Below are 61485 nucleotides of genomic sequence, written 5' to 3'. Positions count from 1 at the left end.
TCCTTCAGACATAGCACTTGCCATTCAGGCCAAAGAGTTCAATCTTTGTTTCAGCAGACCATAGAATTTTGTTTCTCATGGTCAGAGTCCTTCAGGTGCCTTTTGGCAAACTTCAGGTGGGCTGTCATGTTTCTTTTACTGAGTGGCTTCCATCTGGCCTCTCTACCATACAGGCATGATTGGAGGAGTACTGCAGAGATGCTTGTTCTCTCTACACAGAGAAACACTGGAGCTCTGTCAGAGTGACCATCTGGTTCTTGGTCACCTCCCTGACTAAGGTCCTTCTCCCCCGATTGCTCAGTTTGGCTGGGTGGCCCGCTCTAGGAAGAGTCCTGGTGGTGCCAAACTTCTTCCATTTACGGATGATGGAGGCCACTGTGCTCATTGGGGTGATTTGCTGTACCCTTCCCCAGATCTGTGCCTCGATTTAATCCTGTCTTGGAGGTCTACAGACAATTCCTTGAACGTCATGGCTTGATTTGTGCTCTGACATGCACTATTAACTGTGGGACCTTATATAGACAGGTGTGTGCTTTTCCAAATCCTGTCCAATCAACTGAATGTACCACAGATGGACTCCAATCAAGTTGTAGAAACTTCTCATGGATGGTCAGTGGAAACTTGATCCACCTGAACTAAATTTTAAGTATCATGGCAAACGCTGTGAATACTTATGTACGTGTGGGTGTTTTTTTTTTTTTTTTTTTTAATTAAATGGGGTATTTTGAGGAAAATAATGAATTCAATCTGTTTTGGAATAAGGCTATGACATAACAAAATGTGGAAAAAGTGAAGCGCTGTGAATACTTTCTGAATGTACTGAATGGACGAAGTCTTTCTTCCTGCGCTTAGCATCTGCAAATTCTTTAACTAAGACCCCTTTCACACGAGGCGGACTCTGTTTCTACGGAGCCCGCCTCGGTCCACCGGCTCAGCGGGAGATCTCTCCGTTGATCTGCGCTGAGCCGGCGGATGACAGGTCCCTCTCTGCTCACTGAGCGGGGAGGGGCTTGTCAGGCGCCGCTGCCGCCTATGGAGGGATCGGACGAAAACAGACAGGATGTCCGTTTTCGTCAGATCTCACCCGATCCAATCCGCCAGCGACGGACCTGGACGTAGGGCCATCCGTCTGCTTTTAGCGGATCGGACGGGGTCGGATGTCAGCGGACATGTCTCCGTTGACATCCGACGCTCTATAGACTAACATGGATCGCCTGTTCAGGTCCGCTGTCAAAAACTGACAGGCGGACCTGAACGGTCCGATCGTGTGAAAGGGGCCTAACTCATTAAACTGTATCATCTTAAGAACCCTGCTCTCAACAGCCAGTAGGAACAGAGCACTTAGTCTTTCATGGGTCATCGCTATGGTTGCCACTTCATCCCTTTAAACCCGAACACATATTCATTACACAGGTTCTGTGGCAGATTAAGGTGGTAATTAAACTCACTTGGTGCCTTATCTGCATTTAATTAGCCTCAGAACCTGTATAATTCATATGTGTTCTTGTTTAAAGGGATAAGGAGGCAACTCTAGTCATCGCGGTTCTCAGATAATTCTTGATCAGTGATTATTTGCTGTATGCTCGAACAACTAGTGACTATCATGCTCAAATATATTGAAAGAACTACATTAAGGTATTAGCAAATGGCAAAAAACAGAAGGGGATTTAACATTTCTTCACTTTATCTAATAATATTTTTTGATAGGATGAGGAAGGGTTAGAACTCCTGGCAGGTTTTACTATCCAGGAGTGCATTAAATTGAAAGGCAAGAGAGGTACAGGCAGTGATAAAAAGCTGACAGGGTTTCTAACCTTTTGCTACTCTATAGAAAGATCAGTGGGACATGTGCCTACAGAGTTCCCCAGGTGACAATAGTACAAAGGCCTACTTAAAGAATCCATTCAATGTATTTCCAACGGGATGGGTCATCACCCTACATTCTGTAGGTGTGGTTACACCTAGTGGAGATTGTACCATCAGACTGCAGTTTGTGGGCAGTGTGTTACAGCACTTCATCTTGCAATGCTTCTTTATTTCAGACACTTCTAACGAATATCCTTTAGGGGCCACAGTAATTTTTTTTTTTTTTTTTTTTTTTATTTTGAAGTTTTAGCTACAAAACAACCTAAATGCCCAAACATTTTTAAATGTTCTAAAAGCAGAGGCCCTGTAGAATAAAAAAAAAATATTGGTCACTTTTTTTTTTTTTTTTTACGTAGCACATCATTTGTGCAAATGTTTATCAAATAAATATTTTTAGGAACTGCTGCTGTTTTCGCATGCATTGCTTTGTTGGATACTCACTTGAATAAATAAAGAATTTGATATATATAAAATTGTGCACACGTATGAAATCACGAAAAAAATGACCCACAGGCGATGCCTTATTAAGGCCAATGCAAATTGTAGCGGTAGTTCTTGCTTCGGCTCTCAGCAACTAGGTGCGGCTGCCGGTCCTGTTTACTACAATGACAGGTCACCAGCAGCAGCAGTTATTCATGGCTCTCTGCACAGCCGGCCATTCCCTGTGGGGCTCTCTGCACAGCCGGCCATTCCCTGTGGGGCTCTCTGCACAGCCGGCCATTCCCTGTGGGGCTCTCTGCACAGCCGGCCATTCCCTGTGGGGCTCTCTGCACAGCCGGCCATTCCCTGTGGGGCTCTCTGCACAGCCGGCCATTCCCTGTGGGGCTCTCTGCACAGCCGGCCATTCCCTGTGGGGCTCTCTGCACAGCCGGCCATTACCTGTGGGGCTCTCTGCACAGCCGGCGATTGCCTGTGGTGATTGCTGCTGGATGCACACAAAGTGCACCCACTAGTTCTGTTGATGCTTACAGGGTGGCCCCATTCACTTGAATGGGTTGTGCTCAGCAGGCTCTACACCCAAAGAAAGCAACAGGTTAAAACTCCTGCAATGGCATTTGTACACCCCTGGGCACTGCTTCTGCAGCTAAAGGGGGGGACTGTAAAAACACGGCTCAACCGTTAGTGAGAATGAGGCCTAAAAGATACAGATTGATGATGCTCCATATTTATTAATACATCATTCAGCAAGGGGAATTTACTAAGACTGCAGTGGCCAGAGACTTGAGCAAGCAAACACATGGCAAACAATCAGCTTCTAGCTTTCATACATTGCATACTAAGCACAGCTGCTCCAGATTCTGTCAACCTCAGTTTTGCTGAATTCTCCCCTATCTATTTTTATAACTGCGAGCAGTGGAAGTACCTAAACTTGACTTGGCTTCATCCTCCTACAATCCACAGCACAATCTGTACAACAGAGCTCAGAGATGGGGGAGGAAGAAGCAACACAAGCAGCCAATCAGGTGTGCTGCACTGCAGGTAGCATGCCAATAGGAGGATAGAGCAGAGTGACAGAGAGATGAGCTCATCAGTCTGCTGCTTCTCCTTTCACTGTCCAGTCACAGGCTGGGGAAGGCAATCTGTAAATGAAACTGCAGCAGGTCCTACCAAAATGGCAGAGCGGTGTCAATCTCAGGACTGGATGGGTAGAAATACAAATCCTTTGACAGATAATACAGCTCTCGTATACAGTATGTACTGTATTTCATATGTGTATTTAAAGGGGGATTAAACATTCCTATCTTTTCCAGCTAGCGAAGATCCCATTTTAGCCTTTGTTTGATCTGCAGTTGTCATAGTGCTGCACATGTGATCAGCTATGACACCAGCCATTTGATGGCTTGACAGTTCAGTTGAGAGCTGACATAGGCACACTGGTAACTGTGACAGTTATTCATGGAAAGCCTTGAATGTAAGGCTGGGTTCACACCTATGCGAATTGGATGCATCTCCGCATCCAATTCGCATGACAGGAGATTGTGACGGCTCTCGTTCTGGGTGGACATCATATGATGGCGCACCCGAACGGCTGCTCCTGCCATGTGTTGCTAGGACATGGCGCGACCCCGATGTGCTGATGCGGCTCTTTAATCATGTGATCGGCTGTGTCCAATCACAACCGGTCACATGTAAACAAGGAAGTGCCGGTAATTGGCTCTCCTCACCTCACAATCACAGAGTGTGTGGCAAGGAGAGCCGATCAGCAGCATTTCCTAGCAGGGGACAGTGAGAGATGTAATCAGGGCACTGATGATCAGTGCCCTGATTACATTAGAGCGCCGCCAGTGTCAGCAACCCATGCCAACCAGTGCCAGCAAACAATGCCCACCAGTGCCAACAATCAGTCCCCAACACAGCCAGAAATCAGTGCCCATTAGTGATACCAGTCAGTGCTGGCTTTCAATGCTGCCCATCAATGCCACCCATTAATGCCCATTAGTGTCGCTTATCCATGCCGCCAACAGTGCCCACCAGTGCCGGCTATCAGGGCCCATCAGTGCCACCTATCAGTGCCCACCAATCAATGCCCACCAGAGCCGCCTATCAGTGCCCATGAGTGCAGAATATTAGTGCCTCCTCATCAGTGCCACCTAATCAGTGCCCATCAGTGCCACCTCATCAACACACAACAGTGAAGGAGAAAAATTACTTATTAACATTTACTGACAGAAACTAACAAAAACTTTTTTTTTTTTTTCAACATTTTCGGTCTTTTTTTTTAGGTAAAAAATAAAAATCCTACCCTGTTTCCCCGAAAATAAGACCTAGCGTGATTGTCAATATGGCTGCAATATAAGCCCTACCGTTTCCCCAAAAATAAGCCCTACCCTGAAAATAAGACCTACAAGGACTTTAACTAGGGTTTATTTGGTGGGTAGGGCTTATATTGCAGCCATCACCGACAATCACGCTAGGTCTTATTTTCAGGGAAACGGGGGTAGCAGTGATTAAATACCACCAAAAGAAAGCTCTATTTGTGTGAAGAAAATCATAACAATTTCACATGGTTACAGTGTAGCATGACCACGCAATTGTCATTCAAAGTGTGACAGCGCTGAAAAATGGCCTGGGCAGGAAGGGAGTAAAAGTGCCCGGTAGATAAGTGGTTAATGCATCAGGAATAATACTATCTCCTCTCCTGTTGTATGGCTGATACTGTGATCATCATTCTTCTTATTATCTCTTTCTCTCTCTTTCTCCCCTGCATTACACGCGGCACCCGCCCCTTGGCACTGTCACGTGATCACAGTCAGCCTTAGTGACACGCCATTGGCCTCCTTTCTCCAATGAGAGCGCGTAATGGGCGGGGACTGGCGGGGTGTCATGGCGGCCTCCAGTACCCGGTGACAGCGCTGTGTCCGGCCGCTGTGTGGAGGTGACAGTTGGGGTCAGAGCGGGGAGCGGCGCCTGGGACACACCGGAGACATGGGGACGGTGCACGCCCGGGTGAGGATATGGGGTGCCGGCTGTGTTCACATTATAGGGATGGGAGGAATGGGATTGCTCTACACACAGGGGACGCTTTATTGTGTGTTTATAGAGGGTCCTCACATGATGTCTATGGTGGGGCCTCTACAGGATGAATGATGGTTGATGTCAGTCTGATAAACACCATGGCCGCCATTGTTGGCCTCCCTCTCTGTCTGTGTCTTCCTTGGATCCATCCGTCTACACCTCATGACAGCCAGGCAATTAGCATTCCCCAAAACAGATAACAGCCTCAAGTTTTCCCTCATGACACGGTCCCTTTTTTTATTTTTATACTATTAAGGGGGCAGTGGCTGTCTCCTATGGCAGATTCTCCTGCACTTCCTGTCCCGGAGACACAACAGGAAGTGAGAAGAAATCTCTGAGGCTTCTTTTTGCTTCTCTACATTCTTACAATGATATTCCCTCTGGGTACAACTCCAGTCCTTGTCATGTGGTACTGAGGGCGAGCCCCCCTCCCCCCCCCCCCACTGCCGGAGCTCCGCCTCTGCAGAATGACCCGGGGATTGGCCGTAGAGGGGGCAGTGCAGGTATTTGAAGGTGCTAACAGGTGACTACCTAATAGCAGGTTTTTCTTTCCTTGAAATGATCAAACTTCTTCCAAGGTTCATTCACATTGGTGTATATTACTTACACAGGATCTGATAGCAGCGAGATCCTGTGTGCATAGTTGTGTGCATGTGACTTTATGCAATGTTTACATGCATCCAATGTATGTGGAACCCATAGGCCACTGCTCAGGGCCGACATGTAAATATCCACCGATGTGCAGCCAGCGGCACCACGGATTACGCACTTAATCCTCGTACACACAATTGGACTTTCCGCCAGGAAATGTTCGATGACAGGTTGTTGGCGGTAAATCCGACCGTTTTTGCGCTCCATCGGACAATTGGCGGATTTTCCGCAGACAAATGTTGGATAGCAGGTTTTAAAATTTTCCATGGACAAATGTGTGTTGTCGGATTTTCCGAGCGTGTGTACACAAGTCCGTCAGACAAAAGTCCAAAGTACAAACACACATGCTCAGAAGCAAGGACGAGCCGGAAACGGTCAGTCTTGTAAAACTAGCATTCGTAATGGAGAATTAACATTCATGACGTGGCAAATTATGAAATCTCGAAATGCAGTGCACAATTCTCTTCTTCTTTAATGGGATAATAATGAAGCTGCTTTGCTGGTGATACTGATGGAGTTATTACAAGCTAATTTTCAAAGGCTTTTTTTTTCTAGTGATATCAAGAATATTATTATGGTGTGCGTGTGTTTTTTTTTTTTTTTTTGTTTTTTTTGTTAATTATTTGGTCAAGTTACCACAACACCATTATCCCGTAGTTTTTAGGATCAAAGATACAACTATGTTGGTGTCCCTTGTTCATTTTACATTGTATTTTTTAAAATGTAACTGTCTACTCCCAAACTGTCATTTGAAGTAAAAAACGTAGCCAAGTATTATTCTACACAATTTTTTTTTCTTGTGCATTTAAAAAAAGAAAACAAATAAAATTAGACATGCTATCTGCCAATAGAACTTAACAAAAAGTGCATTCTATGCATCCAAAAATATAGAAAATATACCAAATCAAATCATTATTCAACCAAAAAAATGATGTCAAAGCAACAACTCCAAGGCCAATAATATAAAACACGTTATCTCCTCCGATTCCACAACATGTCTGACGAACTGAAAAGCGTGAAAACAAAAGCATAAATCAACACTCACCAAACGTCTACTAACAAAAAATTAACAGAAGGAGCCCAAAGGGTGGCGCTAAAGAGCTTAAAAACAACGTAGTACGTCACTACGTTCGTAATTGTTGGCTAACAATTGTATGCCGTGTGTATGCAAGACAAGTTTGGGCCAATGCCCTTCGGACAAAATTCCACAGTTTTGTTATCCAATCCAATCGTGTGTACGAGGCTTAAGAATGAGCTCAGCTGACATTGAACAATTGAAGGCCGAGGTCATTCTGCACATACATCACAACTAAACCCTCCTGTCCTTTTCAGCAAAGGAAGCTGCCATCTTGTGCCTAGTACACACATCAGAAAATCACATGAAAAATACTACTTTTGGTATAATCAGATGATTAGTACACAGCTTTCCAGAACCGATCACGACAGTTCACCCGAAGCTATCAGAAGGGACAAACCTGAACATGTTTCTTGTATAATACCAGAACGAAGGATATTCATTTTCATCTGAAAAAAATCCAAAGACCATGCATGCTCAAAAATGGAAATACAATAAATCACTTTTAGGCCCCTTTCACACTGGGGCGGGGGCGGCGTCGGCGGTAAAGCAGCGGTTTTACCCCCCTGCTAGCGGCCGAGAAGGGGTTAAAAACCACCGTAAAGCGCCTCTGCAGAGGCGCTTTGCCGGTGGTATAGCCGCGCCGTCCCATTGATTTCAATGGGCAGGAGCGGTAAAGGAGCGGTATACACTCCGCTCCTTCACCGCTCCGAAGATGCTGCTGGTAGGACTTTTTTTACCGTCCTGCTGGCGCACCGCTCCAGTGTGAAAGCCTCGAGGGCTTTCACACTGGATACAAAGCAGCGGCACTTCCGGGTCGGTTTGCAGGAGCTATTATTAGCGCAATAGCGCCTGCAAACCGCCCCAGTGTGAAAGGACCCTTACAGTTGTATTCCGTCATACGAGGCAGTTCGCACCACAAAAACACACTCCAGATCCGTTGATGCATTTCTGCATGCCCAGTTTTAATGCGTTTTTGGCACCTCTTGGTGCACTTTTGATGCGTTTCCGGATGCATTACAGATGCTTTTTCTTCACTGTACTGGGGTCCAGTGCATTTTTGCTGCGTTCCAGTGAATTCGGTGCGTTTTACTGCGTTCCAGTGCAGAAAAAATGCAATAGGTTCTACTTTATTTTTTTGGAACTGAGTCCACTGGTGTGAACTATGACATTGTAAACCATATAACCTGCTTTCTATGCGTTTTTGATACAGAAAAAAAAAACGCACTGAACTGCATGTGGTGTGAGCTGGCCTTACGAGAATTTTCATACCTTTAGTGACCTCGTCATTTTCAACATGACACTAGCATGCAAAAAAAAATGGAGGATCATTCAGACGATATTCTTATCATGTGTACAAGGCTTTAGCCTCTGCTTGATCTGCACCTGAAATGATGCTGCACATGTGATCAGTTATCACACCAGACATTTGACAGTTTGGTAGCGAGCACAAGCAATGTGACAGTTGGCTATTCCTGGCATTTTTTTTTTTTTTCTCGATGTGTTTAGTTCCACTTTAACTTATTCAGGGGGAGATGTAAACATGTATAATGTGTTGTCTCCGGCAATGCATTTATAGTTGCCTGTCGGCACTGAGCAACGGCCAGTAGGGGCCATCTATGCTGAACTCCTGTTTACATATATACAGCCTAAAAGACAGCTCATATGCAGGACCGTGAACACAGATTTTTCTAGTTTGGTTTACACCACTAAACGCTGTGGACCAGAACAGAGCAGTGTGACAGACTCCTTGGCACACAATACAGCTGCCTTCAGATCCATGGAAACTTCAGATCTGTATGCAGCAAATTGTACAGCTGTGTTTGTGAGCATCAAATGGGACATGCTGGGATTGCAGCATACAGCAGCACTTATGCCTTGCAACATAGTGGTCCTGGTTTCCCACAAACGCTGGGGAATATTTATCAGAACCGTCTCATTGTTTGCAGTTGCTAATGTGACTATGAAAATGATCATATCATTTCATATTCAAAAACAGAAAATCAGCACAAGGGACATAATTTACAGGATGTGTCCCTTGTGTTGATTTCTCTGCTGTAAGTAGTAACTCTCCTTCTTCCTGCCCACACCACTCTAATCTTTCAATGTGGCGGGGGTTTATACAACAAATGGACTGTCACAGGCTCTCAGCAAAAGTGCCCAACTATGCCCTTCTTTTCCACACAGCTCCTCCATTCATGGAAGCCATACTATAGCTTCTATGAATTGAACACGATCTGAGTCGGGGGGGGGGGGGGGGGAGCTATTCAGACATCAGCTGCCTGTCATTAATCTTTAGATCACTATCCATTCATAAAAGCTGCAGTATGTATTCTATGAATGGTGGAAATGGAAGGTATAGACAGACTCTCTTGATGAGAGCTTGTGACAGCCCATTGGTTGTATGAACCCCCCTGTACTGGAAGAATATCCGGCAGGGGGTAGTGGGTGATGGGTGTAGGACAGAGTAGAATTAATACTAACAGCAGAGGAATCGACACAAGGGGCACATGCTTCTGTAGGTTATGTCCCTTGTGCTGTTTTTTTATTTATTTTATTTTATTTTGGCTACACTTGGGCTGTAAACACACAGATATGATCATTTTCATGGCGTCTAATTTATCACACAAATTGCATCCCAAAAACCAATCTGTCCCTAATGTGCATTGTGATAAAAGAAGTGTCACATTAGCAACTGCAAACAATGAGACTGTTCTAATCACTCTTTCCCAGTGTTTGTGGGAAGCCAGGACCCCTATTGTGTAGGTTCTTCATAGCGTTTCTAAGTTCTTTGACAAATTTGAGGCAAGCTTTCATTACTAAGTAAGCGCTTGCTTTTGAGGCACAAAAAAGAAAGGAGGCAGATAGTCACACTATTGGACAAAACTAGAACTCTCACTTTGGTGGCGAAACCGACCCAAAGATTTAAGCTAACGTATTTGCACACAAATTGCACATTAATTGATCCGCAGCTTTGTTAAAGCACAACTCCAGGAACATTTTAAATTCTCTTGTTAACTGCTTGTTTGTCGAGGGGAGAAAAGAAACCGGCAGATGATGCTCCCCTACGCTCTGACGGTGGAATGTCCCTTAGCCTACGTTCACATTGGGTCCATTTGAATGCGATTCGATATGTCAAATCTCATGCCAAGTCGGTGTGACTTTGCGGTGCTGCACGAATTCCCCAAAATAGTTCCTGCACTTTTGGTGACTTCGGGGGCGATTTCAATAGACATCTGTGCACAAACAGATGTCTCTCAAATTGCTCTCGAAGTTGGACTGAAATGCCGGTTTGAAATTGTGCAAGTTCAGCTAAACTGGCACGATTTCAAACCCACCCACGGTGTGAACGAGGGCGTAGTGTCCATGCATCCAATGCGGTGCTATGCACAGTGCTTTGGTCTTGATGACATCAGGATCCTAGATTGCTGGAGCATAGAGGAGAAGAGATTTTTTTTTTTTTTTTCTCCTAGACCAGCAATTATCCATTGCAGTGCGGGCTCATCCCCGCTGCAAGGGATCATTTTTTTTAGTCGCCTGGAGTTGGGCTATAATAATCCCCCTCTGTCTCTGTGGAATTTAATTCTTCTACCTTTTGTGTGGGTTTCCTCTTAGAACTCCAATATCCTGTAACAGCCCAAAAAAACCCTTGATTGGTTAGCTGGCTTCCATTAAAACGGTCCCTTTTGGTTGTGCACAGAACTGTGCCAGTGGTGGATGCCACCTGAGGTGGCCAAGCCGCACAGCATTGCATCATTTGTTCTTGTACAGGTGGCACCATAACAATTGGGGATGCTGTGCAGCCCAGGGACTGAACATGGACTGAGTGTCCCCATCTGTCTCCATGAGCGTTGCCTCTATTGGCCTCATGGGTGGCACAGCTCTGGATGTGTTTGACTCAAGGTCATCAGATTGTGAGCTCCTCTGGGGACAGAGACTGATGTGAATGCTTCAGTGTTCTCTGAAGTATCAATGTGCTAAGTGAGTAAATGATTTATTCAAAGACCTCTTAATATGATTGCATGTTGTCCTTATTTTTTATGAACTTTATTATAAACAGTTATGTATGTATATTTCTTCCAGTCTATCATTGTTGCAAGTGTTATAATTTAATTAATTCCTTTTTAGAGCCTGGATCCCCTTCCAATGGATGGGCCAGATTTTGGAAATGCTAGCGATGACAACGATCTGGTAGAGGTGGAGCCTCAAAAGAGGCAAGAAATTTTAGAAAATAAAGATGTAAGTACAAGGAAATATATTTTTTAAATAAACACTATGATTTTAAAATAAAGGAAAGGAAAATACATCTGAAATTGAAACTATTTAATGCAACTCTGTTACAAGAATGCAAATTTGTAAATACAGCCATCCTCCTGTAAAGAATGGATTTTTATATGTCTCTGATGTTTGCGCTGTTAAAGAGCTGAAGCTTTTTGAAGAATTTTTATGATCCAAAGTGTTACTAAACCCAGGACCCTGCATTCACTTATATCTGGTCTCCCACTGTACACAGAACATGGAAATGCAAATTATTTTAGTAAAAATACAGTTGGGAAAATTACCGTATTTATCGGCGTATAACACGCACCTTAACTTTAAGAGGGACGTTTCAGAAAAAAACCTTACATTTTAAAATAAGGGTCAGTGCCCATCAATGCAGCCTGATCTATGCCCATCTGCAGCCTCTAGCATGCCTATCATTGCAGCCTGTTTAGTACACATCTGCAAACTCGCCTTTGCCGATGATTGCAGCCGCGCCAGTGCTGGATTACACAGATCCGTGATCTCCTGTGTATCTGGCGCTCAGTCACTCACAGTCCTGTCCGGCTCATATGATGGACAGAACAGTGGTCCAATGCTGGGCCAGGGGGGCGGGACTGTGTGTGACTGAGCGACGGATACATAGGAGATCGCAGTTGTGTGTAATCCAGCGGCGCTCGTCCCCTCCTTACACGCCGATAAATACGGTATTTCATCCTCTGCAGATTTTGTAAGTTTACCCACAAAGAAATGAAGCGTCTATAATTTTTATCATAGGTGTATTTTAAATGGTAGAGACAGAATATCAACCAAAAAGCCAGAAAAAAAAAACACGATACAAATGTTATAAATTGAGTCGCAGTTGAGTGAGTAAAATAAGTATTTGATCATTAAGCAAAACATGAATTCGTACTTGGTGGAGAAACCCTTGTTAACAAGCACCGAGGTAAGGTGTTTCTTGTAGTTGGTTACCAGGTTTGCACATATCTTGGGAGGGATTTTGGTCCACTCTTCTTTACAGATCTTCTCTAAATTCTTTTTTTCTCAAAAAAAAAGTTTTTATTGAGCACAGAAAGTACATGTACATACATGGTTCAGAGCAAAACAGCTATATATGAACTGCCAATTCCAACATATATAATATGATATAGTATAATATAATCTGTCAAATTTGCTACTCTTACCCCTGTGCTGATAGATACGCTTTTCTAATTGGATAGTATCACCCATTTGGGCAATCCACTCCTGCAGTGTAGGGGGTTCTGTGGATTTCCAATGTCTCAGGATTAATTTCCGAGCCTGGAAAAGGGCCCTCGCCACAGCCTGTCTGGGTGTCTTCCAATGGGCGTGCATCTAGTATACCTAATAGACAGTGTTTAGGGTCAGCAGGGATCTGTTGACCCTAAAAAAGGGGTTGGGCGCCACGTCCAGCAACATAAGAGAGGATTTAGTCCAATTTATGACTAGACCAGAGTATTCCCCAAACTCCCGTATCACCATCATTGCCTCTCGTAGGGAAGTGGATGTATCACCGAGGAACAGCATTGTATCGTCAGCATACATTATTATTTTTTCATGGAGTTCCCCATACCTAAATCCCTGTATAGAAGTATTGGAATGGACCAAAGCAGCCAGGGGCTCTATGGCCAGGGCAAACAACAGAGGGAACAGGGGGCAGCCCTGTCTCGTACCTCTGTGTAGTTTAAAACTCTGGGATATTTGGCCTCCCTCTCTGATGTGTGCTATCGGTGTACAGTATAGCAGCTGAACACATGAGATAAATCTATCCCCAAACCCAAATTTGCGCGTGACTGCCCAGAGATAGTTCCATTCAATGCTAGCGAAGCCTTGTGGCCATCAAGGGACAGCAGTGCTCGGTCCCCGCCATTATCCGCTGGTGATTGGATATTGAGGAAGAGTCGTCGCAAATTAATGGCTGTCGATTTTTGGAGCATAAATCCGGATTGATCTGAATAGATGGTTGAGGAAATTACTTTATAGAGACGTAATGCCAGGACTTTCGCCAAAATCTTGATGTCGTTTTGCAAAATGGAAATAGGGTGATATGAACCTGGGTCAAGGGGATCCTTGTGTGGCTTCAGTATTTAGCACAATTGAGGCTCTAGACATAGATCGGAGAAGCTCCCCCTTCCTCCTAGTCTCATTAAACACTTTCAGCAGTCTAGGTAGTATACACTCTGCATATTGCTTGTAAACTTCTGTAGGTAAACCATCATCCCCTGGGGCCTATGAATTGGGGAATGCACCGGTCGCCAACTGTAGTTCCTTTAGAGTTAAGGGAGCATCCAATTGTTTCCTAGAGGAGGAGGACATGTGAGGGAGTTGTACAGTATTCAGATACTGGTTGAGGGAATCTGTCGTATAGTTTTGTTTGAATTCGTATAGGGAGGAGTAGTAATCTACTAAGGTGGACATTATCTGAAAGGGGGAGTTAGTTACTTGTCCAGTGCCTGTGTGCAACACCCCAATAGAAGGGGACATTTGTTGGGCATGAGCAATTTTGGCTAGGAGGCGACCCGTATGTTTCCCCTCCTCGTAGAAGGCCGACCTGTTGAAAAATCTCTTGTTCTCTGCCGCCGAGGCAGTCATGCGGTTCAGGGCCGCCTGAGTGGCCAGCCATGCTTCTCTATTACTGTCCGGGGGTTCTCAACAAAGGCTTTCTCTGAGTCATCTGCCAATCTTTCCATGTCCTCCCTCTGAGCATTAGTGTTGCGTTTAATTGCTTGAATCTCTCTAATAAAAAATTTCTCTTAGCATCGCCTTAAAGGCTTCCCAAGTAATGTTGATATTTACCTCCTCTGTATGGTTACACCAGAAATCTATAATTTGTGTCACAATTTGCTCGTGTTAGGGGAAGAGATGGAGCCAGAAGGCATTTAACTTCCATGGAGCTCTAGCCAGATCTGATGGCAAGCGTACCTCCAGCTGCACCACCAGTGGAGAATGATCCGACACACTTTGGGGGGCGCATTTAACCTCCAAAATATATCGTTTTGCTGCATGTGAACATATACATAAGTCTATAGATATACTTTATTGTCATTGTATACATACAACAAAATTTTTCCAGGTACTCTTTATAGCAGCAATAAAACACTTCTCAACAAAACCACACACACATACTCCTTGTACATATCTATTTAAATATATCAAAATATAAAATGTTATTTAAAAATAAATAAATAAAAGAATATTGAATTCCACATAAAATTCCTAAAACACTGTACCTGATGAGATTATGGACAATACGGCCCTAGGGAAAAAAAACTATGCTTTAAGCGATTAGTGTGCCTTTTAAGTGTTCTATATCTTTTCCCTGATGGCAATGGGACAAACACACTGTAACCTGGATGGGTTGGATCAATACTGATAGCTTTTGCCCGCTTTTTTAATCAGCTGGCATATGCTGTGTCCAATTTCGGTAGCTCTGTTCCTATGATCCGCTGTGCTGTTTTCACCACACGAAACAGGCACTTCTTATCCTCCGCCCTGCAGCTGGCATACCACACTACAGCGCAGTGGAGAAGAATACTCTCAATGGTACAATGATAGAAATTGACCAGAAGCCTTTAGGGCAATCCAGCCTGCTTCAGTCTCAGAAGGAAAAACCTTCTCTGCTGCGCTTTTTTCACTAAAAAAAAAAAGTATTTGGAGACCATGACAAATCCCTTGTAATATGCACTCCCAAAAATGTAATAATGTCCACCCTTTCCACCTCCTCACCACCTATATAAACCAGGCAATGATTGATCTTTCTTGATCTCCTATAATCCACTATTATTTCTATAGTTTTTGCCATATTGAGTATTAAATCATTTTCTCTATACCACTCAACCAAATGTTGAATTTCCTGCCTATAAGCTGTCTCATCATTATCTTGTATGAGTCCCACTAAAGTGGTGTCATCAGCAAACTTCACTATAGTGTTAGACGCATGTATGGGAGTACAGTCGTGCGTGAACAGTGTAAACAGGGCCGGACTTAACACACATCCCTTTGGTACCCCGTTATTCAAAATAATAGTGTTATGCCACGTACACACGACCGGACTTTACGGCATACTTGGTCCGGCGGACCGGAGTCCGTCAGACAATTCCATCGTGTGTGGGCTCCAGCTGACTTTTTTTTCCCCAAAAGTTCGACGGACCTAGAAATGAAACCTGTTTCAAATCTTTTCGACGGACTCGAGTCCGGTCGAAAAGTCCGCTCGTCTGTATGCTAGTCCGACGGACAAAAACCGACGCTAGGGCAGCTATTGGCTACTGGCTATGAACTTCCTTGTTTTAGTCTGGTGTACATCATCACGTATGAATCCGTCGCGGCATAAGACGCCTGATCTCTTATTCTCAGCATTTGTGGGCTGTTTGTTAGAAAATCCATAATCCATGAGCGCAGCAATGGACATAGGCCCAAAGCTTTTAACTTTTTCACTAATTTGTCAGGGACTACTATGTTAAATGCAGAGCTAAAATCAATTAATAACATCCTAACGCATGTTTTTGAGTGCTCAAGATGTGTCAAGGCAGCATGCAATGCAATAGCAATGCATCATCTGTGCATCTATTTGCACGATGGGCAAACTGATACTTATCCAGTTCAACAGGAATTCTTGCCTTAAGATGTGATAATACGAGCCTCTCAAAACATTTCATGATGATAGGAGTTAGGACAACTAGGCGATAATCATTTAAGCACGATACCGCTGATTTTTTAGGTATTGGGACAATAGTAGTAGATTTAAAACAAGAAGGTACTGCAGCCTGCTTCAATGACAAATTAAAAATATCAGTAAAAAACACCTGCTAACTGGTCTGCACATCCCCTTAGTATACGGCCTAACACCCTGTCTGGTCCTGCTGCCTTTCTGATGTCAATCTTCCTCAAATTTGACCTGACCTCATGTATTTTTAATACCAATAAATGGTTGTCCTCCACTAGTTCTTTACTATGGGTTTTACATCTCATATTTTGAACCTCAAAGCGAGCAAAAATTGGTTAAAGGTGTCGGGAGCACTTTTACAAACCTGTGTATTCCTAGATTTAAAATCTACCATTGTTTTAATCCCCTTCCACATGCTACAAGAATTTAAAGAATGCTACAAGAATTTTGATTTTCAAAATAAGATTCAATGCGCTGTTTATATCTACGCTTGGCCTCCCTAATGCCTTTCTTTAATTCATTCCGAGCTTTCCTATAGGCCATAGGGTCGCCCGATCCAAAGGCCACATCCCTTGCTCTAAGCTGAGCCCTTACTTTACCATCCAACCAAGGCTTTTGGTTTGGGAATACCTTTTATAGTTTTTGTAACTAGGAACATCTCCATACAAAAGCGAATATAAGCTAGAACAGATGAAACATATTCCTCTAAGTCTGTATCCTGTGCAAATACTTTCCAATCAGTTGATTCAAAGAACTCTTGCAGAAGTGAATTTGACTCCTCGCTCCAAACCTGTATAGTTTTAATATCTTGTTTTGTTCTGCAAACAAGAGGCTTATAACTTGGGATCATCATTAAAGGGGTATGATCTGATAGACCAAGATGTGGCAACAAAGTAGCTTTATATGTACTGGAAAGATTTGTATATACCTGATCTAAAATATTGTTCTCCCTTGTTGGAAAGTGCACTTTTTTATTAAATTTAGGAAGAACCATTTCTAGATCCACATGTTTGAAATTGCCAGCCAAAATCGCAACAACCTCTGGATGTGCATTCAGCTGAATGTTAATAACATCGTATAATTCTTCCCAGAGCCAGCTTAGAATTAACCTGTGTAGGTATGTACACAGCCACAATTATAACATTAGTAAATTCTCTTGGTATAAAAAAGGTCTACATTTTAGCATAAGATATTCCAAATAAAGTGAACAGTATGTCCCGATAATATTGATAGTTGTACTCCATTTATTGTTAACATATATACACACACAGACTACCTCCTTTAGTCTTTCCAGAGTCCGCAGTCCTATGCGCTCAATTGACAGAGCAGCCTGCCAGCTCAATGGCCTCATCAGGTATAGAACCATCCAGCCAGGTCTCTGTGAGGACAGTCACACAGCTATTTAATTTGTGTGTAATAAACCGCAGCCTGAGTTCATCCATCTTGTTTAAAAGAGATCGGCAGTTACTATGAAAAAGGCTTGGCAACACAGGTCTATATGGGCGAGCTTCCATTCTTAATCTTATACCTGCTCTCTTACCCCGTTTCTGTTTCCTATACTTCCGGGGTCTCCCAAGAAAAACATCAGCACCTTCCAACAGTTCCTTTAGATGCTTTAGTGGCAGCCTCAGCACACTCAGCTAAACATGAGCTCTCCTGGGGAAGTTTTAGTGTGCTGCACCTCCACTGCTTAGCTTGTTCCTCTGCACTAAGGCACTAAAGCGTAGTCCTGGCTTCCCATAATACACACAGCATTTTCCTGCCTACAGCAAATAGTCAGCAGCTCCTCTCGCTCATAGCAAACAGTCCTCCTCTCACACTGCTGTAAAGAGCACCCAGCCGCTGCATCTGCATGCGCCGCCATCTTGGTAACAGCTTCAGGAAGTGAGGAAAAAGTCTATGCGTGACAATGAAGAGTGACTCTTGGAAAAGCATGAAAACAGCTTCAACCCCGGGTGTTTTGCTCTCCACAGATCCATCCAACCAACCAACCTCATCCATAAATTTTTTTCAGTGCGGTGTGTTTAGTCCCCCTTCTATTCGTGACTGGTGGATGTTTTTCTAAAATACGGTCTGTGTAACAATTAAAGTCTCCTAAAACATATAGTAGTACCTCAGGGTATTTGATTTAAAATTCCAACAGTGCTCTAACCCGAAACCCGAACAAGTTACCGAATCAGTAGTGAGATGTGTCTCCTGTAAGGCACAGATTGCAGGTAGATCTTTACATAGCAAAGATGAAACCATGGTGCGTTTTAGAGGGTCATTCAGCCCCCTGATGTTTCAGGAAATTATTGATACCGCTGTCGTCTTAAAAGTGTTTGTCGGTACATTTCAGGGTAATTGGGGAAGCATCTTTTCCCTGATGTTTCAAGTATCATAGTCACCAGTTTCACAGAAGTGCCGGTAGTCCAATGGCTTCTCTAAATTCTTAAAGTTTCTTGGCTGTCACTTGGCAACTTGAAGTTTCAGCTCCCTACATTAATTTTCTATAGGATTAAGGTCTGGACATTGGCTAGGCCACACCATGACATTAATGTGCTTCTTCTTGAGCCACTCTCTTGTTGCCTTGGCTGTGTGTTTTGGGTCATTGTCATGCTGGAAGACCCATCCACGACCCATCTTCAATGTTCTGGCTGAGGGAAGAAGATTCTCATCCAAGATTTTACAATATATGGCCCCGTCCATTGGCCCCTCAATGGGGCAAAGTCAGCCTGTACCTTTTAACAGAGAAATGACCCCAAAACATAATGTTTTCACCTCGGTGCTTGACTGTAGGGATGGTGGTGTTCTTCCTCCAAACATGGCGAGCCGAGTTAATGCCAAAGAGCTACATTTTTATTCTCATCTGACCACACCACACCATTTTCTCCGAATCCTTCTCTGAATCGTTTAGATGTTCATTGGCAAACTTCAGACGGGCCTGTACATGTGCCTTCTTGAGGAGGGGGACCTTTTCAGATGCTGCAGGATTTCAATCCATGGCAGAGTATTGTGTTACCAATGGTTTGTTTGGTGACAGTGGCCCCAACTGCCTTAAGATCATTCACAAGCTCCTCCTGTGTAGTTCTGGGCTGATCCTGACTCCATGAGGCAAAATCTTGCAGGGAGCTCCAGACCGAGGGCAATTGATGGTTATTTTGTATTTCTTCCATTTGTGAATAATCACTCCAACAGTTGTCTTCTTCTAACCAAGCTTCTTGCTGGTGTTCTTGTAGCCCATTCCAGCCTTGTGTAGGTCTACAATCTTGTCCCTGACGTCCTTTGACGGCTCTTTGGTCTTGGCCATGATAGTGAGGTGCGAATGGAAGAAACCTTCTGTGGACAGGTGTCTTGTACACATAAGGAGTTGTTGTTGTTAGGAGCACCTTCATAAATTGACAGGACTAATCTGTGTACCACATGAGCACATACTGTAGCCAGTCTGTGGGAGCCAGAATTCTTAATAATGTTGGTTGGTAGGGGATCAAATACTTATTTTACGCACTGAACTGCAACTCGATCTGTAACATTTGTATCGTGTTTTTTTTGGATTTTTAGTTGATATTCTGTCTCTATCATTTAAACTACACCTATGATAACAATTATAGACCCTTCATTTCTTTGTAAGTAGGCAAACTTACAAAATCTGCTAAATACCTTTTTTCTCATCAGCAGTATAGAGCAGTCTTGTGACTTCTATCAGTGTTTGGTTAAAGCTTGTGGGAGAAGTTTTAATTTTCTTCTGACTGTCCTAGGAGGCTGTAGGACCCTTTACCCTCTGTCTTGACAGTGCTGATTGGCCCTGTGCTAATCACATGCATCCTCCCAAAAAAAAAAAAAAAAAAAACTATCTTGCAATACACACCAAACTGAGCATTTTAAGGAATGTCTGATGCCTGGACCCCCTCTAAGCACTGTGGTTGGTTCCACTGACCCCTTGATTGTGCTCAGAAATCTGCATTGCACTCTGTGTTCATTCATAATGGATGACCTAGTCATGTGTCTGTTATGTCTCCTTTTCTGTGAATGAGCACGAGTGCTCTGTCCTGAGCATTTATTTGTTTGTTACTGAGTGTCAGGCTACAGGGGTTTTGATAAACAGCAGGTGTTTTGATAAACATTTTGCACAACTATTATGGTACCTATAAAATCGATAGCACCGTCTTTTCATGCTCTCGGTCCTGTACATTACAAATGTTGGTTCCACCATTCATAACATATCGTCCTTTTTTTTTTTTTTTTTTTTTTTTTTTCAGGTTGTAGTGCAGCGTGTACACTTTGAAGGTATCGGAAGGACAAAAGACGACCTTATCATGCCTGAAATTAGTGATGTTTTTAAAGCAAAGAACCTTATTGATGTATGTATGGCATTATTATTATTATTATTCTTTTTTTTTTAACTTTTTGGTGAGCTCCGTTCACTGCAGTTAAATCTGTTTGGGTATTTTATTGTTAAATAAGCAGAGAAGAAATTAAAGTGTATGCAAAGGCAAAACTTTGATTGTGTCAGTGACTGCATTAATTTTCCCCGGACATTGGTGTCTGTGACTGCATTATTTAACCCCCAACATTGGTGTCAGTGGCGGCATTAATAACCACAAGCATTTGATATCCGTGACTGCATTAATAACCCCCAAGCATTGATATCAGTGACTGCATTAATAACCCCAAAATCGGTGTAAGTACAACAAAATCATACCTTCCAACTTTAGACTTTCATGAAAAGCAAAAAGTGGACATGTCTAAATAGTGCTGAATATTGGGTATGATTAAATAGTATGCAATGCACACATTTGCCACAGTCATACCACAGGGCTACTCTGTAACCAGTAACTGTTGAAAAGAAAAAAAAAAAAAACAGGATTCCTGTTCAACAAGTAGAAAAACAATTTTGGATCAAATATATCTAAGTTTTATTTAAATTAATACCATAATGTTCAGCTCTAATACAGCTCTTTCGGCATGCTTTATAGCAGCAATGGCGTGATGATGTGCCATATGCACCACCTACATTATGCATACTCTTCATATTTTGGCTCGGGGGGAGCCCGAGTCCTGAGATGGGCTTTAACTCATTTTTATTATCCTCTAAAATATAGAGAATATATATTTTGATTTCCAGGTAATGAGGAAATCCCATGAAGCCCGAGAGAAGCTCCTTCGTTTGGGGATTTTTCGACAAGTGGAAGTTTTGATTGATACCTGTGAAGGTAAGAACATCCCTTAGCCCGGTAAAAACTAAACTGACCACATAATTGCAGTTTAAGTTCAGAGAAAGTTCTCTTTCTGTAAAACTTTTTGTTTTTAGGGCTAAACCAATCACAAGCTTTTGGAGTAATTAAATAAAACAAATTTGTGGCCACACCTTCTCTTTAGCATGTCACAGCAGAGAAGGTCTGAATCAAAAACAAAACAAAAAAAGCCATGCCCCCCAGTGTCAGTACAAGGTTATGCATTGCCCCAGGCACTGCCAATTTTGCCCCTCCCCAAGCAGGGCAGGGGGTGGGGCTTATAATGTCTCACTCACTCTGAAGAGTTTAAAAGCGGTGCATGTACTGCACCACAGTAAAATATGCTGGTAACAGTTGCAAAGGAAGAAATACCCCAGCATCAGTAGTGTCTCTAGAAGGAAAAAATACTGTTGTGTTATTATTGGGAGAAGAAATGCAGTTGCATTCTAAATCTGAACACCAGGCAAACTATTGACCTACATATACGCAAGCCTTCCCTCCTGACTGGCTGTTAAATAAGCATCCGCATTACTGATCATGATCCTGCTCTCTCCTATTGCCAGCAATCTTCTAGTCTTTGGGAGCTTTGTGCAGTATGGTAGGGACTGACTGGCTCACGCTTATGATCTCCCAGTGATTTTCTTTTTTTTTTTTTTTTTCTTTGAGGTCACATCTTAATGGCTCCTGCTGCTGTGTGTGTGTGTGTATGTGTGTGTGTGTATATATATTCTCACACACCCACCCTGCAAGTGTTTAAGTAATTTTTATTACTGTAATTAATGCAGATTTTTCATGTTTTCCAGGTGAAGATTCCCTTCCGAATGGCTTGGATGTCACCTTTGAGGTCACAGAGCTGCGGAGGTTAACTGGAAGTTATAATACGATGGTTGGCAACAACGAAGGCAGCATGGTAGGGCCAGCGCCTAAATGACAGTTGTGTTTGTGGACTTCAGAAGATGTTCCTTACAGTCTAACAAACATATGTATTCGGTGTAGACCATTTCAAAGTAAAAATCAAGTTTCACAAAGTCCTCTAAATTGGTTCCCAATGAATATACTTAGAGACGGATTACATGTCTTTTATTCTCTTGTAGGTTCTGGGACTGAAATTTCCCAATCTCTTTGGTCGGGCAGAGAAAATGACTTTCCAGTTCTCTTATGGAACCAAGGAGACCTCCTATGGCTTATCATTCTTCAAACCTCAAGTTGGAAACTTTGAGAGGAAGTAAATATTTAAAATATAAGTTTTCGCAACAAATTTTTTTTTTTTTTTTTATCGGCAGTTAGAGCAGTCTTGTGACTTCTATCAGTGTCAGGTTAAAGCTTATTGGAGGTATTTTCATTCTACTCTGACTGTCCTATAAGGCTGCAGGACCCCTGACCCTCTGTCTGGACAGTGCTGATTGGCCCTGTGCTGATCACATGCACCCTCCCAAGAAAAAAAAAACTCTCTCGCAATGCACACCAAACTGAGCATGGCAGCCTGTCCCCTAGCCTCTGTTCAATCAGGAGATGGGTTGGGAACTGTGAAAGAAGGGGAGGATCAGAGAAGACAGGATCAAACAGCCTTTTTACACAATGCAGAGGATGATTAACCCCTTAGGTTCCACAGTGAGTACAACAAGCATACTTTACTGCATATACAGACTTGTTTTACTGTTGTGGGTTTAGTAACACTTTAAATTCAATTCCAGGTTGCCCCTCCCCTTTGATCACTCTCATCCCCCTCTATTTAGTCTATGGTTCTTTTGGTCCAGTCACACAAGGTCACAGGTGGCATTTTTCCTTCACCAGTGGACTGGTCCTGGAACACTTCAGAGACCAGCACCATCCAGTGAGTCCAGGGTGGCTTGATGTCAAACCCCTAGGGGGTGGGTCCTTGATGCCCTGGGCTCATAGGAAGTGGGTTGAATGATGCTGGGTGTCATTGAACCTAGAGGAAGACTGGCATTGGACTGCAGAGCTGTGAGTCTTTGCAGAACAGCATTAGCAGCATTTCCTGATTGGGTTGATCTGGGTTATTGACCTTTTTTGCTATTTTTTTGTTCTGATTTGTTGCATTGGATTGATAATGTGTATAATGGTCTTACATTTTTTTTTTTTTAATTAGAATACATCTAGAAATCTAAAGCATAGCTTACAGGACCAATTTGATTTTATCTTTCTTCTTGTACAGTTTCTGCCTCAACTTATATAAGGTAACCGGCCAGTTTCCTTGGAGTTCCCTGCGAGAGACAGATCGCGGCATTTCTACAGAGTTTAATGTACGGAATTTGAATATCTATTATTTTTTGTCCAATTTCCCAAATACAACAGTGAAAGACAGACAGTTTATGGTGTGCAATATATGTAGATAAGCTGATCTGTGATTTGTTACAGGATGACAATTCTAATTTTTCACAGGCACATCTCTATTGTGATTATTTTTTTTTTTTTTTTTTTTTTTGGCTCCATAAGGTGAGAATATGGTTTGTAAATCAAAATTGCACTATCCTTTGCAAATTAAGTAAACCTATTCATACTTTACATATGGACAGCATGAATTGCTTGGGGCATAGCAGTTTTTGGAGGTTCGAACCCCTTTGCTTATTTCTGGCCTTTTTAAGTGTTTGGCTATACCAAAGAAAGTTGCAGCAATTCTGAAGAAAAAAGTGTCTTAGAAAGCTGATCAATAGGATCAGAATTGAAAAGATTGATGGGTTCACCTTCCACCTAGGAATAAAATGAAGCTCTTGCCTCCTCCACAGAAAAAGTTAATTCCTCCGGTTCCATAGAACGGATTGGGCTTGTTTGCACTGGCTGTGTTGTCAGACTTTTACAGTGCTGGCAAAATGAATGAACTGTGCACAATACATTATTTTAATTGGAATTGTTTCTGCCAATAAGCTCTGTCTTCTTGGGGAAAAAAATCCTGCTTGCTGCATTTTGGGTGTGTCGCCCTGCAGGACGCCAATCAAGTAATTGGAATAGAATGATTACAAAATACAGCACAAGTATAAACACAGAGCAAAGTGTGTTTATATACGTTTGTGGTATGAACAAGCCCTCCAGCCTTTTCTTCAGTCTTCCACATTTTTATCGGCTCCTTTCCTGTACTAAAGCTGCTTACTCTGACTTCAGTGCACACTGTGAGCTTCTCACAATGCGCATTAGAAGCTGCAGAAAGTTAGCGCACACCCCATTTTCTGGCTGGAGGGCGTCCAGTATCATTTAACATTTCCTAGCCTGTCTCCTTTTTTTTTTTTTTTTTTTTTTTTTTTTTTCTTTTTTTTTCATTGGATTTCGGTTTTTAGTCATGGAGGTGCAGCATTACATGTGGGCATTACCTATGGCCCACTACTCCACACTGACATCCACCCAACAAGGCATTTTGATATTTTGTATAACCTCCCCCAAGAGCCAGCTCACTGCTTGAATCTGAGCGCTCCTGAGAACGGTACTGAAGCAGGGTGCCATGATGTTTTCAGGAAGCTGTGTTCAGCACTCTGCTTGCCCTTGCAACCAGCCATAATCTGCCTGCACTGCATTTTTATTTAAAAATGTATTTGGCATATTGTTGATGGGGTGGGAGGGGGTGCTAAGGAATGCAACATATAAGCAGATTGAATTGCATCTTTAACATGGGACTGGATTCAAAAAATTATCCTAGCAAACATTAGAAACCAGAAACAAAATACTTCTTGTTTCTAGGCATCCCTGGGCCTCATAGCCAGGTATCGGCAGTATAAGATCATGTAAGGCACTGTGTCTGTGACTGCTAGCAAGATGAGATTTGGAGTAAGATTTTGTGATGTCATTATTGTGCCACTCATTGTACCCCTTGCTGAGGGGGAAGCTGTATCTGGGGACCAAGGATGAGCTCAGGCCTATTTGGGCATGAATCTGAACCTGCCTGAGCTATCCCGCCAGGTAGCTGTCAAAACTGGCAGCCAATTATAGACAGCATAGGCATTCCCTGCTCCACGGCCGCACATATGTATGCCCCTCATGAGGCTGTGGGGTTGGGATACCTCCACCACCTATGATTGGCTGTTGGCTTTGAAAACTTCCTGTTAGGATAGCACAGGCCAGTTTGAACTCTTATCTGAACGTGTCTGAGCTGAATCTTACTGAGGACCTGCCAACAAGCATCACCCTCTGTCTGCTTAATTTGTTTCCTGTGGGTCTGTACATTCTGTAACTCTCCTACTGCAGTCAGATTATTACTCCTCATGAGTCATGAGAGAGCTTTGATCTCTGATATGAGAAAGCAAAGCCTCATACGAAGGACACCTCCACACAAAACCATGGTACAAACACTGCATGGGAAGCCACTAATGGGGAAAGACTGCAGGCAATACAAATGACTGGTCCTGTTGTGTGCCTTTTTTGGCACAGCATTCACCTTTCAGGGCATAATTATTGTAGTCTGTCTGTTTCCAAAATTTAGGAACCTGTCTTCTGTTGGTGATTATAAAGTGTATAAAGAGAGAATGTTCAATTCTCCTAAAAGCCCTTTAATCTGAGCGCAGTAAAAGGAAGATTGTGGGATTTTTGCAATGATGGGGCAGGTACTACTTTATAGAAAAATATGTCTCTTCATGGGGACTTGTGGGTTGGTGGAAAAAAAAAAAACAGCTCTGTACAAGGTATTATGGGATGGGTAGGAGATGGTGGGTGTCTGGTTTGGAGGAATCAGGAACACAGCCATCCAGAGGATTTAATAACATGATGCAAAGTGGCAATCTTATTCAACTTTTACTTTAAAGTGATATTAAATTCTTTTTTTTTTTTTGTTAAAAATAACAAACATGCTATACTTACCTGCTCTGTGCAATGGTTTTACACAGAGTGGCCAAGATCCACCTCTTTTCGGGTCCCTCGCCGGCACTCCTGGCCCCTCCCTCCTGCCGAGTGCCCCAACAGCAAATGGCTTGCTATGGGGGCACCTGAGCCAAGTTGCTGCTCAGTGTGTCCACTCAGGCATGGCATACGCTACTCGTCCCTGTCCCCTCTCTCTCCTCATTGGCTCACTGACTTTGACAGCAGTGAGAGCAAATGGCGCAGCCAATCTGGAGGGAGAGTCCCGGACAGCCGAGGCTCTAGTGCAACATAGCTAGATTGAGATGGGGCTCAAGTAAGTATGAGGGTGGGGGGGGCTGCTGCACACAGAAGGGTTTTTTAATCTTGCTGCATAGAATTCATTAAGATAAAAAACCTTCTGCCTTTAGAACAACTTTAATCTTGGGTAAAAATTTCCTAAGCTGTTGAAGATAGCTCCTCGTTAGGGAAGTGTTTAAGGGTTCTTAAGTAGGTGAAATACTAATTCCTATACATAACCCAAATACATGTTTTTCTGCCTGTTTTACAAGCTAAAGCTGGCCGTAGACTGTTCTCGGCCAGTTCAACAGTAGCCAGCCAAGATTCAAACCATGTATGGGCAGGTTGAATTTACCAAAGTTCATCAACTTTGGGTACAACCAGCTTGCCAGATTTTACATGCGATTATTGCTAGCAGCTAGCAATAATCACTATGTTCTGGCAGGGACGGATTTCGTGCTGGGTGAACACAGTGGCTTGGCAGGAGGGATTCCCCCATCAACATTGACCAGCCCGTGGTTTTTCTTTAAGCAACAAGAATGATTTATTGGACTGGACATCTGATCTGCATACTTATGCTGGATCAGGAGCTCATTAGGCAGTGAATCAAAAACAAAGATCTTTTCTTAAACTCATTGGTGGGGGGTAATCTTTTGGCTTCCTTTGCAAGTATGCACAGCGTACTTGCAGATTATGGCATTTGCTTACCTCCTTCTGTGCTGTCATCCATGGATGACTGGTTTAGGATCCTGTCACCACTGCATCTCCTGCCCAGCTTTCTCCATTGCCAATTCTTTCAGGTCCACCGACAATCCTCTTTGGCCATTTGGGTGATCACTGATGGCATGCGTGCAGGAGCCGCGTTGTCTGTGGCACCCAGCCTCTTTTCTCAGCATGCCAAGAATAGACCGAAGCTGTACATATATTTTTTTTTTTTTTTAATTATTTTTTTGTTTGTCTCTTCTGAAAAACTCTACCTTCTGGTCATTTTTTGGTACACATGTTTTGCTCCACTTTAATGGGTCTTTAAAAACAAATAGTGAGTGCCATATTCGAAGAATTATACAGTGTACATTTTTTTTGAAGCATTTCACCTGGGATGGTCATGTCCTACCCCTGCAGAGCTCCATCTTGACTGATTCTCTTTAATTGTTTATGTTAAACCTTCATCTGTCATCACTTTGAGTGTCTGATGGTATTGTCTTGTTTCTCTAATAACAGTTCCCAATCTGGAAGACCAGTCACACCTTGAAGTGGGAGGGAGTTTGGAGAGAACTTGGTTGCTTGGCCCGAACAGCATCGTTTGCCATACGAGAGGAGAGTGGACACTCGCTGAAGTCTTCTCTAGCAGTAAGCCGCACTTTTCCTGAAAGTGATAAATCTGCTGTGTACAACTTTGTTCTACTAGTGGACAGAATGCGTGTTCTGGACTATTTCTGAACGGGGGAATTCAGCCAAGAATCTCCTAAATGAGCAACTGCTCAGTGACTAATTTCCTGCTCTTATTTAGTTCTGTGGAAGAGGAGATCAATTGATAAGTTTCTGCTACGCAGTTAAAGTACATCTGACCCTAAGAACAAAAGCATAATATATTGCAGCTTACCAGCCCTCGGATGCATTAGTTTTTTCAGGTTGGGTTTTTTTTTTTGTACTTTATTTTACCTGGCCTGGAGTGACATTGCTCCCTCTGTTAACACCATGGAATACCTCCTCCTCTTCTCATCTCTATAACAGAAGGATGTTCTGTAGTTCACAGATAGAATAGTTCTCTGTTCTAACTGATATATTCCTCTACAGTATTCTCTGCCTCTGCTGACTGTTATCAGCTCACGGGATTTCTGGCAGGATCAAAGGGTATTTTGTTGACCTTGCTGAACAGATATACCAACACATTTTCAGAGGTATATTCGACAGGCAAAATTGGAGCAAATAAGAGTAGTTCATTGTTGGAGTTTCCATATACTTTAACCTGCAGCATTGATCTTTTAAAACTCATGAAAGTGTCCCTTTTCCCAACAATTTGCGTTTAAAACACCGCTGCACAAATACCATGTGATATAAAATATTGCAACAATCTCCATTTTATTCTCTAGATTCTCTGCTAAAAAAAAAAAAAAATATATATATATATATATATATATATATATATATATATATATATATATATATATATAAATAATGTTTGGGGGTTCTAAGTAATTTTCTATAAAAAAAAAAAAATACGGATTTTAACTTGTAAACACCAAATTTCAAAAATAGGCTTAGTCATGAAAGGGTTAAACAGTATTTGTTTATTCTAGAGTTCAGCTTTAAAAGTATTGTTTTACATTGGAGGAGATATACTGTATCTCATGACATTTTAGTAGTGGAATTTAGCTACTCAAAATTTCACCTGTAGCACTACTCTAAATCGTTTCAGATGTTTCATAGTTGGTTGCATGCTGGTGAGAATGATGTACTTTGCTGTGGACTGTATTTTTAAAAATTATTAATCTGTAATGCTTCATTTCAGCATACAATGGTGATTGATAGCCGCAACTCTACAATCCTGCCTAAAAGAGGTGCCTTACTGAAGATCAATCAGGTAATCTTGGCTATACAGTGCACCTGACTATCACACTGATAAAGGCTTGTTGGACATCTTGTTTCAAACCCATGTGCATTAAAGCGGAGTTCCACCCTAAAGTGGAACTTCCGCTCATCGGATTCCTCCCCCCCTCCGGTGTCACAATTGGCACCTTTCAGGGGGGAGGGGGGTGCAGATACCTGTATAATACAGGTATCTGCACCCACTTCCGGGTATAGCTAGCAGCAGCTAGCCGCAGACTCCCCGCCCACCCCCGTTGTGTTGTGGGAAATACAGAGTTCCCACAACACAACAGGGACCAGTGTAGACGCGCAGCGCGACTCGCGCATGCGCAGTAGGGAACCGGGCAGTGAAGCCGCAACGCTTCACTTCCCGATTCCCTCAGTGAGAATGGCGGCGGCAGCACCCGAGGATCGAGGGACGGCTCGGTCTCGGGTGCCGACATCGCTGGACCCCGGGACAGGTAAGTGTCCTTATTTTAAAAGTCAGCAGCTGCAGTATTTGCAGCTGCTGACATCTAAATTTTTTTTTTTAGTGAAACTCCGCTTTAATATAGAGCAGTTGCCCCCTTAGTTACTATAATGGCCTCACTCTTCTGGTGTGTCTGTGGGAATTTGTGCCCAATTTTGAGGTTGGGTACTGATTTTGGATGAGTAGACCTTGCTAATAATTGACATTCCAGTTCATTTTAAAGGTTTGCTACCTGCTCAATTTCCTCCAAATAAAACTGATCAATCCACAGGGAAAGTCCCTTCCCCAAACGGTTATCACCAGTTTGGAAGTGCGCAATTTATTAAAACGTCTTTGTATGATTTAACATTAGACGTACCCTTTGCCGCCAACACCCAAACTTGACCATTTGGAGGGGTGTCTACATACTTTTGGCCATACAGTAAAGATGTGGTGGTCCAGTGTCCACAAACCTTTGACCATATAGTGCCTACCTGTACCCACCCCCTTCCACACAGGGCAGGCTTCGTTGGCATCTGCCTGCTCAGCGAGCATCTGTCTGCTGATCCCCACTGAGCATGCAGATGGCTGGTGCGTGTCCTATCTGCTTATGCAGAGCGGAAACAAACACAGCCTGCTTTCCTCTATGAATGGACTACCTGCCATCCAATCCGCCAGACGGAAGGGGAGATCCCCATACATCTATTTTTAGAAGATCAGATGTCGGCAGGTGTAAACGAGCACATATCTGTTTACACCCGCCGCTCCATAGAGGAGACTGGAGGGTCCACCTGAAAAACTGACAGGTAGACCCGATCAGTCCGCTAGTGTGATAGGGGCCTAAGAGTCTCTCTCTGGTTATCTCTATATCTCTCTCGTTATCTCTCTCTCTCTCTCTCTCTCTCTCTCTCTCTCTCTCTCTCTCTCGTTATCTCTATATCTCTCTCTCTCGTTATCTCTATATCTCTCTCTCTCGTTATCTCTCTCTCTCTCTCTCTCTCTCGTTATCTCTATATCTCTCTCTCTCTCTCTCGTTATCTCTATATCTCTCTCTCTCTCTCTCTCGTTATCTCTATATCTCTCTCTCTCTCGTTATCTCTATATCTCTCTCTCTCTCGTTATCTCTATATCTCTCTCTCTCGTTATCTCTATATCTCTCTCTCTCTCTCTCTCTCTCGTTATCTCTATATCTCTCTCTCTCTCTCTCTCTCGTTATCTCTATATCTCTCTCTCTCTCTCTCTCTCTCGTTATCTCTATATCTCTCTCTCGTTATCTCTATCTCTCTCTCTCTCTCTCTCGTTATCTCTATATCTCTCTCTCGTTATCTCTATATCTCTCTCTCGTTATCTCTCTCTCTCTCGTTATCTCTCTCTCTCTCTCGTTATCTCTCTCTCTCTCTCGTTATCTCTCTCTCTCTCTCGTTATCTCTCTCTCTCGTTATCTCTCTCTCTCTCTCTCTCGTTATCTCTATATCTCTCTCTCTCTCTCTCTCGTTATCTCTCTCTCTCGTTATCTCTATATCTCTCTCTCTCTCTCTCTCTCTCTCGTTATCTCTCTCTCGTTATCTCTCTCTCTCTCTCTCTCACTCTCTCTCTCTTTCTCTCTCTCTCTCTCTCTCGTTATCTCTCGTTATCTCTTTAAGATTGTTGACCCCTGCTGCTCACATTTAAAATAAATTTGTTCATTACACATATGCTAAAGGTGTATAAAATTATTTTTACTTTTGAATGATGACTTTGTATTGCTCTTCTGAGAGGTCTGTATTCCCAGTCATCCTGATGTTTGTGTCTCACAGGAGCTAGCCGGGTACACAGGAGGAGATGTCAGCTTCCTAAAGGAAGACTTTGAACTGCAGCTGAACAAACGGCTCTCATGGGACTCTGTAAGTTCACTTTATAGAGCAATAAAAGCCCTAAGAAAATAATCGTATCCAAAACACAAGAGGTTTATTTGTCATCCAGGACCATGAAGATCACTCATTTGGCCCCAGGGCCAGCTGTGTATTTAGAACCACACAGATTTCATTCTAGTATTAGGTATTCAATTTACATACAGTGGTCTCAAGGTTTGTTAACCTAATACAAGATACGGAAACAATTGCTTCAGTACAATAGGTCTTGGAAGCAATAATACAATATCTTACATAGGTAGTCAGGTGGAAAAAAGACACAAGTCCATCTAGTTCAACCAATAAAAAAAAAAAAAAAAATCATACAATCCTATATACACAATCCTATACCCACAGTTGATTCAGAGGAAGGTGAAAAAACCCCAGCAAAGCATGCTACAATTTGCTACAGCAGGGGAAAAATTTCCTTCCTGATCCTCCCGAGAGGCAATCTGATTTTCCCTGGATCAACTTGATTTATAAATGTTAGTGACCAGTTATATTATGTACATTAAGAAGAGTCCAGGCCTTTTTTAAATTCAAATACTTTTTATTGAGTATAAAAGATGAACAGTGTATAAACAATCATGCGTGACTAAGGACTGTACAGTCAAAGGTCAAAACAATGGCATCCTGAGTACAGTATTACAAATAAAGTAGCATAGGAGAATTCTAGAGGGAACTCAAGAAAAATAAAGATAAGCCAAATTCAGTGAGCTTGTACCGTCTGACCAGGACTGTCAGGGGGAACCTATCATTGAGGGAGCGACATTAAATGTGGAAATTTGTTTCCGGGAGATGGACGCTGGACTGCCCGAGAGATCCCATACACACTACCCCTGTGGGACCTTCCTGTCGGTGTGCATAGGGTCCCCCCAGAATCTACCGCTGCTCCCGCAGCCAGGTTTGCTCTGGATAGAATGGAAAGGCTGTAAAAGCGGAGCCCTCCGTTTCTAGAATACTACCAAGATGACGGAGTGAAAATTGCATAATGGAGAGAACGAGATCCCGCTGACAGTCCGGTCATCAGTCTCTAAAGTTTTCCCCTCGGGGGGAACTACAGGTCATAATGCACTAGAGGAGTGGAAGGGACTAGGTAGTCCCAGGAAAGAGAAAGAAAAAACGTGTGAAATGGAAGGAGAAAAGAAGAGAAGGACAGGGTGTTGTTCAAGGGGGAGTAGGAGCAATTCCATTTCCAGACTCCAATCCTGTGAGGAGAGTTCTGTTACAGAATGTGGCCCAAGGTTCCCAGATAGCATTAAACCTCCCAATTTTGTCATTCAGCTTCACTACTATTTGCTACTGAGACATAATTCAAGATACTTTCCTCCTACATTCTTTTTTAAATTCAAATACATTTTATTGCGTATAAAAGATGATCCAGGCCTTTTTTTAAAGCAATCTACTGAGCTGGCCAGAACCATCTCTGGAGGGAGTCTATTCCACATTTTCACAGCTCTTACTGTGAAGAAACCTTTCCGTATTTGGAGATGAAATCTTTTTTCCTCTAGACGTAAAGAGTGTCCCCTTGTCCTCTGTGATGATCTTATAGTGAACTTGGGGTGGAGTTATTCACTATATGGACCACTTATGTATTTGTACATGTTGATCATATCCCCCCCTCCCCCATAATCTCCTTTTCTCAAGAGCAAATAAATTCAGTTCCTCTAATCTTTCCTCATAGCCGACTTCCTCCATGCCTCTTATTAGTTTGGTTGCCCTTCTCTGCACTTTCTCCAGTTCCCCCCATATCCTTTTTGAGAAATGATGCCCAAAACTGAACTGCATATTCCAGATGAGGTCTTGTCAATTTGTACAGGGGCAAAATGATATCACTCTCTGGAGTCCATACCTCTCCTAATACAAGAAAGGACTTTACTCGCGTTGGTCATCTTTATTAGGATATGGTGAAAAGAGCAGAACTCAAAATCCAGTGGGGCAAAACAAAATGATAGGCATGACTCCAGTCCCATAATTGCTTCCAAAGCCCTACTTTATGTCACAGTGGTGTTTCAGACAAGTTGTTGCAAAAAAGATGTATTGGAAATTCCTTAATAATTATCAGTTCCTGATAAATTGTTCATCTAAAACTAATTGGCATAGATTCCAAATCCCTAGTTTCCCCTACAACCCCTACATTCCACAAATAACTCCCCCTCACACTCACAAATACCCCCTCTTCACAAATTTTAACCCCAGTCACCCCACTAAGGATTTTGCTCGGCCTTGGTGTGATGGCTCACTTACCTCTCCTCCTGGCAGTCAGCTGGTGGCCTGATCTTCTGCCTTCCGAGTCCTCTCCTCCTGTCAGGTCCTGGCTTTAACACAGGCCTAGTGGCAAGGCATACCGAGAATGCCACGATCTCCCGCCCTGAGGTGGGCAGCAGGACCCTGGATCCTGGGCCGGGCACTGGTCGATCATCAGTGCCTAGGTGGGCAAGACAATAGACGGATCCTCCCGTTCTGTTCTCTCTCTGTTCTCCTGTGCTGTCTGTTTTCCTGTGCTGTGTGCTCTGGGCTGCAGCAGCATGCGGGAGAGAGGACACAGGAGAGAGAGAGCGAGGGAGAGAGAGCTCCCAGCCGCTGCACTGTGCACCCCGCCACCCACCCAGGGTCGGCCCTGCTTGCGGGCCATTTGTAACCGGTCCACTGGCCGGTACTTTGAGACCCCTGCTTTAGTCCCTTATCACTATACCCTGTATAGTTATACTGTCATATTTTATTTCAGTAAAACACTTTACATAAGTGAACCACAATTGTGTTTTTTTTTTTTCCCCCAACAGGTGCTTTCTACTTCCCTATGGGGGGGAATGTTGGTTCCATTAGGAGATAAACCATCCAGCATCGCCGATCGGTGAGTTCAACAGATAATGCTCCTTGATTAGCCATAAAAATTAAAAATGTTATTGATTTAATTTTTTTATTTGTGCTTAAAAGATTTTATTTGGGAGGACCAACAAGCGTGCGTGGATTTAGCATGTACAGTATTGGGCCTCAGAGTGAAGGTAAGCACATTTTGAAGGGCCAGTAAATATTTAACTACGAGGGGTGTCACTTCAATAAGCTGTATTGCTTAACTTAACCTTGTTTGTTACTCTGTCTAATGATCGCGTTTTATCAATTCACTGGACTGGACACAAGGCTAAAAATCAGAGGAACATTGCTCCCCCCCCTTTGTAAGCCATTTCATTTTACACAGGAGGAGAGGGCTTTGCTTCAGCTTGGTCTCCTTACAGGTGAAGCATTTTAAAGCTAAATTCCAGGAAATCTGAAAATTCTCCCTTGCAGTGGCAGTTCAAAAACACTTATCCATTACTTCTGCCTTACTTCCTGGACAGACTTTAGGTCATGACACCCCAGCTGAGGGTAGATGATGCAGGGTGTGTGCTAATGAAATCAGCTGGTCAACTCCTTTCTGGGTCATGACAAGTCTGTCCAGGAAGTAAGGCAGAAGTAATCTTGCAGTGTTTTTGAACAGCCGTGAAGAGAGTGAGGTAAGCGCGAGTAGAATAAATGGAAAACTCTTTTATTTTTGCAAAAGTACATTTAATGCTATATTGGTACATGGGGGAGCTGGAATTTTGAAAAAAAAGGCGTCCAAAGGTGAACTTAGCCTTTAACCACTTCCAGCTACAGGCATCATTCAGGTATCATCGTTTAGAGCCTGCGATTCTGTGCACCGTAAGAACGATCATATCGGCAGTTCTGACGCTTGATCATTCTTACAGGCGACGGAAGCGGACATCCGCTGCCCCCATGGTGCTTCTCCAGGCTCACCTGTGCCATCGGGGACCCGAAGAAAGAATCAGTCGCTTTCCGGATGACGAGCATAGAGATTTCCGGTGACCAGCTGGTCACCACTCATCTCTATGACTGTCTGAGGCCGGGCGCGACGTTACAACGTCACGTCCAGGCCGCGGTTGTAAACAAAGCCGCAATCGCGGCTAGAAAACATGGGATCGTTTAATTTTTTATTTATTTATTTTATTTTTATCTCATGCTTTTCAGCCTGGAGGAGAGATGTGGGGTCTTATAGACCCCACATCTCTCCATAAAGTGGACCTGTCACGCACTATTCCTTTTACAAGGGATGTTTACAGTCCTTGTAATAGGAAAAAAAGTGATCAAAAAAAAAATATTTTTTAATATTTCACGTTGCGAGAGCAACAATTCTAGAACTAGACCTCCTTTGTAAAAAAATTTAAAGCATCGCCTATGGAGCTTTAACTACTAAAGTTTGGTGCCATTCCATGAGTGTGCGCATTTTTAAAGTGTGACATGTTGGGTATCTATTTACTCGGCGTAACATCATCTTTCACGTTATACAAAAAAAATGGGCTGACTTTACTGTTTTTTGTTTTTTTAATTCATGAAACTGGTTTTAAAAAAACGTGTTTGAAAAATTGTTGCACAAATACCGTGCGACATTAAACATTGCAATAACTGCCATTTTATTCACCAGGGTGTCTGCTAAAAAAAAAAATATATAATGTGTGGGGTTTCTGAGTAATTTTCTAGCAAAAAAAAAAAATTATGATTTTTACATGTAGGAGATGAGTGCCAGAATAGGCCTGGTATGGAAGTGGTTAAAGAGGACTCCCCTTATCTCAAAGAAGCAGAGCAGCTTTTATACATGTCTATATAGAACAATTCAGTGGTCATTGTATGTTGTGTGTGTGTTTTTTTTTTTTTTTTTTTTTTTTTTTTCTCCTACTATTGCGGGTCTCTGGGTAAATGCCCATGTTACAGAACTAGCAGTCAGGTATGTATTTAGTTGTAATTATCTGTCTTTACAGGTGACTACCTTGGTGGTGAAGCATACTGGGCTGGTGGTGTTCACCTTTACACCCCACTACCTTTCCGTCCCGGACGTGGTGGTTTTGGGGACCTTTTTAGGACCCACTTCTTCCTTAACGCTGGGAACCTCTGCAACCTGAATTATGGTATGTGTATAGAATAGATTATTGGACAATAGGTGTCATTGTGACCAAAACCGATTGAGCTACATTTAGTTATGTGTTTACATTTAAAGAGTAACTGCACATTTGTTTCAGAAACCCTGCCCCATCAACCCCCAACCCTTTCCCAAACCCCCCGTCTGTCCTTGATCAACAAGATATCGCTTGCTAGATCACCTGGCTGCTCGTACTCGGAAGACATTTTTGAATTAGAGTTCAGTGAAACGCTACAAAATTGATAAGAAGGGTAGAGGACCTCCGCTGTGAAGATTGATTTACATAGATTCCCTCTGACGGTCAGGCGTTTGGAGGGTAATATGATGACAAAGTACAAATATCAAATGTGGCTCCAAAAGCTGTACTTATCTGTTAAGGGGCCTGAAGAGAACATGCAGCCACGGTTAGAGGTTGGAAGTAAGGTTTAACCTTAAATTACAGAAAGGGTTCTTTACTGTTAGGCTGGCCATAGGCGGAGCAAATTTCTCCTATCAATACTGATAGTCCCACCCACCCATCTATGGTATGAGAGTGATTATTCCTAGTGGCTATAACAGCCGCTTGCAATAATTGCATATATATTCAGCAGGCTGGTAATACCCAAGTTGATCAATTGCTCAACATTGGTACATTCAGCTTGTCCATACATGGTTTAAATCTCTGCCTGTTTCTGCTGAACCGGCCAAGATTCGAACCGTCTATGACCGGCTTTAGAATAGTAAAAATGTGGAACTCCCTCTCCTAGGAAATCAAGGCAAGAAGTATGTCTCCAGAATGGGTCCCAAGTTTTATTCAGAGATCACATCATGGTTACAATAGCAACATTTCTGAGCCTCGCAGGTCCCCTTCATAAGGCATTTAACACAAACTGTCACTATTGTAACCATGATGTGATCACTGAATAAAGCTTTGGGCCCTCTCTGGAGATCCTTGGTGTGCTAGTGCCATACTTCTTGCTATGAATGTCTTCAGTTTCCAGTTGGTTGGTCGCTGCAGCACCCATTTACATTTACAACCAACTTCAGCAATGTGTGCACTGGGAATATAGTACTTGGACTCCCCTAGGCAGTGGCACAAGCTAAGAATTTCAACAACTTTTAAAAAACTTTTTAGATATCTTCCTCCTGAGAATGGCATAGTTCTAATCCATTGTGTGTTCTCATCCTCCATGCTCAGGTGAAGGTCCAAGAGCTCACATCCGCAGGCTGGCTGAGTGTATCCGCTGGTCTTATGGTGCAGGCATTGTGCTTCGGCTGGGAAACATTGCAAGACTGGAACTGAATTACTGCATCCCTATGGGTGTCCAAAATGGAGACAGGTCTGTGTTCACATGGTGTTGGATTAGGACATGGCTTCTTGTATTTGTCCTGAATTGTTTTCTCTGAAAACAAAATAGCTCTGTGGAATGCCAAGGAAGGATGGTATGAGTAGCTAGGTCCAAATGGGGTCAGTGCTTTACTCCCAAAGAGGACCTGTTATGAGCGAAATATGGGGCAGCCTTTATTAACTTATTTTGAAAGCTTAAAGGGGTTGCAAACCCTCGTGTTTTTTCCACCTTAATGCATCTTAGGGCTTTTTCACACGGGGCGGATCAGTGATGATCCGCCCCGTGAACACCCACTTGCTCAGCGGGGATCGCTCCGCCGATCCCCGCTGAGCAGAAAGATGACAGGTCCATCGCTGCACACTGTGCAGCGACGGACCTGTCAGAGCGCCGCTCTCCCCTATGGGGGATCGGATGATGACGGACCGTAGTGTCCCTCGTCACCCGATCCGATCCGAAAACGGATGGAAAAGTAGGATTTTCCTCCGTTACACTTTTTGGATCGGAGCGGGTCGGATGTCAGCGGACATGTCACCGCTGACATCCGACGCTCCATAGGGATACATGTATGTCCATTTTTCATCCGAAAACGGAAGGATGAAAAACGGACATACGGATCCCTCGTTTGAAAGAGGCCTTATGCATTAAGGTGAAAAAACTTCTGGCAGTGACCAGCTCCCCTGTTTTACTTACCTGAACCCCGTATTTCCCTCGGTGGAGATGCGCTGTCCTCCTCTCCACGGGGTCTCGGCTTTTTATTAGATAGATTGATAGCAGCGCAGCCATTGGTTCCCGCTGATGTCATTCAAATCTAATGACGGGGGTGTCTATAGACGCCGAATGCTGGACTCGGGAACGCGCCCGCAAGGTCAACCCCCAGGAGAGCTCTTCTCCTATGGGGTTATCTGATGTGGGAAGGAGCCGCGAGAGCCGCCAAGGGACCCCAGAACAGGAGGATCGGGGCCACTCTGTGCAAAACGAGCTGCACAGTGGAGGGAAGTATGACATGTTTGTTATTTTAAATTTAAAAAAAAAAATCGAACCTTTTACAAACACTTTAAGCAAGCTGTGGGGGAGTCATCCTTGTCCCTTCTCTTCTTACTGAATCGCTGGCTCAAGACAAGTATACAGTTAGTGAAAGGGGGCCTGGCCCAGGTCGGCAACTCACTAAGTAGTGAATGAAGCAAGGTTGAGAATGACAGGCCCAGAGCCAAACCTTAATTTTCCATAGATGGGGGAAGGGTTGGAGCTTCTCTATGGTTTTTGCTGGCTCTGTTCTAGTGAGATTACCTCTCATTTCCTGTGAGCACAGGGGAACGTTATGAGCCTCCCTGTCCTAGTGACAACCGCACCCTTCATTTCTAGTACAGAAACCAGAAGTGAAGGAAAACCCCTCAACAGGGAGAAGAAAAAAAAAACCAAGAGAAATTTAAAAAAAAACAAAACTCCAGCCACCATTTCAGTTATTGTTAAAGCTTGATTGATTGATTTGATTGGGTCTATATATACTTTAAAGCTGAACTTGCATATAAAAGACACAAATTATTGCAGATTTTTAATCATTATAAGTACCTAAATTTGACCAGGTACTAGGCATGCTGATAGGAGGAGAGGGCTAAGTGAAGGGTAGGAGAGCTCATTACTGTGTGGCTTCTCCTTTCACTGTCCATTCACATACTGGGGCGGGTCCAGGACAAACCCTAATGTCAGAAAAAAGCATTGCAGGGAAAATCTCTGTCTTGAAGCTGCATGTTATTGCAATAGCTGGTTTTGTTATTTTAACGCAGTATTGAGCTCTGCTTTTCAACTTTTACCTTACAGATGAGCTTTCTACTAAAGCTTATACTTAGGAGATATTCACATGTTTTGCAGCTGGTGACATCACCAGCGCATGCGCACTGCGCTCTGCAGGGACAGCATACTAAGTATGCTGTGCCTACCATGCACATGTGCAGGAGTTACGTCATCATGGCCTGGCCTTTCAAACAGCCTTAGCCAGCGAACCCAGAAGGAAAACCAAGTGAGGATGGAAGCCCTGTCAGTTTCTAGGCTTCGTTTACATACTAGAAATATTTTTTCTTTTTTTTTTTTCGGGATTTACTAAAACTGTTCATTTTTTAGCTTTAATGTTTTTAGCTGGTGTTCTGCTCACCTCATATTTTGCATTTTGTCTTTGACTATTCTTTGACTTCTTTGATAGACTTGTGTTAGTCTTTCTGTAATATGGGATCTGCACAGTAGAATGCTTTAGGAGACATTTGTACAGGACATTAGACATGTGCACACTGAAATATTTCGGTTTAGTCCAAAATATAAATTTATTTAGTTACTCCCGAAATTAATTTTTATTTTGTTTCATTTACAAAATGCATTCATCCAAAAATCCGAATGATTTAAGGTCGAATCTGTCAATTGAAGGCTTATGGTGTCTGTCGGATGTTCTAAGAAGATTTGACAAAGCAGCTAAACTTTACGACGCCGCAATCGTACATTTCCGGTCGAATGCTCCGCCCACAAGCTATAGTAGAATTCTAATGTTGTATGACTAGTAATAATTATATTTATTTATTATTATTATTACTAGTCAACCAACATTAGAATTCTATAGCCTATGGGCGAAGCATTTGTCCGCTCACGGCGATTGTATGTTTTTAGCTGCTTCGTCAAATCTCCATGTCTTTATAATGTCTAATCTTCTCTCTATGAATAATCTTGGACTAATTAGGTTAGGCACATTCAACCGCAGGTTCGATAGACACAGATCGCTATTGTCAGCGTCATGTAGAATCTTCTATCTATATCGAACTGTTGTCGCAAAGATACGAAAATAAAGCATTTTTTTTTTTTATTTCGGATTCTGCGCATTCGTTATTGTTTGTTAAAACTAACACAAAAATCTCCGAAATTCGGACGAAAATGCATTCGGATGAAAACTAATGCACATGTCTACTGGACATACAGTATATATTTTTTTTTCCTTTTTTAGTACGGTAAATGTTTCTATATTTTTGCTTTAGGATATGTGATGGAGTCCAGTTTGGAGCCGGCATTCGCTTCCTTTAACTGTTGGCGGGATCTAATACAAAAGCACTTCAGATGGAAATCTCTGCACTATTTAAAAAACACCGTTCTGTTTTTCTTAAAATTCTCAAATTCTGTTTGTGTACAATGTTTTACCCACAAGTTTATGCAGAAAGCTGTACTAATAAAACAAAAAAGTGATTTTTGTCTTGTCATTTCTACATATAAAAGATATATATTTATTTCCCTCCAGTCTTCTCTATAGTCTTGCACAATTGTACAGCTCCTCTCCTGCATTGAAATTGATTACTCTGCTTTCACTGCACACAGTGAGCTATTTTACAATGTGTATCAGAAGCTGCTTCATTTCCTGGCTGGATGATATCTAGCATCATCTAGCGCAGGGGTAGGCATCCTGGGGCCCTCCAGTTGTTGCAGAACTACATGTCTCATCATGACTCTGGGAGTAATTGTAACTGCCAGCATTGCAATGCCTCATGGGAAATGTAGCTCCACAACAGCTGGAGGGCTTCTGGTTGCCTACCCCTGATCTAGCTGTTCCAGAGCCTGACTGCCCTTGTCCTCTCCTTTCAGTCATTGGATTTCAGTTCTTTTAATCAATCCACACATGAGAACAATGTAACAAATGGATTTTCATTCATTAACAGCTTGCTTATGGTTGTAATCTGTGATTGACCTGGCTACCTGTACCATGTGATTAGCTGTAGTCAATCACATCCATAAGCATGTTCATAAACGTTAATCCAATCATGACTGCTAAAACTATTGCTTATACAGTGATCATCATAAAAAATCCCTGATCACCAATCCCCCCCCCCCCCCCCCCTGAATAGAATAGTGTTACTATGGTGACACTGAACTAATCTGATGACAATGTACAAAAACAAAATGGGGAAAAAACTATTAAATTAAACAAATTTATATATTTTTTTTTTTCTTTTACATACTGTCACCAGTCAGTATCCTAATTTTTATTTTAATTTTCTTAATTTTCCAAAAAATTGTGACAAAAAAATACAACTTAAAAAAAAAAAAATCAATTTTCAAATAAATATATACCATAGTTTGTAGACGCTATAACTTTCACACCGATCAGTTAATATACACTTATTGGGATATTTTTTTTTTTTTTTAAACCAAAGGCTTGTAACACTGTGACCTTTAATTTATTAAAGAAATTTCATTTTATTGGCTATGTTTTAGAAAACTTGAAGAAAACTTATTTTTTTCTAAAATCTTTGGTCTTTTTTCCTTTTTTATATAGCAAAAAATAAACTCCATTTTGATTAAATACCACCAAAAGAAAGCTCTAATTTTGTGAAAAAAAGTGTATAAATTTTCATTTGTGTATAGCTGAATAGCAAAAAAAATGGCCTGGTCATGAAGGTGGTAAAACCTTCTGAAGGTTGAGTGGTTAACCACTTCCCACCTGCCCTATAGCAGAATGACAGCCGGGCGGTGGTTCAGTTATCCTGACTGGGTGTCATATGACGCCCTGCAGGATAACAGCCGCCGCGCGCCAGTGGGGGCACGCATCTCGGTGGTGTGGTGTGTCATTCTGACACACCGCTACACCGATCTCGGTAAAGAGCCTCCGGCAGAGCTGATCAGATTCACAGGAAAGGGAAGGTTAGAATAACCTGGTAGGGAGCCATTAATGGGAACCTGTTTGTTCTGTGTGAGTAAAGCATGAATTCTTTTTGAGATTAAATCTTAAAGTGATTATAAACCCTCACCTTTGTAAAATGGCCCATTTGGTTTAAAATTAGAAACTTTTTTTTTTGTGATCACATTCCCTCTGTTCTCGGCTGCACAAAAGCTGGGGGAGGTGAAACTGCAGCACACTAAGCTTCCCGGTAAAAGGCTCTGCGGGGGGAGGGGGGTGTTTATCAGTTTATATTTACTTAAATAATTGCAATTCCATGTACTGTGGGAGACCAGATATAGTTACAAAATTGGTGAGGTTGAAAAAAAGACACAAGTCCAACCTATGTATGTGATTATATGTCAGTATTACATTGTATATCCCTGTATGTTGTGGTTGTTCAGGTGCTTATCTAATAAGATTTTGAAACTATCTATGCTCCCTGCTGAAACCACCTCCTGTGGAAGGGAATTCCACATCCTTGCCGCTCTTACAGTAAAGAACCCTCTATTCAGTTTAAGGTTAAACCTCTTTTCTTCTAATTTTAATGAGTGGCCATGTGTCTTATTAAACTCCCTTCCGCAGAAAAGTTTTATCTCTATTGTGTATAGTATTTGTAAATTGAAGTCATATCCTCTCTCAAGCATCTCTTCTCCAGAGAGAATAAGTTCAGTGCTTGCAACCTTTCTTCATAACTAATATCCTCCAGAGACTCTTTATTAGCTTTGTTGCCCTTCTCTGTACTCGCTCCATTTCCAGTACATCCTTCCTGAGGACTGGTGCCCAGAACTGGACAGCATACTCCAGGTGAGGCCGGACCAGAGTCTTGTAGAGCAGGAGAATTATCGTTTTATCTCTGGAGTTGATCCCCTTTTTAATGCATGCCAATATTCTGTTTGATTTGTTGGCAGCAGCTTGGCATTGCTGAGCCTATCATCTACTAGGACCCCCAGGTTCTTTTCCATCCCAGATTCCCCCAGAGGTTCTCCCCCCAGCGTATAGATTACATTCATATCTTTGCCACCCAAATACATTATTTTACATTTTTCTACATTAAACCTCATTTAAACCAGATGGTATACAGGTAATCCGCTCGCCCCTATAATACCAACACTGTGCTCTTGGAAGGATCAGAACTGAATACCTAAAGCAGCCACTTGGCATAAACAAATGTGTGGACAGTATTTGATTCTCTGTTGTATCAACAACCCCAAAACAGTGAAAAAAAAAGTGGTGCTGAAACTAATAAACTCCTGCACACAAAGAAAAAACCAAGTGTGTATAATGTTGTGGAATATGATAATATCAAGGTGAGTGACACCTAATATTAAAGGGGTTGTAAAGATGTTTTTTTTTTTTTTTTAAAATAACAAACATGTTATACTTACCTTCACTGTGCAGCTCGTTCTGCACAGAGTGGCCCCGAACCTGGTCTTCTGGGGTCCCTCGGCGGCTGTTTCAGCTCCTCCCCGCAAGCATTTACCACCTTCATGCGAGCTCCCTCGCACGGTGGTGAGTGCTTGCGGGCGCGCTCCCGTGATACAGCCGGCGGCTATAGCCGCTCGCTGTATCACTCGGCCCCGCCCCCCGGCGCGCCGCGTCATCGGATGTGATTGACAGCAGCGCGAGCCAATGGCTGCGCTGCTTTCAATCCATCCACTGCAGCCAATCAGCGACCAGGCTGAGCTGCAATGAAGCTGACGAGGAGCGAAGATTCGAGGCGTCAGGTAAGTAAAACGGGGGGGCTGGGGGCGGCGGTACTGTCAAAAGTTTTTTCACCTTAATGCATAGAATGCATTAAGGTGAAAAAATTTTTACCTTTACAACCCCTTTAAGTAAACCACTAATAGTGAAAAATCTGACGGGTATATAAACAGTAATTGGTGCTCTGGTGAACTGTTGTGACAAGTGAACCAAAAAGAAATGAAAAAATTCCTTTAAAGTGAACAACCAAAATGTATGACTATATAAAAAAAAGTCCATAAGAGATCTCAAAATAATGTGTAAAATAGTCTGTGACGTGATATAATAAAAAATAATAAGTTCTGCTTTATTATTCTTCCACCACACCTCCGTGTCCGTGACTCCACTCCCCTTTAAGAAACGCACTCACCAGCTCTCTCTGCCTCACACTCTCGTGTTCAGCTAAAATCACTTTGACCCACACAAAAGGGGGTGAATAATAACCTCCAAACTCCCACCGTTAGCATCCAGGGTCTCCACATGTAAATAAAGAAGTGCTCTAATAGTGTGATTACGTACTAGCAATTTAATAAAACTGTAAAAAATTCTTCCACCATTGCACTCACATAATACAAAATCACATCAAGCAGAGAAAAATTCCACAGCAAGAACAATCCAAGCAGTATAAACCAATGTGTTGCGGTCGCGGTAGACCCAAGGTGTGCAGTAGTTGATAACAGCCTCACCCGCTCCTCAGAACTGAGCCCCCACTTCCCGGTGCAGCGTGTCATGTCACAGCGTATCGCGTCACACATAGATGATTGCTGTACAGCCACGCCCCATTAAACCTCATTTGCCATGTAGTTGCCCACCCCATTATTTTGTTCAGATCTACTTGCAAGGTTTCCACATCCTGCGGAGAAGTTATTGCCCTGCTTAGATTAGTATCGTCTGCAAATACAGAGATTGAACTGTTTACCCCGTCCTCCAAATTAAATAGGATTGGTCCCAGGACAGAACCACCCCTGACCATTCCGAGTACTCCCCATTTATCACCACCCTCTGAACTCTCCCTTGTAGCCAGTTTTCAATCCATGTACTTACCTTATGGTCCATGGTTCTAGTTGGTGTGTCTACCATCTGACCCATGAAATTGTCCTGCAAGACATTTAGGAACTGGCGAGCCTTAGACGAATGCGTGGTTCCCTCCACCCAGTCTATGTCTGGATAGCTAAAATCCCCCATTATGATGACACTTCCCATCCTTGCCGCTAATCCAAATTGTGATAGGAGGTCCGTCTCCCCCTCGTCCCTCAGGTTAGGGGGCCTATAGCATACTCCCAGTATTATTTTCCCCTTAGCTTCATCCCTTTGGAGCTCTACTCATAAGGATTCCACCTCCTCCCTAGCTCCCTCAGTGATGTCATCTCTCATATTCATTTGTACATTATTCTTGATATACAGCCATGCCCTTCGCCCTTTTTTTAACCTCTTTATCCCTAGATAAAGGGAATAAAGGGAGCAATGCTCCCGTTGTGACTGGACACAGAGAGAGCTCGGAGGAAAGGCAGAACGGCGGTCTGCCTGTTCTGTCAGGGAGTAAAAGAGAGATCTTGTGTTTCAGCAAAGCTGAAACATTGATCTCTTTTTGTCCAGTGCATCCACTCCCCCCACAGTAAAGTCTCGTACACACGATCGGTCGTCCGTTTTTTGTTGCACGCTAGTCTCATGTCGAAAGTGAAGAGGTTACTTATCACACGAAAATTCTCGTACAATAGAATACAACTTCAGAAGTGACGCAATGTTTTGAATAGTTTTGTATGTGTTCTTTCATTTCTGAGCATGCGTAGTCTTGCTCTTATGACTTTTTTCAGATGAAAATCGTACTGATTCAACAAAAATTGGACGTTGAGTTCACATCCGACATTTTATAGTCTGCACATCCAGCTTTTGTCGGACGAAAAAACGAAATCGGCTGACGAAAGCACCGTACTAAAATCGAAAGATCCAAAAATCGGCAGAACGTTTGTCAGACGAAATTTTACTTCCGATTTTCGTATCGTCTGTACGGGCCTTTAGAAAGCACTCCCTAGGGAACACTTAAACCCTTGAGCGCCCCTGGTGTTAACTCCTTCCCTGCAGTGTAATTTATACAGTAAAGTATACAGATCTGTTGCACTTAAAACACAGTACAATATAAAAAGTTTTTTTTTTTTTTTTCCTTTCTTTTGTTATGTTGTGTATTATTGTGAAAAACCCAATACATATATATTTTAAAAAAATGGACTAAAAAGAAAAGAACAAAAAAAGTGTGCCAATGATAACAAGTGATGACATGAAAAAAAGAAAGAGAATATATCAATAAGTCCAACATAAACAAATAAGGTATTTCCCATCTAAGACACTTCAGACACTCTTGTGTGCAGAAACTGTGGCATTGAATCGACAAAACAGATGAGTGCAGTGCTCCCCGAACCTTACGGTGTGTTGAGTTGTTTACCAGACGGTATTGACCACTGGATTACAGGTGGTAAAATAACACATATGGAATGAAGGTCTCCCTCTGACCGCTCGGTATCCATGTGCCTCCAACAATGCTCAAAGGTAAAACAAAAATAGCGCTCTCATAGTGTGGTAGTGTAATTAAAAACTTTATTAAAAGGAATAAATATTGCACTCACAGACTGGCAGAATGAAAACAGCTGAACAGGCATCCAAGCACATCAAATGGTTTGCCTATGGGCTCCACTCCGGGCACAAATCCACCAATCAATGTGTGTTTTGAGGCCAAATCATTTAGAGATACACAAATGACCCACACAAACAACCCAATGTAAAAATAATAAAAAAAATGATCTTAATTTGCAATCATCTGTTCCTCAGAGAAGAAATTAGCAGCAGTACAAGCAACTTCCTGGAGGGGTGTGATGTCAATCCTGTGTGCTGGCCACCGCTTCCGGGAACCATATATGTGCCACGGGTACATACTTCCACGCACACAACAGTTGCGCATCTCACATACACAGCGGTCGCGCATCTAGATGCATTTAGCTGCAGGAACCCAATTTTTATGGAAATTAATAGTAAAGCAGATGCAGATTTCCAGGACTGGACTAACAAATATTTATAGTGAAAGGCAACTGGTGTTTTCTATTAAACAAGGTCTAAATGGGCCATTGACAAGCATCACAGTTGAACTTAGGAATGTGTCTTTGCAAAGTTAAACTAAATGAAATCCTTTCTTATTTTTGCTTTGGATAGAGTGCAGAGGGATTAGAAGTCTTGTCTGTTTTTGGGGGTCTGCACCCCCCGATAGGCTGAAGACACCTCCCAAATTTTACCAGTTTCTCCTTCAAATTTATTCACTTCCTGTCACATAGCCAAACAGGAAGTTAGGGTAAAACCCTACCAATGTCTTTCCTTGGGGGGACACAGATCAATCTAAATAGTTTCCCCATTAGGTAAATTGCATTTTGCTGTTTACACCCCAAATTATTAGGTATCTTGGACTTCAGGGTTTATTTACTAAAGGTAAATCCACTTTGCACTACAAGTGCACTTAGAAGTGCAGATCCGAGGGGGACATGCACGGAGAATAAAAAAACAGCATCTTTGCTTCTACATGATTGATGATAAAATCACCAGTGCTTCCCCTCAGATTTACAGTGAGTACATTTGTATTGCAGAGTGGATTTGCCTTTAATAAACCCCAAAATAGCTAATAATTTTGGGTGTACACAACAAAGTGCTAGAGTGCAATTTGCCTAATGGGGACACTAGTTAGACTGACCTGTGTGTCCCCAAGAAAAGACATTGGTAGGGTTTTACCCTCACTTCCTGTTTGACTATGTGACAGGAAGTGAAGCCAATTTTCAGAAAAGGGACACAAAGCCCAACCTAAAAAAAGACAAGCAGGGGTTCTAACACTCACTTGGTTTCCCTCAATTAGAATAGGACTGTCTTGAGCTAGATTTTAGCTCAGTGTTCTAAATCAGTGGTTCTCAACCCTGTCCTCAAGTACCCCCAACAGGCCATGTTTGCAGGTTTACCTTCATCTTGCACAGGTGCTTTAAATCAGAGTCAATGGCTTGGTATTTTAGACAGCTATTCTAGCTAAGATAAATTCCCAAAACATGTCCTGTCGGGGGGGTACTTGAGGACTGAGACTGAGAACCACTGAGCTAAAATGGAAAATTGAATACTTACCTCTCTGTAATTTTCCTTTCATAGTGCCTATCCATTGCAGCATACGCACAATCCATGCACATGCTACCATGAAGGCACCAGGAAAGTAGCTTTTAGACAAATCACACCATTTTTTGTTTTGCCATGCCAATCAGCCTAGTTAAGCTGCAGCTGGGAAATCTATTGTGAAAATGAAAATTGTTTGGGGGGGGGGGGGGAGTGTAAAATGCATTACTTGGATTAAGCATCTGCAAAACAAATTATTAACAAAACACATAAAACATAAAAATTTGCTACAAATTTTATTGGTCAACAAAACAGGACTTGGAAAAGAGCAAGGAAAGCAAAAATCACATGTATGTTAATTGGAGACACTAACAGACTATGGTTTTGAGGTCTGACCATTTTGCAGAGGAAATTAACAGGAGTTAAAAGGACTGCGCCCACAAACGGAGAGCAGTGGCTGTGCATCCCTAAAGGTGCACGGGCGCCGCCCCCTCTCTCCAGCCACCCCCTCTATCACCAATAGAAAGATTCATGCATTGCTTGCTTGCATGCATGCATGCGGGGGGGGGGGGGGGGAGGGGGGTTTGAAGCACCTGATTAGAGCCATAGGCAATTATCAAAAAAGGTAATATGTGTAAGTATAAAAAATGTGTAGCGCTGTTTAAACCATATAAATTATATACGTAAAATGTGACCATTGAAAGTAGTGTTATGCTTGTAGAGTAGATTTCCACAATATAAGTGCTAAAAGATATCTCAATGTGCAAAGAATGCATATACAGTGATTAAAGGTCAATATGAAAGTGACACGTGTGATAGAAACAACACAATAATATACCGTATTTATCGGCGTATAACACGCACTTTTTTCCCCTTAAAATCAGGGGAAAATCGCGGGTGCGTGTTATACGCCGATCCCCTGCGATCCTGACCTGTCAGAATTAAAAAATCGCTGACCGCGATTTGAAAATGGCGCCGCCGGCGCCGAAATACACAGTGCCGGTCCTCGGCTCTTCTCGGCGGCTTTCGGTTTCACTCGAGCGCCGCCCGAACCTAGCCGAGTATACTCGGCTAGTTTCGGATAGCTCCGCTCACCGTCCGAGTGGAACCGAAAGTAAACGAGAGCCGCCGAGAAGAGCCGAGGACCGGCTCTGTGTATTTCGGCGCCGGCGGCGCCATTTTCAAATCGCGGTCGGCGATTTTGAAGCTCACAGGCTTCAGCAAGGCTGGACTGGGGCAAGGCTGGACTGGACACTGGGGAAGGCTGCACTGACATGGCTGCACTGACATGGCTGCACTAGCAAGGCTGCACTGACATGGCTGCACTGACATGGCTGCACTAGCAAGGCTGCACTGGCAAGGCTGCACTGGCAAGGCTGCACTGACATGGCTGCACTGGCAAGGCTGCACTGACAAGGCTGCACTGGGCAAGGCTGGACTGGGGCAAGGCTGGACTGGAGCAAGGCTGCAATGATGGGCATTTAAATGTAAGTTTTTTTCCCTTCAACTTCCCTCCTAAAAGTTTTTTTTCCTTAAAATTCCCTCCTAAATTGAGGTGCGTGTTATACGCCGGTGCGTGTTATACGCCGATAAATACGGTAAGTATAAATTAAAAAGTCCTACTATAAAAGTAACATACTAAATAAAAAAAGTGACCAAATAAAGTGAATAAAGTAATAATGCCACAATAATAAGAAGAAAAATGATTAAAAATGTGAATAGTGACAAATCTGGTAATCAGACACAAAATATCATTATGGAGGGCAAAGTCCAAAATATAACTGACAAGTATGTTTGTAATTGGCAAAGTCCAATGATGGAAAAATGGTCCAAAACACACTTGAACAGATATTCATCCGACGTCGACACTCCGAAAGGACTGATATAGTGAATGAGCCACCACCAGTGAACAGAGGGAGGCTTACCAAATGTCGATGACTTGGAGAGGCTTCTACCACCCAAGTCATAAAAGCTTTGAGATCAGCTGGCTTGAGGGATACATCTGGCTGGGCAAGCACAACGGATCCTAGATCAAATCTACAGCTCGACACAAGCGTTCTCAGACATCAACATGAGGGTAGTATTTCAATAGGAGCCAGAGACTCAGTATTCACAAACCATGGGAAAATAGATGGAAAGAAAATCACATAGCATGAAAAAGTTTAACAAAAGGGTATATTGAATAATGCCGCGTACACACGGTCGGACTTTTCGTCTACAAAAGTCCAACGGACGCCGACGGACTAAAGCTGGCTGGTAATCCGATCGTGTGTGGGCTTCTCCAGACTTTCAGCAGACTTTTTCAGCCTCAAATCCGACGGACTTTAGATTTGAAACATGCTTCAAATCTTTACGTCGTAACTACGACGGACCCCGAAATCCGCTCGTCTGTGTGCTAGTCCGACGGACAAAAACCCATGCTAGGGCAGCTATTGGCTACTGGCTATGAACTTCCTTATTTTAGTCCGGTGTACGTCATCACGTACGAATCCGTCGGACTTTTGTGTGGTCGTGTGTAGGCAAGTCCGTTCGTTAGAAAGTCTGCTGCAAGTCCGCCGAAAGTCCGCAGGAAGTCTGTCGGACAGGCTGTCGGACTTTTGTAGACGAAAAGTCCGACCGTGTGTACGCGGCATAAGAGTGTAAACTCACATGTTAAAAGATCCTCACAGGCTTCATATAGGTAGAAGAACAAGAGTGGTATATGAAAGTGGGTCCACCCGACACATTTCTGCTAAAAAGCCGTCATCTGGGGTGCGGACCCCACAACCAATACCGCTTATAAAGTACTAGTGACCCCATGTGGAAATTCCATAACACCGGAAGTAAACATTGATTGCGTCACTTCCGGACATTAAACCAGAAGTGTCGGTGCGAGATAAAATGTTTCCGGATCATGTAATCAAATGAAAATAATTGTAATATATATAAAATTTAGAATATGTATAAATGAGGCACCAAACTGCATTTATAACAACCTATATAAGAGGAAGAATAAATAATCAAAAAAGGTAAACAGCGAGCGCATGCTTGGCGCTCACAGTTCACCCAGCTGTGTTAGAAAAGCAAATGAATATTTGCTTTCCTAACACTGAACCGCCTCTCAGCCAAACAGGTGCTCGGGTCTGTTACCTGTCACCTGATTGGCTGAAATAACAGGCATGGACGGGAGGAGAGGACGGGAGAAGACATCAAGGACATGGAGGACACCGCCCGCCACCCGCTGCCCCACCGAGACAGGGTAAGTGACAGGCAGACGGCGGCGGGGGGCCCCGTGGCAGCGTTTGATGGGCACAGTGAGGCTGCAATTGATGTTTTTTTTTTAGAATTTTTCAGTTTGTTTGCGCCCCCCAAAAAATTTTGAGCACCAGCCGTCATTGACGGACAGTCTCTTAAGGATTTAAACATTTATTAATCAGAACATCTTGAGGAAGATTTTGCAAAATAATGCAGCACAGATAATTAAATCAAAGTGACACTCACAGCCTACAAACAACACACATTGACAACATCAAAAAAACGCACACACCCCTCTTTTCAGGGCAAGGTAAAGAATGCTATCTGCAAGCTTTATATAACAGGTTTGTGTGCTAATTAGGCAATTGAAAACACACGCACAGTCCACACAAAATGCAAGTTCACCCAATGCAGAGACAGAACTTCAAAGTGGGTACACCAGTTAAGAATGTCCTTAAATCACTAACCCAGAAAACACACTCTCTGAGCATGCCCAGAAAAATCCAAGTGCTGCCCACACACAAAAAAAACCCAAAGTCCCTGAGCATGCCCAGAACAACCCAAATGCAGCTAGTACAAAATAAGCCACCTCCTGTCCAAAATTAAGCACATCATCCAGCATGCTACAAAATTATAGATGAGACAAACACCCCCCCCCCCCCGGTCCAGGGGGGCAAACAAAGAGCCTAACATGGGCAAAAGTTATACAACAAATACCACTGAAGTCTATGGGAACTGACTTGTTAATCTTGCTAGTCCCCACTTGGCTGCCTTATAGTCTAGTTCAGGGGTCCTCAAACTTTTTAGACAGGGGGCCAGTTCACGGTCCCTCAGACTGTTGGGGGGCCGCACTATAGTATAAAAAAAATATGAACTAATTCCTAAATTCCTCTGCACACATGTTTTTTGTAGTGCAAAAGAATAAAAGAATGAATAATAAATAATAATATATATAGGGGATGAACAGGGGGACAGAGGGGTGGACAGGGGGACAGTGGGGTGGACAGAGGGGTGGACAGAGGGGTGGACAGGGGGACAGTGGGGTGGACAGGGGGACAGTGGGATGGACAGAGGGGTGGACAGGGGGACAGTGGGGTGGACAGGGGGACAGTGGGTGGACAGGGGGGGACAGTGGGGTGGACAGGGGGACAGTGGGATGGACAGAGGGACAGTGGGATGGACAGAGGGGTGGACAGGGTGACAGAGGGGTGGACAGAGGGGGTGGACAGGGGGACAGAGGGGGTGGACAGGGGGACAGAGGGTGGACAGGGGACAGTGGGGTGGGGTGGACAGAGGGGTGGACAGAGGGGTGGACAGGGGGACAGTGGGGTGGACAGGGGGACAGTGGGGGTGGACAGGGGGACAGTGGGATGGACAGAGGGGGGACAGAGGGGTGGACAGGGGAACAGTGGGATGGACAGAGGGGTGGACAGGGGGACAGAGGGGTGGACAGAGGGGATGGACAGGGGGACAGAGGGGTGGACAGGGGGACAGAGGGGTGGACAGGGGGACAGAGGGGGGGACAGTGGGGTGGACAGAGGGGGGGACAGTGGAGGGTGGACAGGGGGACAGAGGGGGGGGGGGCAGTGGGGTGGACAGGGGGGACAGTGGGGTGGACAGGGGGGACAGTGGGGTGGACAGAGGGGTGGACAGGGGGACAGAGGGGCGGGGACAGTGGGGTGGACAGGGGGACAGAGGGGTGCACAGGGGGGCAGAGGGGGTGGACAGGGGGACAGAGGGGTGGACAGGGGGGGCAGAGGGGGGGACAGTGGGGTGGGACAGGGGGACAGAGGGATGGACAGTGGGGTGGACAGGGGGACAGAGGGAATGGAGGACACGTGGGGTGGACATGGGGACAGTGGGGTGGACATGGGGGACAGTGGTGTGGGACAGGGGGACAGAGGGGTGGACAGAGGGGTGGACAGGGGGACAGAGGGGTGGACAGGGGGACAGAGGGGTGGCAGAGGGGTGGACAGGGGAACAGTGGGGATGGACAGGGGGACAGTGGGATGGACAGGGGGGACAGTGGGATGGGCAGGGGGACAGAGGGATGGACAGGGGGACCGAGAGGGATGGACAGAGGGACAGAGGGATGGACAGGGGGGACAGTGGGGTGGACAGGGGGACAGTGGGATGGACAGAGGGGTGGACAGGTGGACAGAGGGGTGGACAAGGGGGACAGGGGACAGTGGGGTGGACAGGGGGACAGTGGGGGTGGACAGGGGGGACAGAGGGATGGACAGTGGAGTGGACAGGGGGACAGTGGGGTGGACAGGGGGACAGAGGGGGTGGACAGGGGGGACAGAGGGGTGGACAGGGGGACAGAGGGGTGGACAGGGGGACAGTGGGATGGACAGGGGGACGGTGGGTGGACAGAGGACAGGGGGACGGTGGGGTGGACAGTGGGGTGGACAGGGGGACAGAGGGGTGGACAGAGGATGGACAGAGGGGGTGGACAGGGGGACAGACGAGGATGGACAGAGGGACAGAGGGATGGACAGGGGGACAGTGGGGTGGACAGGGGGACAATGGGGTGGACAGGGGGACAGTGGGATGGACAGAGGGGTGGACAGGTGGACAGAGGGAGTCGGACAGGGGGACAGGGGACAGTGGGGTGGACAGGGGGACAGTGGGGTGGACAGTGGGGTGAACAGAGGGATGGACAGTGGGGTGGACAGGGGACAGTGGGGTGGACAGGGGACAGAGGGGGTGGACAGGGGGACAGTGGGGTGGACAGGGGGACAGTGGGGTAGACAGGGGGACAGTGGGGTGGACAGGGGGACAGACGGAGGACAGGGGGACAGACGGGTGGACAGGGGGACAGTGGGATGGACAGGGGTGACGGTGGGGTGGACAGGGGGACGGTGGGGTGGACAGGGGGGACCAGTGGGGTGGACAGGGGGACAGAGGGGGTGGGACAGGGGGACAGTGGGGTGGACAGGGGGACAGTGGGGTGGACAGGTGGACAGGGGGACAGTGGGATGGACAGGGGGTCCTCACTTGTTAGCAGGCTCTTCTCCACCCGGATCTGAGCATGTGATCTCTTCTCCACCCAGATCTGAGCCTGTGATCTCTTCTCCCCCCAGATCTGAGTATGTGAATCTCCATCTACCCAGATCTGATCCTGTGATCTCTTCTCCCCCCCAGATCTGAGCCTGTGATCTCTTCTCCCCCCAGATCTGATCCTGTGATCTCTTCTCCCCCCAGAATCTGATCCTGTGATCTCTTCTCTCCTCCCAGATCTGATCCTGTGATCTCTTCTCCTCCCAGATCTGATCCTGATTCTTCTCCCCCCAGATCTGATCCTGTGATCTCTTCTCCCCCCCAGATCTGAGCCTGTGATCTCTTCTCCACCCAGATCTGAGCCTGTGATCTCTTATCCACCCATATCTGAGCCTGTGATCTCTTCTCCACCCAGATCTGAGCCTGTGATCTCTTCTCCAGCCCAGATCTGAGCCTGTGATCTCTTCACCACCCAGATCTGAGCCTGTGATCTCTTCTCCACCCAGATCTGAGCCTGTGATCTCTTCTCCACCCAGATCTGAGCATGTGATCTCTTCTTCACCCAGATCTGAGCCTGTGATCTCTTCTCCACCCAGATCTGAGCCTGTGATCACTTCTCCACCCAGATCTGAGCCTGTGATCTCTTCACCACCCAGATCTGAGCTGGATCTCTTCTCCACCCAGATCTGAGCATGTGATCTCCATCTACCCAGATCTTAGCCTGTGATCTCTTCTCCACCCAGATCTGAGCCTGTGATCTCGTCTCCACCCAGATCTGAGTCTGTGATCTCTTCACCACCCAGATCTGAGCCTGTGACTCTTCTCTTACCCAGATCTGAGCATGTGATCTCCATCTACCCAGATCTGAGCCTTTGATCTCTTCTCCACCTAGAACTGAGCCTGTGATCTCTTCTCCGCCTAGAACCGAGCCTGTGATCTCTTCTCCACCCAGATCTGAACCTGTGATCTCTTCTCCACCCAGAACCGAGCTGCTGTGATTTCTTCTCCACCTAGAACTGAGCCTGTGATCTATTCTACACCCATATCTGAGACTGTGATCTCTTCTCCCCCAGATCTGATCCTGTGATCTCTTCTCCGCCAGATCTGATCCTGTGATCTCTTCTCCCCTCAGATCTGATCCTGTGATCTCTTCTCGCCCCAGATCTGATCCTGTGATCTCTTCTCCACCCCAGATCTGATCCTGTGATCTCTTCTCCCCAGATCTGATCCTGTGATCTATTCTACACCCAGATCTGAGCCTGTGATTTCTTCTCCCCCAAATCTGATCCTGTGATCTCTTCTCCTCCCAGATCTGATCCTGTGATCTCTTCTCCTCCCAGATCTGATCCTGTGATCTCTTCTCCCCTCAGATCTGATCCTGTGATCTCTTCTCCACCCAGATCTGATCCTGTGATCTCTTCTGCCCCAGATCTGATCCTGTGATCTCTTCTCCCCCAGATCTGAGCCTGTGATTTCTTCTCCCCCAAATCTGATCCTGTGATCTCTTCTCCTCCCAGATCTGATCTGATCTTTCTCCCTCAGCTCTGATCCTGTGATCTCTCCACTCAGATCTGATCCTGTGATCTCTTCTCCCCAGATCTGATCCTGTGATCTCTTCTCCCCAGCTGATCTGTGATCTCTCCCAGATTGATCCTGTGATCTCTTCTCCCCCAGATCTGATCCTGTGATCTCTTCTCCTCCCAGATCTGATCCTGTGATCTCTTCTCCCCCCAGATCTGATCCTGTGATCTCTTCTCCCCCCAGATCTGATCCTGTGATCTCTTCTCCTCCCAGATCTCCTGATCCTCTCCCCAGCTGATCCTGTGATCTCTTCTCCCCCCAGATCTGATCCTGTTATCTCTACACCACCCAGATCTGAGCCTGTGATCTCTTCTCCACCCAGATCTGAGCATGTGATCTCCATCTACCCAGATCTGAGCCTGTGATCTCTTCTCCACCTAGAACCGAGCCTGTGATCTCTTCTGCACCCAGATCTGAGCCTGTGATCTCTTCTCCACCCATATCTGAGCATGTGATCTCCATCTACCCAGATCTGAGCCTGTGATCTCTTCTCCACCTAGAACCAAGCCTGTGATCTCTTCTCCACCCAGAACTGAGCCTGCTGTGATCTCTTCTCCACAAAAATCTGAGCCTGTGATCTCTTCTCCACCCAGAACTGAGCCTGTGATCTCTTCTCCACCCAGAACCGAGCCTGTGATCTCTTCTCCACCCAGAACTGAGCCTGTGATCTATTCTACACCCATATCTGAGCCTGTGATCTCTTCTCCCCCAGATCTGATCCTGTGATCTCTTCTCCGCCCAGATCTGATCCTGTGATCTCTTCTCCGCCCAGATCTGATCCTGTGATCTCTTCTCCGCCCAGATCTGATCCTGTGATCTCTTCTCCCCCCAGATCTGATCCCATGATCTCTTCTCCCCCCCAGATCTGATCCTGTGATCTCTTCTCCCCCCCCAGATCTGATCCTGTGATCTCTTCTCCCCCCAGATCTGATCCTGTGATCTCTTCTCCCCCCAGATCTGATCCTGTGATCTCTTCTCCTCCCAGATCTGATCCTGTGATCTCTTCTCCCCCCCAGATCTGATCCTGTGATCTCTTCTCCCCCAGATCTGATCCTGTGATCTCTTCTCCCCAGATCTGATCCTGTGATCTCTTCTCCCCAGATCTGATCCTGTGATCTCTTCTCCCCCCAGATCTGATCCTGTGATCTCTTCTCCCCCCAGATCTGAGCCTGTGATCTCTTCTCCCCCAGATCTGAGCCTGTGATCTCTTCACCACCCCAGATCTGAGCCTGTGATCTCTTCTCCACCCAGATCTGAGCCTGTGATCTCTTCTCCACCCAGAACTGAGCCTGCTGTGATCTCTTCTCCACAAAGATCTGAGCCTGTGATCTCTTCTCCACCCAGAACCGAGCCTGTGATCTCTTCTCCACCCAGAACCGAGCCTGTGATCTCTTCTTCACCCAGAACTGAGCTGTGATCTATTCTCCGCCCAGATCTGATCCTGTGATCTCTTCTCCGCCCAGATCTGATCCTGTGATCTCTTCTCCGCCCAGATCTGATCCTGATCTGATCTCTTCTCCCCCCAGATCTGATCCCGTGATCTCTTCTCCACCCAGAACTGAGCCGTGATCTCTTCCCCCCAGATCTGATCCCGTGATCTCTTCTCCACCCAGATCTGATCCTGTGATCTCTTCTCCCCCAGATCTGATCCTGTGATCTCTTCTCCCCCCCCAGATCTGATCCTGTGATCTCTTCTTCCCCCAAATCTGATCCTGTGATCTATTCTCCCCTCAGATCTGATCCTGTGATCTCTTCTCACCCCAGATCTGATCCCTGTGATCTCTTCTCCCCCAGATCTGATCCTGTGATCTCTTCTCCCCCCAGATCTGATCCTGTGATCTCTTCTCCTCCAGATCTGATCCTGTGATCTTTCTCCCCCAGATCTGATCCTGTGATCTCTTCTCCCCCCAGATCTGATCTGTGATCTCTTCTCCCCCAGATCTGAGCCTGTGATTTCTTCTCCCCCCCAAATCTGATCCTGTGATCTCTTCTCCCCTCAGATCTGATCCTGTGATCTCTTCTCCACTCAGATCTGATCCTGTGATCTCTTCTCCCCAGATCTGATCCTGTGATCTCTTCTCCCCCAGATCTGAGCCTGTGATTTCTTTCTCCCCCAAATCTGATCCTGTGATCTCTTCTCCCCTCAGATCTGATCCTGTGATCTCTTCTCCACTCAGATCTGATCCTGTGATCTCGTTCTCTCCCAGATCTGATCCTGTGATCTCGTTCTCCCCCCAGATCCCTGATCCTCTTCTCCCCCCAGATCTGATCCTGTGATCTCTTCTCCCCCAGATCTGATCCTGTGATCTCTTCTCCCCCAGATCTGATCCTGTGATCTCTTCTCCCCCAGATCTGATCCTGTGATCTCTTCTCCCCCAGATCTGATCCTGTGATCTCTTCTCCCCCCAGATCTGATCCTGTGATCTCTTCTCCCCCCAGATCTGAGCCTGTGATCTCTTCTCCCCCCAGATCTGAGCCTGTGATCTCTTCACCACCCAGATCTGAGCCTGTGATCTCTTCTCCACCCAGATCTGAGCCTGTGATCTCTTCTCCACCCAGAACTGAGCCTGCTGTGATCTCTTCTCCACAAAGATCTGAGCCTGTGATCTCTTCTCCACCCAGAACCGAGCCTGTGATCTCTTCTCCACCCAGAACCGAGCCTGTGATCTCTTCTTCACCCAGAACTGAGCCTGTGATCTATTCTCCGCCCAGATCTGATCCTGTGATCTCTTCTCCGCCCAGATCTGATCCTGTGATCTCTTCTCCGCCCAGATCTGATCCTGTGATCTCTTCTCCGCCCAGATCTGATCCTGATCTGATCTCTTCTCCCCCCAGATCTGATCCCGTGATCTCTTCTCCACCCAGAACTGAGCCCGTGATCTCTTCTCCCCCCAGATCTGATCCCGTGATCTCTTCTCCCCCCAGATCTGATCCCGTGATCTCTTCTCCCCCCAGATCTGATCCCGTGATCTCTTCTCCCCCCAGATCTGATCCCGTGATCTCTTCTCCCCCCAGATCTGATCCCGTGATCTCTTCTCCCCCAGATCTGATCCCGTGATCTCTTCTCCCCCAGATCTGATCCCGTGATCTCTTCTCCCCCCAGATCTGATCCTGTGATCTCTTCTTCCCCCCAGATCTGATCCCGTGATCTCTTCTCCCCCAGATCTGATCCTGTGATCTCTTCTCCCCCCAGATCTGATCCTGTGATCTCTTCTCCCCCTAGATCTGATCCTGTGATCTCTTCTCCTCCCAGATCTGATCCCGTGATCTCTTCTCCCCCCAGATCTGATCCCGTGATCTCTTCTCCCCCCAGATCTGATCCCGTGATCTCTTCTCCCCCCAGATCTGATCCCGTGATCTCTTCTCCCCCCAGTTCTGATCCCGTGATCTCTTCTCCCCCCAGATCTGATCCTGTGATCTCTTCTTCCCCCCAGATCTGATCCTGTGATCTCTTCACCACCCAGATCTGAGCCTGTGATCTCTTCTCCACCTAGAACCAAGCCTGTGATCTCTTCTCCACCCAGAACTGAGCCTGCTGTGATCTCTTCTCCACAAAGATCTGAGCCTGTGATCTCTTCTCCACCCAGAACCGAGCCTGTGATCTCTTCTCCACCCAGAACCGAGCCTGTGATCTCTTCTCCACCCAGAACCGAGCCTGTGATCTCTTCTCCCCCCAGATCTGATCCTGTGATCTCTTCTCCTCCCAGATCTGATCCTGTGATCTCTTCTCCCCCCAGATCTGATCCCGTGATCTCTTCTCCCCCCAGATCTGATCCCGTGATCTCTTCTCCCCCCAGATCTGATCCCGTGATCTCTTCTCCCCCCAGTTCTGATCCCGTGATCTCTTCTCCCCCCAGATCTGATCCTGTGATCTCTTCTTCCCCCCAGATCTGATCCTGTGATCTCTTCTTCCCCCCAGATCTGATCCTGTGATCTCTTCACCACCCAGATCTGAGCCTGTGATCTCTTCTCCACCTAGAACCAAGCCTGTGATCTCTTCTCCACCCAGAACTGAGCCTGCTGTGATCTCTTCTCCACAAAGATCTGAGCCTGTGATCTCTTCTCCACCCAGAACCGAGCCTGTGATCTCTTCTCCACCCAGAACCGAGCCTGTGATCTCTTCTCCACCCAGAACCGAGCCTGTGATCTCTTCTCCCCCCAGATCTGATCCTGTGATCTCTTCTCCTCCCAGATCTGATCCTGTGATCTCTTCTCCCCCCAGATCTGATCCTGTGATCTCTTCTTCCCCCCAGATCTGATCCTGTGATCTCTTCTCCCCCCAGATCTGATCCTGTGATCTCTTCTCCCCCCAGATCTGATCCTGTGATCTATTCTCCCCCCAGATCTGATCCTGTGATCTCTTCTCCCCCCAGATCTGAGCCTGTGACCTCTTCTCCTCCCAGATCTAAACCTGTGATCTCTTCTCCTCCCAGATCTGATCCTGTGACCTCTTCTCCTCCCAGATCTAAACCTGTGATCTCTTCTCCCCCCAGATCTGATCCCGTGATCTCTTCTCCCCCCAGTTCTGATCCCGTGATCTCTTCTCCCCCCAGATCTGATCCTGTGATCTCTTCTTCCCCCCAGATCTGATCCTGTGATCTCTTCACCACCCAGATCTGAGCCTGTGATCTCTTCTCCACCTAGAACCAAGCCTGTGATCTCTTCTCCACCCAGAACTGAGCCTGCTGTGATCTCTTCTCCACAAAGATCTGAGCCTGTGATCTCTTCTCCACCCAGAACCGAGCCTGTGATCTCTTCTCCACCCAGAACCGAGCCTGTGATCTCTTCTCCACCCAGAACCGAGCCTGTGATCTCTTCTCCCCCCAGATCTGATCCTGTGATCTCTTCTCCTCCCAGATCTGATCCTGTGATCTCTTCTCCCCCCAGATCTGATCCTGTGATCTCTTCTTCCCCCCAGATCTGATCCTGTGATCTCTTCTCCCCCCAGATCTGATCCTGTGATCTCTTCTCCCCCCAGATCTGATCCTGTGATCTCTTCTCCCCCCAGATCTGATCCTGTGATCTCTTCTCCCCCCAGATCTGATCATGTGATCTATTCTCCCCCCAGATCTGAGCCTGTGACCTCTTCTCCTCCCAGATCTAAACCTGTGATCTCTTCTCCTCCCAGATCTGATCCTGTGATCTCTTCTTCCCCCCAGATCTGATCCTGTGATCTCTTCTCCCCCCAGATCTGATCCTGTGATCTCTTCTCCCCCCAGATCTGATCCTGTGATCTCTTCTCCCCCCAGATCTGATCCTGTGATCTATTCTCCCCCCAGATCTGATCATGTGATCTATTCTCCCCCCAGATCTGAGCCTGTGACCTCTTCTCCTCCCAGATCTAAACCTGTGATCTCTTCTCCCCCCAGATCTGATCCTGTGATCTCTTCTTCCCCCCAGATCTGATCCTGTGATCTCTTCTCCCCCCAGATCTGATCCTGTGATCTCTTCTCCCCCCAGATCTGATCCTGTGATCTCTTCTTCCCCCCAGATCTGATCCTGTGATCTCTTCTCCCCCCAGATCTGATCCTGTGATCTCTTCTCCCCCCAGATCTGATCC

The 61485-nt window shown here is 44.7% G+C and overlaps 1 protein-coding gene across 1 annotated transcript; it reads left to right on the top strand.

Moving 5' to 3' along the window:
- The first annotated feature begins 5139 nt into the window (after positions 1-5139).
- On the top strand, positions 5140-40768 carry SAMM50 (SAMM50 sorting and assembly machinery component). The gene is made up of 15 exons (XM_073621944.1): positions 5140-5313; positions 11237-11347; positions 20288-20389; positions 21154-21241; positions 22066-22172; positions 22357-22487; positions 23439-23526; positions 27563-27691; positions 28854-28925; positions 31175-31261; positions 34051-34121; positions 34205-34272; positions 36064-36210; positions 37399-37540; positions 40564-40768. Exons 1-15 carry the CDS (start codon positions 5293-5295, stop codon positions 40607-40609), a joined length of 1410 nt encoding a protein of 469 aa, XP_073478045.1. The 5' UTR covers positions 5140-5292; the 3' UTR covers positions 40610-40768.
- Positions 40769-61485: the final 20717 nt, after the last annotated feature.

This window comes from Aquarana catesbeiana, linkage group LG03, assembly GCF_042186555.1.
Source record: "Aquarana catesbeiana isolate 2022-GZ linkage group LG03, ASM4218655v1, whole genome shotgun sequence".
Taxonomy (NCBI): Eukaryota; Metazoa; Chordata; class Amphibia; order Anura; family Ranidae; genus Aquarana; species Aquarana catesbeiana.
This window is presented reverse-complemented; position numbering and strand designations above follow the sequence as displayed.

What these genes read in the sequence shown, in the direction of transcription:
- SAMM50 (XM_073621944.1), top strand. Translation starts at nt 5,293, where the DNA reads ATGGGGACGGTGCACGCCCGG. An exon ending in AAGCAAAGAACCTTATTGAT is followed by an intron (nt 20,390 to 21,153) that starts GTATGTATGGCA and finishes TTTGATTTCCAG; the next exon opens with GTAATGAGGAAATCCCATGA. An exon ending in CCTCTGCAACCTGAATTATG is followed by an intron (nt 36,211 to 37,398) that starts GTATGTGTATAG and finishes CTCCATGCTCAG; the next exon opens with GTGAAGGTCCAAGAGCTCAC.